The 72,089-nt window shown below is 38.6% G+C and overlaps 2 protein-coding genes and 1 non-coding gene across 4 annotated transcripts in view; 1 reads left to right on the top strand and 2 right to left on the bottom strand.

The window, feature by feature from the left end:
* MTHFD1 (methylenetetrahydrofolate dehydrogenase, cyclohydrolase and formyltetrahydrofolate synthetase 1) overlaps positions 1 to 9,776 on the bottom strand; it is a 65,575-nt gene extending 55,799 nt beyond the window's left edge. Inside the window, exons 1-3 of the mRNA XM_028495985.2 lie at positions 9,431 to 9,776; positions 8,467 to 8,545; positions 6,227 to 6,281 (exon numbers count right to left, since the gene is read on the bottom strand). Coding sequence (XP_028351786.1) covers positions 6,227 to 6,281; positions 8,467 to 8,479 — 68 coding nt within the window. The 5' untranslated portion in view covers positions 8,480 to 8,545; positions 9,431 to 9,776. The remainder of the gene's footprint in view (positions 1 to 6,226; positions 6,282 to 8,466; positions 8,546 to 9,430) is intronic.
* Positions 545 to 651, bottom strand: LOC112063523 (U6 spliceosomal RNA). Its single transcript, XR_002891032.1, has one exon. It is a non-coding gene; the product is annotated as a U6 spliceosomal RNA (small nuclear RNA).
* A 6,537-nt stretch (positions 9,777 to 16,313) lies between the features above and the next one.
* Positions 16,314 to 65,115, top strand: LOC102975796 (coiled-coil domain-containing protein 170-like). 2 transcript variants are annotated; one of them, XM_028495989.1, is made up of 8 exons: positions 16,314 to 16,622; positions 23,204 to 23,332; positions 40,561 to 40,817; positions 49,183 to 49,309; positions 52,278 to 52,478; positions 61,376 to 61,600; positions 62,429 to 62,644; positions 64,898 to 65,115. In XM_028495989.1, the coding sequence occupies exons 1-8, from the start codon at positions 16,485 to 16,487 to the stop codon at positions 65,045 to 65,047; spliced, it is 1,443 nt and encodes a 480-aa protein (XP_028351790.1). In that variant the 5' UTR covers positions 16,314 to 16,484; the 3' UTR covers positions 65,048 to 65,115. The 2 variants fall into 2 exon arrangements, with proteins under 2 accessions (XP_028351790.1, XP_028351791.1); XM_028495990.1 differs by lacking the exon at positions 62,429 to 62,644.
* Positions 65,116 to 72,089: the final 6,974 nt, after the last annotated feature.

The following is a 72,089-nucleotide window of genomic DNA, read 5'->3' as shown; positions in this document are numbered from 1 at the left end:
CTCTAAGCAGTCAGGTCGGGTGGCTTTCCCAGGGCCAATGTACATATAGAACAGCAAGTGCAAAGGCCCTGAGTGGGTAATTGAGGCCCAAGGGGAAGCAGTAATCAAATGAGGTATACAGTCATTTATTCAGAATGTGATGGGAAGCCATTAGAGGGTTTTCAACAGGGCTGACATGATCGGACTTACATTTTTTAAAAAATAGATCTTTATTGGAGTATAATTGCTTCACAATACTGTTAGTTTCTGTTGCGCAACAAAGCGAATCAGCCATATGCATACACATGTCCCCATGTCCCCTCCCTCTTGAGCCTCCCTCCCACCCTCCCTATCCCACCCCTCTAGGTCATCGCACAGCACCGAGCCGATCTCCCCGTGCTATGCTGCTGCTTCCCACTAACTAAATTTTACATTTGGTAGTGTGTGTATATATGTCGATGCTACTCTCACTGCACCCCAGCTTCACCCTCCCACCCCATGTCCTCAAGTCCATTCTCTATGTCTACCTCTTTATTCCTGCCCTGCAACTAGGTTCATCAGCACCAAAAATAGGAAACACTTCATGAATTTGCGTGTCATCCTTGCACAGGGGCCATCCTAATCTTCTCCGTAACGTTCCAATTTTAGTATATGTGCTGCCAAAGTGAGCACCAGACTTACATTTTTAAAGGATTATTCTGGCCGCTGAATTGGGAACAGACCCGAGAGGGAACGGTGAGAATCAGGGACAGCAGCAAGAAGTCACTGCAATTGCAAAATCCAGGCCAGAGGTGATGGTGGTTTGGATTAAGGTTATCAGTGGTAAGTTTTAGTATATCTAGAATACATCTGCTGGCAAGAAGCAGATGTATTCTAGATATACTAAACATGAAACACAGAGGAAACGACGGGGCTACAGATGACTCTCAGGTGTTGGAGGTTGTGAAATGGAGCTGGGAAGATGGACAACTACAAATACTTTAAGAACAGAGTAGATTTCATACTGATACAGTGAATTTATTTACCAAATCTTATAAGGATTGTAGAATAAGTAAGCATTTGAGACCCAGGGAAGGAATCTAGGGACAAATAAAAATAATACTTACACCCAGCAGGTAGCAAGCTATAGGAACCCAGTACTATAAGGTGGTATAGGTGGAAAATGTTTCAGCCCAGTAGGTCAAGAGCAAAGAACAAAATGTTCTGTATTTTCTATGCTATAATTTAAATGGGTCTAAGTACACATTTTTTTTCCCTAGAAAAGATTATAGCTTGAGATCAGTTATACTGACTCCCTTAAACTTTTTCTAAGAAGCAGGACTGTTTTAAAAGTTGCATTAGCAGGGATATTCTTCCAACTACAAAGATTTGTTTAAAAGCTAACACTTGGGCCTCTTTCTGAGACATGACCAGAATAGCAATGAGACATTTTTAAGTGCACATAAACCACAATCAGCAAGAACTAGACAGCCCAGAACACTAAAGCAACCAGTGGAAAATTTTCTGCCCTGGTGAGGAAAAAAGAAAAAAATCAAGACAATTGTAATTATGTCTCTGTTAAGTCCTTTAAAATTTTTTTCCTGCCTGGTTTTCTTGGTTGGCCACTAACCGAAGCACCTTAAAACGAAAAGTGGAATAACAAAAGCCAAGTGTCAGATGTGTCTGAAGTTGAAGAAACTACGGAAGAAGAACATGGAGAGAAAAATTAATACTCCCTCCCTCGTCTATCTTTATTTTAGGGTCATAGAGCTGTGATGAATTAAATGGTGAGAACCCCTCTAATTTTTATAGCTCATTTCCAGAAAGCATAAATGCTATAATGGAACAACTTTCGAATCAGTGAAACCTCCTAAATAAACAGAAACTTCCTTGAATTGCAGATGCCTCCCATTTCTATCCTTGGCCCCATGAGTTATACCATCCTGGTAAAGATTCTGGGAGGAAAGTGAGGCAGAAGTGGGCAGGCGGAGAAACACCCCTGATCCCTGAATAGAACTACACATGCCAGTCACACCATCTTCCATCAACATTCTCTAAAATCTAAGGGAAGACATATCTCAATCTTGATGTAGGAGAAATCAGTACTAGAGTGCCAATGAAGGTAGCAGGACCAAGTAGCAGTAAACCATTGAAGTCTCTCTGGTCCTGATGGACAGATACTAGTAAAATAGTCATAGCTAATTAAACATGAACAGACAAAGATGCAGTTTTACCTAAGTTACTACTGGTATCTAGTGGGTAGAGGCTAGGGATACAATTACATATCCTACAATGCACGGGACAAAGAACAACAAAGAATTATCCAGCCCAAATGTTAATAGTGCCCAAGGATGAGAAACCCTGCTACTGGCCAATAAAATGCAATGTTTGGGGTTATCTTTTCTAAGGTGCAAAAATGACAGTGGAAATCATTTATAGCTCAACCTGTCAAAATTTGTTTGAATCTCTATGGATAAGAGTTATTTGCGTGACTATCAGTTTTCTCCAAGTTGACTTCTCCCACATATAGATGTCAAAGAGCCTAGTCAACAAAAGTCAAAGGTGTACATCCCTACAGAATCGCATCACCCTTGAAGAGTCCTAGTCAGAGCCTAATATCTCTAACAGTCACCCAGATCTCTTGCCTCAAGTCTTGTACAATTATTCCTGAAAAAGTCCATTACGAATTCCAACTCATTCTGTTTTACATAATGGCCTATTTTCAAATTTTGGACATTTTATGACTGAGAGAAAAAAGCATTGCTAAAATATAAGGTAACAAGGACATTTCAACAGAAGCTACAGGTAGGAAAAGGAGGTGGTAAAGGGTATCTAGCTACATGGCTAAGAAATCTACATGACGGGGAAAAAAGCTGCCCAGTCAACAAGCACTGAAATGTAGCACAGACTTAGAGGAATTTGCAAATGATCTTCAAAAGGTCCACAGAATAGGCCTTTAGTAACTAATCAGAGAAAAATCAAGAACATTCATCTTCACCTTGCAGGTCTATTCTAAACAAGGACATACATTTCTCACCCTCCCCCACCCCCACAAGGAGACTGTTGTAAGATTTTACAATGCAGTACAACACAAATGTCTGATTCATCTGCTTTATTTTCATTTTGTTCATTTGCTGTTTTATGTTTCATTACAACTGTTACACTGCTAAAAACTTCTTCAAATTTTCTGAAAAACTTAACATGTAGTTCCTTGTAAAAACAATTGAGGCCACCTAGTGTTCCAAGAAAGGCATATATTTCAAATTCCTACTTAGTTAAGTCAAATTAAAAGAATAAATTACCTCCTTGTTGAAGAACATATTTGCAAATGATCAACCAACAAGGGCTTAATTTCCAAAATATACAAACAACTCACATAACTCAATAACAAAAAAACAAGCAACCCAACCAAAAAAACGGTCAGAAGACCTAAATAGACATTTCTCCAAAGAAGACATACAGATGACCAAGAGGTACATGAAAAGATGCTCAACATGACTAATTAGAGAAATGCAAATCAAAACTACAATGAGGAATCACCTCACACTAGTTAGAATGGCCATCATCAACAAATCTACAAACAATAAATGCTGGAGAGGGTGTGGAGAAAAGGGAACCCTCCTACATTGTTGGTGGGAATGTAAATTGGTGCAGCCACTATGGAAAACAGCATGGAGGTTCCTTAAAAAACTAAAAATAGAGTTGCCAAATGATCCAGCAATCCCCTCCTGGGCATATATCTGGACAAAACTGTAATTCAAAAAGATACATGCACCCTTATGTTCATAGCAGCACTATTCACAATAGCAACACACCCAATAGCCTGGCTGGGTGGCCTCGTTAAGACCCAGCAGAAGGTCCCACTCTCAGGAACTCTCACTTGCTCTCCTGCACAGGCTCCCAGAGTGAAGCCAGCTTTGACAGTCAAGGTTCCATGGACCTTCAGAAAGGCCCACACTTTGGAGCTCATTACAGGCAAATCTTTTTAAGCACAAAAAGTCCTTCAGGTACTTTATCTACAGGACAAAATGAAAAGCTTATCAACTTCACTGTGGTGAGCAAACTCTTTTTACAGAAAATAGTTCTTCTAGCCCTGTAGCTAAACATATAGTCATGGTTCCATTTTTATCTTTGAACAATAAGATACATTCTAATTTTAAGGTTCAAGATAATAAGCCAGCTGCCGCAGATAAAGCTTGGATAAACACAAACACCACTTGCTTCTTCAACAGGTACTCTCTAAGTACCAATTTATTAAAACTTAACTATGTGCCAGAGACTGCTCTAAATGCTTTACAAGTCATGACTCATTTAATTTTAACAACCTTATGAATTGGGTGGCCAACATATAGATGAGGAAGCTAGGGCACAAGCAGGTAAACTAAGTCACCCAGTGGTTCTGGAGGAGGGAGCAGCACTGCGACTAGCCCTGGGGACACCATCCAGCCACAGGGAGCTGCATTACAAACACACCAACCCGCTCTGCTCAACCCACAACTCGGAGCACCTTCTCTCAGTGGCCTGACAAGTGGCAAACCATCTGTCTCTGCAGTCTTTCTAAAAGACTTAATCAAGAAAAATGCTACCCATGGAGGGAGTAGGCTCAACCATAGCAAACAAACAGAAGGAAAGGTCAAACAAATCATACAACACTCAGTAGGCCCCACTCTGAAAAGCACACGTATGTAAGAATTGTGGTTTCTGGTCTAAAAGCCAAATCAGGGCGGTTCTTCTGACACTATTTTCCACCCCCCCTTTGTACAATCTCTTTAGGAGCTCCTCATTTAAGCCAGGGTAGGCTCTCACCACCATCAGTGCTCTTTCCCTCAGCCCCTCTACTCACCTTCAGCTTCTCAGAGGCCATCACTGCTGACCCCAAAGCAGTCATTTAATAACCGGTGAGGTCAAAGGTCCATGGCACAGGCTGTGTTTTTGGTCAGGAACCCTCTTACATTGGCAGGCTCACGGCCCCGCCTCCTTCAAATCTCTGCCCAGAAGTTCCTTTCACAACGAGTCTGAGCTTAATTCCCATATTCAAAATTATACCCCCCACGCCTCAGAAATCTGTCCTTCTTCCCTGCTCTGGTTTTCTCTTTGGCATTTCTCACTACCTTACATTCTGTTTTACCAATCTTACCATCTGTCTCTACATATCAGGACAGAGACTCCAGGAGTGTAGGGATGTGGGCTGTTTTGTTGACTGTTATGGTCTCGTGGCTTTGAAGAGTGCCTGGCATATAGGAGGCACACAGATATTTATTAAGTGAATAAATATCCAAAAACACATATTTGTCCCTAACCCTCAGACCTCCCCCAATTTTCAAATCCAGGCTACAACCTTGGAACTCCCCTAAGGAAGAAATGGAAGTGTTCCTTCCAAAGGGACACAACTGGCAACTAGATCCAGGTTTCCCATAGGCAGAGAAGGAATCTGGAATGATGAATTTTGTCCAGTCCTGGCTACCAGAAAGATATAAAGGGAGAATAAATAAAAGTAGAGAAAAGTCAGGGATGGCCTTCTCAGCAGAATGGGAAGCATGGCAACAAGAGGAAGACTGCTATAAAGAAAAAAAATTAGTTTATGAAATTCCTTTTAGCAAAAGTAGTAAGTGCCTGACAAAGAAGCACCATGTACTGGGTGAAGACCTTGGTTCTAATTGAGCCTCTGCCATTAACCAGCCGAGTAACCTTTGGCCAAATCACATCACTTTTCTTGCCTCAACTATTTCCTCAGCTTGCAGGAAAGGATGGGCAGTGAACTAGATTTTGGAGAAATTCTGACTGTGGAATTCTTGACTTGCCCCATCCTTCCTCCCTCCAAGGAAGAAATTTTACAATTCAAATACTACATCAGAGAAAAAACTGCCCACGGAGCTTAAAGGCTTGCAAATTGGTCCCCAGAGAGGCCCAACAGTGGTGGCAAACAAGGAAGCTGACCTGCAAATCTGGGGAATGAGGGACCCTTCCCTTTGACTCCAGGATCCCTGGCTGCAATGCAAGAAGTTCACTTACCTTTCCTCTCAAGAGTGTCCCTGGCCTAGTAAAAGAGGAAGGTAGGGACACCCTGCCCAGACCTTCTACCTGCAGCCCAACCTACTCAAGCTCTAAGAACCACCTTCTTGTTCAGGATTCCGCCAGGGCCATGGCCAAGGGTCAGCTGCCTGCTGCAGCCTCAGCATGGGGAGCTGAGGGACTGCACTACTTCATGAACCAAGCAGGCTGTCCCCCGTTCCAGAGCTCCTCTTCTCTGAGGAATTGTGAGCTCTACCTGCTCCTGGAGTCAAGCTCTCCATGAAGGTCAAGGTGCCAAGCTGTGGCAGCATCTGAAAGAGCCATTTTATAAGCACATTAAAGAAAAATCTTCCGTAAGCACAAAATCCTTAGTCTTAGTGCTTGTTTATGAATTGTGTTAGTAGGAACTAGTATCAATTAGTTCAACTGATTGCTCAACCACGGGGCACTGTAAAAGGTTAGCTATGTTACTTCTGAGCCAACAAGGGAGAGGAACAGTACCTGGAACAGTACCTGGAACAGTCATTTCCAGAGAATGCTTTCAGTACCTGCCACCAAGTCACTGCGCTATTCCTCCTCATTGATGAAACTTGGACTTAAGCATTAAGGCTTTAGGGACTTCCCTGGTGGCACAGTGGTTGAGACTCCGTGGCCCCAATGCAGGAGGCCCGGGTTCAATCCCTAGTCAGGGAACTAGATGCCGCATGCATGCCGCAACTAAGTTCGCATGCCACAGCTGAGGAGCCCGTGTGCCGCAACTAAGACCCAGCGCAACCAAATAAATAAAAAAATAATATTAAAAAAAAAAAGAGTTAAGGCTTTAGATAAGTGGTTCTCAACCTTCAAGATGCATTAGAATCAAAGGATGAGCTTTTAAAAGATTTTTAAAATATTGAGTCCAGTGGCTTATTGCTAGCAATTCCAATTAAATCAGTCTGTGTGGGTACCAAGCATTGAAGCTTCCTATGAATATAGTTTAGTAAAACTACCTTGGAAAAGATTGGCAATTTCTACTTATATAAATCTGCTCATATATATGTCCTATTACTCCACAATTCTACTCTTAGGGATGTAACCAACAGAAAGGTATATATTATATGCTCCATGAAAAGACATATGAAACGATGCTCATAGCATTATTCATAATCACCCAAAACTAGAAACCAAAATGTCCATGGATAAGCAAATAGTGGCATATTCACATAGAATACAAAACAGCTATGAGAGTAGATGAACTACAACTACCTGCAACATGAAATAATTTAAGAAACACAACATTGACTGAAAGAAACCAGACACAGAAGACTTTATACTGTATGATGTCATTTATATAAAGTTCAAAACCAGGCAATACTAATCTGCAGTGTTGGAAGTCAGGATAGTAGTGATTACCTTTGTCGGGGATGGTGATGGGATGCGAGTGAGAGAGGGGCTTCTGGAATGCCAACAATGTCATTTCTTACTGGGTGCTACTCAAGTTCAGTAATGAAAAACTCATTGAGCTGTACACTGACGACAGGTGCACTTTTCTGTATGTATTCATATGTAAATAAAAAGAAATATCAAAACCAAAAAGTTCCCAAGGTGATTTTAATCTGTAGCTAATGTTGAGAACCATTGAAATAGATCTCGAGCCCAGACTTCCCTGGTGGTCCAGTGGCTAAGACTCCACGCTCCCAATGCAGGGGACCTGGGTTCGATCCCTGGTCAGGGAACTAGATCCCACACGCTGCAACTAAAGATCCTGCATGCTGCAATGAAGACCCCGCAGGCGGCAATGAAGATCCTGGTGCAGCCAAATAAATAAATAAATATTTTTTTAAAAAAGAAAAAAGGAATGAATCTCAAGGCAACTATCACTGTCAAAGAGATAATGAATCAATCATCTCTGTATACATTAACTAATTACTAATCGTTAACAGCTAACTTGTACTGAACACTTATTATGTACCAGGAACAATTCTAAATGCTCTTCAGTTAGGAACTCATTTAATTCTCCTAACAATTCAATGGCCTAGATATTATCTTTATTTTACATTTGAGAAAATTTTGGCACAGAGGTTAGCTGATTTGCTTAATGCCACAAAACTAGTAAGGAGTGAAAGAAGGTTTCTAGGTGTTTTGGATATAGACACAAATAAGACAATGCATGTATTTGCCCTTATGGAGCTTACAAGTATATTTAACTTGCTCTCCACTCAACCAAAACATATCCAGTAAGCACCTATTCTCAGTAGCCTGCCAAGAAGCAAACCTAAATTATCTCTTCACAACCAGTCTTTCTAAAAAGAAGATTTTATCAAGAAAAGCCACTGATTAAGGGACTGGGTTTGAAATATAAGCAAAAAAAAAACGAAGGTCAAGCACAAACAATGCAGTTTAGCAAACCACACGCAGAAAAGCACTCAGATGTACGTATTGTGATTTCTAATGTAAACGTTTGGGGTTCCTCCTCACCAATGTGAAAGATTCACCACCATCTAATTTACATCTCACCTTCTTTGTCCATCTCTATCTTCCAGGAAACTCAAGGTGGGTTTCACTGCCAATGACTCCATAATTCACTCAAAAACCTCTGCTCACAAAATTAGGGCTTCATGGGGCAATTACTGTTGCCAGCTACAGTTGTTACTAAATAACTGGTGAGGTCCAAGGTCCCAAGAGCAACCTCCAGGTGGATCACACAAAATATATCCTTTCCCCTTCTACTTTCATCTTTCCCCACCGGTCACCTCCCAAGCAAAAAACAGCCAGGTGTTACTCCCAGGGAATTAAGTCTGGCAATCATATCCACTAGCGAAGCATTCAGATTTCCCATAGGATAGAAATGGCAGAGGTCAAAAGGAATAGAAAATACTGTCAGGACTCAAGAGCCAAACTAGAAAGTAAATCTAGGACCAGGACGCAGGAGATAGCTGTTAGAGGGGCATGAAATTGACGGAAAAAGAAAACGTTTAGTGGGTTCCACTTAGCAAATTGATGACTCTGGTGCAGTGGGTAAAGCTATGGTCTGGAAGGAGACTCTCTGCCACTAATCAGCCTTGTAACCTTGTTACCTCACTAATCTCAGTCTCCTCACTTCCAAATTACAGGGCAAGGGAATTAACTGGATTTCTGAGTTCTGACTGGGATGCTGCAGGCAACGCAAACTACTCTCTCGTCTGGCAGCTCCACTTCTGGGAGCATAGTCGTCGGGGTAAGAGGACTTGTCCCAGAAGCATAGGAGCCAGCGGGCACAGCCACCAGTCCCCTTTCTTTGGTTGCAGGGAACCGGTCTTTAGGTGTGAAGGGCTCAAGACAATGTCCTCCCTCCCCACCCGGCTGGCCAGACTCTTAGGCTACAAGTCTCCCTCCCGTTAAAAAAAAAAAAAAAAAAAAAAAAGGGTCCTTAGGGACCTGCACACCCTGCTCACAGCCCTCGCCAGCAGCCCAACACGCCCTAACAACGACAGGTCCTTACGCAGAGATGACCTTCCCGTTCAGGATATCCGCCGGCGCCATGATCTCTGTAAATCCGCTGCCCACAATGGACACCGACAAAATCGAGGTTCGACTCTCTCCACTGCGGCGTGGGACTGCCCAACACACGAGCTTAGCGACTGCCCAGGCCGACCCTGCTACTGCGCGTGCGCCACCCTGGACATGGATGTGCGCATGCGCGGTCCAGACGGACGTAGGCCCCCTTAGGCAGCGAAAAGCTGAGGAGTAGAGGGTCTGAAATGCCACGGGAAGATGAGGGAACTCTGTGGAAGACTGGATGGAGGAAATGATTGGCTGGTGGAAGGACCCTTTCCAGAATGCGCCATCGTGTGGGCAGGGAAGCAGCTGAAGAGGGAATCACCCCCGATGCCAGCCTTTCGGTGGCGGGGCAGTGGGCGGAGCCAAGGGGCGGTCTCGCGGGTGACCAGTTTGGCGGGCGCCGGAAGCCTGCGTGGGCTGAGGGTGCGGGGCTTCTGCTGGAGTGTTCAGGCCCGGCTCCCGCGTGGGGAGCTTAGGTGGGCTCCGGGCTGGCCGGCAGGGGGTAGACTTAAGGAGTGTGGGGCGGCGTCCGGCGTTCTCGCTCCCCGGCTCCGTCAGACCGGTGTCGGGGCCCCCACCCCGAAACTGAATCGGACAGTCTGGGTGGCGCGCCTGTTTTTAAAATCTCCTCAGGTGAAGCTGATGCTCCGCCATGGTTGAAACCCAGCCCGCTGTTTCAGGCCGGTGGAGCTGGAGCGCCGCGTGGCTCCCTCAGGGTGTGGATAACCCCAAGTTGGCCAGTACGGGGAGGGGTCGTCAGCTTTGCGAGTCTAGATTTTGCTAGATTCCCCCATGCAGATATTGGGTTGGAGAAAGGACGCGGGCCTTACATAAACTGGATGCCTAGTGACTGATAGGTGCAGACACTCCTCCCTCTTGGAAGGCAACCGGGGTGTTCGCGAGGATTGGGCCTGCAAGTTTCTGATTGGTTCCAAGACCGACCCACAGATACTAAAATCCGCAAATGCTTAAGTCCTTTATAAACAATGGAGTAGTTTGTACATATAACCTAAGCACATACTCCCGTGCATACTCTTGAGATTCCTCTAGATCAGTAATCTCTAGATACTGATGCAGGGTAAATGCTATATAAATAGGTGCTGGTATGCTGCAAATTCAAGTTTTGCTTTTTGGAACTTTCTGGAACTTTTTTTTAAAATAATTTTTGACCCAGGATTGGAACCCAGAAATACTGAGGGCCAACTGTTTAATAACTTTAAAATGTTAAGGTCTTCTGAATACATACCGTCACATTATGTTATACCTGGACAACAGAAATTAAGACGAAAATTGAAGCATATGTTCCTGGAAAATTACAGGTAGTGAAACTTTTGTGATTACAATACTAAATAGATATTGACTACAGCTTCTTGTTTGCTGAGGAAGATGACATAAACCCCGATTTACAGATGGAGAAATAGACTTTGAAGGGTAACTTAGTCAAAGATGCATAGCTGTGCCTAGAATTAGGACCAAAACTGGATGTTTCAAATATGTTGCCTTTGCACCTTAACGGCCTGGTTTTCAACTACAATATCTCTATGTGACCTGTACAATTCATTCATTCATTCATTGAGCAGATAGTTATTGAGTAGCTACTGTGTCAACAACACAAGACACTGCTCTAGGTGCTAGAGATACCACGGTGAACCAATAAAGTTGCCCCCCCCACATCAGCTAATGATCAATTAAAGAAATATGTACTCTAATTTTAGATATTGAGACCTAGCATTTTTAAAAAATAGGCAAGCTAAGAGGATAGGGAATGGTGGTAGGCAGGAGAGTGCTGTTTTAGAAGTGTGCTAAGAGAGGCTTCTCTGGGGAGTCTGACTTGAGCGGAAACCTCAATAAAGAGAGGAGGTAGGGTGTAAGAAAAAAAAAAAGCAAGGGATTGGTTTGAGCAACTGGTAGGTGGAGTTGCCATTACAGAGATGAAATAAGTTTTTAGATGTTTTTAGATGCCTCTTAGACATCCAGATGTCTTAGTGATATTCATATAAATGAGAGATACAATAGTTAAATCCATGAGATTGGATGAGCGCCCAGGAAGAGAATGAGTGTAGGTAGAGAGAGGACCTAGGACTGATGCCTAGGACACTTCAATGTTTAGAATTCAAAGAGATGAGGAGGAACCAGGAAGGAAGATTGAAGAGTCCGGCGTGTTATGCGAAAAAACTCCGAGAGCATGCAGCCTTAGACGACAAGTGAAGAAGAAAGTGTTTCACAGGAGTAAGAGGTAACTAATTCTGCCGAGTATATTGCAGATTGGTCAAATAAGATAAAGACTGAGAACCGATCATTTCACAGAGAATAGAAAGATAAAATATTTTTATTCAAATCCTGTTAATGGCAGTTGCTTGAAAAAATGTGTATCCTTTCTGCAGAAGTTCCATTTTTACAAAAATTTTGAGGGTTATTTGATAATATCTATCAAAACTTTAATGTGTGCTTTCTTTGATCTTGTAATTCCACTTCTAGGAATTCATCCTAGAGTAATAATTACACGTATATACAAACATATATGTATAAAAGTGTTCCTCACAGCATCAATTTACATAGTATAAAACAATAAAATCTCCATCAGGATGGATGAAGTTGTTAAAGGAACAATGGATATATACTATAGATGCACTCTAAGACAACTTTCACAAATTGTTAAATGATCAAGGCAGGTTATCCAGTAAAATGTATAATATGATTTATGTTAATATATTCAAAGCAGGCCTTCTTTGATTATATTATCAAAAAACTGCCCCCTCACTTACCTCCTCGTTACTATCACATTAGCCTATTTTATTCACAGCACTGAACACTATCTAAAATGATTTTATTTATTTATATACTTGTTTACTATCTTTTTCTTTTTCCACCAGAATTTCAGCTTTATAAGAAATTTCCTGTCTTGTTCATAGTTATGTTTCTGTTGCTTGGGGATGTAATTTTTAAAATCTAGTTTTAGAGGGAAAAAACGGATATTTCTTATTTTCCTGGTTTAGTTATTAAACTATTACTCTCATTCCTGTTAATACTAATTTTATCCCTGCCTCATTTTTATCATATGTAAATGAAGATAGGGGGACAGTCTTCTCAACCCTAATGTCACACTAGAATTACCTGTGTAGATTTTTAAAAATATTTGTGCTTAGGCTCTCCACTGCAAAACAAATCTAAAAATCTAGTTTTAGAGGGAAAAAACGGATATTTCTTATTTTCCTGGTTTAGTTATTAAACTATTACTCTCATTCCTGTTAATACTAATTTTATCCCTGCCTCATTTTTATCATATGTAAATGAAGATAGGGGGACAGTCTTCTCAACCCTAATGTCACACTAGAATTACCTGTGTAGATTTTTAAAAATATTTGTGCTTAGGCTCTCCACTGCAGACCAATTAAGTAAGAACTTGGGGTAGTGTCAAGAGTAGCAGTATTTTTTTTTTTTTTTTTTTCTTGGCTGCGTTGGGTCTTCGTTGCTGCACGCAGGCTTTCTCTAGTTGCAGCGAGCGGGGGCTACTCTTCGTTGCAGTGAGTGGGCTTCTCATTGCGGTGGCTTCTCTCGTTGTGGAGCACGGGGTCTAGGCACGTGGTGGGCTTCAGTAGTTGCAGCATGTGGGCTTAGTAGTTGTGGCTCACGGACTCTAGAGCGCAGGCTCAGTAGTTGTGGCGCACGGGCTTAGTTTCTCCACAGCATGTGGGATCTTCCCGGACCAGGGATTGAACCCGTGTCCCCTGCATTGGCAGGCGGATTCTCAACCACTGCAACACCAGGGAAGACCAGTATCAGTATTTTTTGAAGTTATCTTTGAGATTCTAATGGGTGGGCAGGGTTGAGAACCACTAGATTAGATGATATTTCAAGTGTAATTCTAGTGATTCTGGTATCAAGAATACATAATAGGGACATAATTTCTAAGAATTAGAATACCAGTTTTTCAGATAAATCATCTTTTGCTTTAGGAATTGTAGATGGAATCATCATTTTTCTCCTCCTTTCAAAATACTTCTTTCTTGATAAGGTGTAGGTATTGAAGTACAAAAATTTGACCTATTCCAAGAATTTCACAAAAGAAAGCCCCAAAATATAAGTTTTACCTTTGCTGGAATGTTTACTTTCAGTGGGATCACTTTCCTAAGAGTTGTTAAGTTCGCTCATGCTTGAAGCCACTTTATGTTTTCACTTCATTAATTAGGGAAATAAAGACCCACAGGCCTTACTTTATCACTTTAGGAGGTCTTTTTGCCCTTCCCTGGACATCTGTGATGCGTTCACCTAGCAACAGCTCCTTTGATGTGCAAACATTCTTTTGGTAAATAGTGCAGGGCAGCCACTCATACTGGACAATTCAGGTTTCTTCTAGAAGTGACCTTAGATTTGGAATTTTCTCTTGTGCCTGATATGGTAAAAATTTATGGTTTTTACTTTCCACTAAATGAAGCATAGCATACTGTATCTTTCTAATGTGATTATTGATAAATCTTATGACTGTGTAAAAAATAGTTATGTACAAACCTAAATTCACAGAATAATTGTGTCATATTGATGTATTTTATTTTTTACTTCAGACTCCTATTACATTTTTATTATATTTCTATAAGGTAAGTTTGGGAGAACAGTACTATCACCTATATAAGTTAACTTTGTATATGTATATAAGGGTGGTTTTTTTGAAAGAACTTGGGTTCTTTAGTTGTTCAGTCTGTAGTTTTTGTTCCTTGTATGGGATGATAGAGATAAACCAGAAATAGATTCTGCTCTTAATGTACCTTTAATTTCGTAGGAGACATAAGATTTTTACGTAATACAATATATTTTTTTAAAATAAATTTATTTATTTTTGGCTGCGTTGGTACTTCGTTGCTGGGCGCAGGCTCTCTCTAGTTGCAGTGAGCCGGGGCTACTCTTTGCTGCGGTGTGCGGGCTTCTCATTGCGGTGGCCTCTCCTGTTGCGGAGCACGGGCTCTAGAAACACGGGCTCCAGCAGCTGTGGCGCGAGGGCTCAGTAGTTGTGGTGCACGGGCTTAGTTGTCCCGCAGCATACAGGATCCTCCTGGACCAGGGCTTGAACCTGTGTCCCCCTGCATTGGCAGGCGGACTCTCAACCACTGTGCCACCAGGGAAGTCCCCATGATACAATATTGAATGAGATAACAATCAAAGGAAAAGTATAGATCGTATACTATAAGAGGCGGAGAGAGAGATTACCCTCACCTTGCGTGAATCAAGGAAGGAGGTGGTACTTGAGATACTGCAGGATCAGTTCATGCTTCTGGGGATATATTTTGGCCCACATAGTAGCTTTTTTCTTAGAGGCAATGTGAGTGAAACTAATAAGTTGTTTTTAATAGAGCATAAGATTCATAAAATGGTAAGGAAATAAAATAAAAGCAGAGGATAGGATTCTTAAGAAGACCTTTGTCTCCAGTATGATTCTTGTGCCAGGAATGAGGAGCAGTTCATTCTCCCTTTTCAATTCAAAATTTTAGTTGTTCTTTTAAGTCTCTTCTCTGGTTCTTAAAAAAGGAATTGATATAGTAATGATTTTAAGTATCAAATAATTAAAATGAGGACGAGACTTAAGTTTCATTAAAGATAATTGTTCTTGGGCTTCCCTGGTGGCACAGTGGTTGAGAGTCCGCCTGCCGATGCAGGGGACACGGGTTCGTGCCCCGGTTTGGGAAGATCCCACATGCCGCGGAGTGGCTGGGCCCGTGAGCCATGGCCGCTGAGCCTGCGCGTCCGGAGCCTGTGCTCCGCAACGGAAGAGGTCACAACAGTGAGAGGCCCGCATACGGCAAAAAAAAAATAAGTGTTTTCAGTATCAATAAATCTAGAATAAATTAATAGAGGAATTTCAAAACCGATTTCAGGGTTAGTAAAGAAAACCAGGGCTTCATACTTCTGTTCCATGTTCTTCAAATCACACCCACCTGATTTTTTTTTTTTCTCATAAAAATTCCTCTCATTCTGGGGCTGTTCCATTTCCTGGGAGATACCACCAGCAAAGGAAACTCATACCCCACTTACTTGCAGCCCTTCCAGTGCACAGCTTCTAAATGCCACTTTTTTCCCACTAGAGTACATTTGCTTTTTTTTTTTTTTTTTTTTTTTTTTGCGGTACGCGGGCCTCTCACTGTTGTGGCCTCTCCCGTTGCGGAGTACAGGCTCCGGACGCGCATGCTCAGCGGCCATGGCTCACGGGCCCAGCCGCTCCACGGCATGTGGGATCTTCCCGGACCGGGGCACGAACCCGTATCCCCTGCATCGGCAGGCGGACTCTCAACCACTGCGCCACCAGGGAAGCCCAGTACATTTTCTGATCTTAAAAAAGAAATGTTCATTTTTTCACTTAATAAAATACATGGGTATTAATTTGGAAGATATCTTTCCTCTATTTCTTTTATTTTCACTTTAGAAAAGAAAGATAATATATGGAATTGAAATGGATAGGGAAAATGGATTTAAGGCAGTATTGAGTTCTTGGGAGATTGAATTTATAAAAATCATTCCTAATGTGAGGTTACGTTTTTTGTTCCTCTGGGACAGAAAGAGCACTATGAGTTATCACATGCTATATTATTAACTCATTTTAGACATTATCTTTTAACTGAATCTTGAGAGATATAGTTAGCATTTCTGATTCAGAAATTGAAAATGAAGGAAAAGTGTCTAAAGGTATGATTCACAAGTAGCATTTAAGTATGATACTATAAATGCATATATGTATATCAGCAGGCTGTTTTCAACCAGTTATAATTTAAACAGTGTCTTGATGCTATCTTTAGAAACTAGATTTGTCTTGTGTCCAAGCAACAGGTTCAGCGGGCACCTCCTTCTGAGGTCTGGCTAAACTGTAAGGATCTGAAGTGGAACCTTCCCGAAGACTTCGTTGACTCTGGGCAGACCTCAGCATCTCTTCCTGATTATTCTCTGCAAACTCTTCTTGGAAGCACTTTAGTTCACCATTACTAGATCTGTTTCATTCTTCTTTTATCAGCATGTCAAGCCCTCTCCAGTTTTTAAACCACTCAAATCCAGGCAGGCTTGCTACTGCCCAAAGCAAAGGGCCCCACAAGGCTAAGCCATTGGAACTCAGGCATCTATCAGCTTACACATCTCGGAAAAATAGCCCAGGGGTGAGTTGTACTCTGGCATTTATTTTTTTCCCCCATTTTCAGGAGGAAGAGGTAAATCTCTTGCACAAGTGAGAGCTAAAAGAAAGGAAAGTTCAGTTCTGTTTGCCCACTTGCCTGTGCTAGCACCCTTTGCTAATGAATGATGCAAGACATGAGGTCAAATGATTTCTCACTTCTTTTGATTCCTGGCTTGACTGTAGAACAAGGAGCAATGAAACATCTGAATCTAATAGAACCTCAAAGTGGATTTTACTTATTTTTGATTTTTTGGTGGTTCTGATATTTCATCAAGGCCCACAATCCCAAAATAATATAAAAATAGACTGTAAAGGGCCTCCGAGTTAATTTGATCCAACCCCATCATTTTGCAGATTAGCAAACTGAACACTGGAGAGGGGTCACAGTGATTTAGGGGCAGAACTGAGTAGTCTGACTCTCATCACCTTTCTGTTGTCCCATATTACCCCTTTGGTGTACAGCTTTATTAGTGCTGCATCCTAATGAGACTCTGGAAATTAAATACCCTCTTGGATCAGATGATATCTCTTCCGTTGATATTTTTAAGACCAGTGGACAGATCCATCTATTCTTTAGCTTGTAGCTCCTAGGAGATGAAGTTTGAGCTGGGGGGTGAAGATGGAGGCTTAGGGGGGTGGTTTATTTCCATCCCCTATTGGCTTTAAATGAGAATGACAAGCCTAGTTTCTTTCTTAGGAAAGGAAATGTATTATGTTAAAATAAGTCAATAGATGAATGGATAAAGAAAATGTGATATATGTATTCTTTAAAAACAATATCATTCAGCCTTTGAAAAAGAAGGAAATCCTGCCATCTTCAACAGCATAGATGAACCTGGAGGACATTCTACTAATTGAAATAAGCCAGACAAAGAAAGACAAGTACTACGTGATCTCACTTATATGTAAAATCTAAAACAGTCAAACTTACAGAAGCAGAGAGTGGAATGGTGATTTCCAGAGGTAGAGGGAAAAGGGAAATGGGGAGATGTTGGTCAAAGGGTACAAAGTTTTAGTTATGCAAGATGAATAAGTTCTGGAGGTCTAATGTTCACCAATGTGACTATAGTTAACAATACTATATTGTATACTTGAAACTTGCTAAGAGGGTAGATCTTAAATGTTCTCACCACAAAAAAAAGAAATAACGGTAACTGTGAGGTGATAGATATGTTAATTAGCTTGATTGTGAAGATTATTTCACAATGTATACATATATGAAAACGTTGTCACATACTTTAAATATATATATAATTTTAATTTTCAACTATACCTCTATAAAAATGGGGAAAAGAAGTAACTGATACAATGCAAAAGGACAGTGTTCCACAACCTTTAACTCCTTTCAGGTACATAAATGCTCATGAATCCCTCTAGGAATTTAAAAAATTATTTTACCATTTTTCATGAAATATGATAACACCATAAAAATATATTTAAATATTGGTACATTATAAAATTATAAAGTTTATATTAACAAAGTAATTATCTTATTTTCAACATGTCCTCATTTAACTATGAACTTTATTTTAAATCAGTTATAAGACAAAAAGCTTGAGTTTGCAACAGGTAAGTTTAAAAATAATATCTTATGTTTTCTTTGGGACTAATATATACTAAAATCTAAATTGAATTATAACTATAATATAGTACCATAAAATTTTTCTTATCCTCTGATAATGTCCTTATAGTTTGTGATTTTAAAAGTCAGTTGGATTATGTTTGTAAATTTTAGTTTTTGTGTGTTTAATTTCGAGCATACAGAAAAGTGCAGAGACTAATACAACACCACGTACCTACCACACAGATTTAAATTTGACATTTCTCTCCAAATTTGCTTCACTTGTTCTTTTTTTTTTTTTTTTTTTTTTTTTGCGGTACGCGGGTCTCTCACTGTTGTGGCCTCTCCCGTTGCGGAGCACAGGCTCCGGACGCGCAGGCTCAGCGGCCATGGCTCACGGGCCTAGCCTCTCCACGGCATGTGGGATCTTCCCGGACCGCAGCACGAACCCGAGTCCCCTGCATCGGCAGGCGGACTCTCAACCACTGCACCACCAGGGAAGCCCCACTTGTTCTTTTAAGAAATAAAACTTCACTGACAAAAATTGAAGACCATTTTGTAACCTCTGATTCCATTCTTCACTCTTGGGATGGATGATATAAATAAATTTTAGAGTAGGATCAGACATCAACCAGTATGAATCTTTGCCACTCCTAGCACTGGGGCAGGCCCTGGGGCCTCTGCTGCTGAGCATTAGTCGTCTTGGTTACTGGGTTGTAAGGGAAGTGAATGGACCCAGGGTCTGGGGTGGTGAGAGATGAGGGTGTTAGGGCAGCTGCTATTACAAATCTATGTGAAAGTACTACTTGACCATCCTGGACCATTTTTTTTCCTTTTCAGAGATAACTTCTGAACTAAGTGTATAGTCTTTATGTCCATATTTTTAGATATATGTGAATGCTTCTTATGTTTCGGGGATTTAAAAAATTACATAAATGATATTCTACTAGACATAACTTTCTGCCTTGCTATTTGCACTCAATCTTATGTTTTTGAGAGTAATTCTTTTTTTGCGGTACGCGGGCCTCTCACTGTTGTGGCCTCTCCCATTGCGGAGCACAGGCTCCGGACGCGCAGGCTCAGCGGCCATGGCTCACGGGCCCAGCCACTCCGCGGCATGTGGGATCCTCCCGGACCGGGGCACGAACCCGCGTCCCCTGCATCGGCAGGCGGACTCTCAAACACTGCGCCACCAGGGAAACCCGAGAGTAATTCTTTTTGATTCACATAAATTTAGTCTGGGCATGTTAATTGCTACATAGAATTCCATTACAAATTATAGTACTATATCAGTTTTCATACATTTTAGTTTTTTCTTATATAAACAAGCTGCAGTGAGTATTTTTGTATAGCATGTCTCCTTGTTCATATCTTCTAAACTATGAAATAAGAAAAGTTTTCAAGCCATTTGAAAGAACTTGACTACAAAAATTAATTGCTGGTTGAATATTTCTTTTATAAATTAAAAACTTAATTGAACATAGCATTATTTTTTTCTTTTTATTATTGGTGGGTTTTTTTTTTTTTTTGCGTTACGCAGGCCTCTCACTGTTGTGGCCTCTCCAGTTGCGGAGCACGAGCTCCGGACGCGCAGGTTCAGCGGCCATGGCTCACGGGCCCAGCCGCCCCGCAGCATGTGGGATCTTCCCGGACCGGGGCACAAACCCGTGTCCCCTGCATCGGCAGGCGGATTCTCAACCATTGCGCCACCAGGGAAGCCCTAGTATAGGTGTTTGAAATCTTAGTGATATTGTGGTGTACGAAAAATAAGACATTTAGCACATTTTAATCAATTTGCCCTTTTGTTTTAGATCTCAGGTACACTGTCAAGTTAATCATGCTTAGTTCATGGTACAGTATCATCTTTCTGTGCAAGGCCCCTCACACTTTATTTTTTCACCATCTCCATTTCTATCTCATCTCAGTCTAATATGTTTGACGTATGTCTTTGGATATATATGCATCTTAAAAAATATGTAGTATTTTGTGAATGGATTTTTTTTAAACATAGAATAAAAAAATAGAATAAAAGAATACAGCAAAAAATAGAATAAAAAAATAGAAAAGAACTATAAAATGTATACACACAGATTAGTTAATAAAACAAATACCCATGAACCCATCACCTAGTTTCATAAAACACTGCCAGTACCTTAGAACCTTCCTGTGTGCCCCTTACTAACTGAATCCCTTTACTCCCACCTAAACTTAAAAATAGTGGATATTTGAGTTTTGTGTCTATCATTCCCTTGCTTCTCTTCCTAGTCTTATCACTCATATATGTATCCCTAATAAATATTAATTTTATCTGTTTTAAAAGTTTATTTAATAGAATTATACTGCTTTTGTGTTTTTGTTACTTCTTTTACTTCATGAGATTTGTGTTGATCTGTGTACAAGTATTCAATAATTATTCTATTGTACAAATATACCATAAGTTACTTATCCATTAAACTCTTATTTGACATGTGGGTTGTTTTCAGTTTTTTGCTTTTTTGAATAACATTGATAATCTTTGCTTTTAAATGGAAAGTTTAGTCCATTTGCATTTATTGATATTACTGATTATTTGGGTGTATTTCTATCATCATATGTGTAATCTATTTGTCCCATTATTATTATTTTTTTTTTTTTTTGTGGTTTGCGGGCCTTCCTCTGCTGTGGCCTCTCCCGTTGCAGAGCACAGGCTCCGGACGCGCAGGCCCAGCGGCCATGGCTCACGGGCCCAGCCGCTCCGCGGCACGTGGGATCCTCCCAGACCCGGGCGCGAACCCGGTTCCCCTGCATCGGCAGGCGGACGCGCAACCACTGCGCCACCAGGGAAGCCCCTGTCCCATTATTTTTGTTTCCTCTTCCCTCCTTCTATCATACCAAAAACTGATTGTTTTTGTTTTGTTGTGTTGCATTTCTTTTTTCTCATTCCATTTTTTCCTTTTCTACTAGTTTATAAGTTATATGCTGTATGACTTGTTTAACTAGTTATATTAGCTGTTTTAACATATATACTTAGCAAAGTTAACTGAAATCTGTATGGTTACTCTTGAGAAATATGAATATTTTAGTGTTTTAAACTGTTTTTCTCCTCTCAGTGTATATGCTTTTTTTTGTCCTGCATTGGTTCTATTCCTTATTTTCAATGCCATAAATCACACTTTTTAAATTAATTAACGCTTATGTAAATATGCCCACATAATATTTACTGTTTGTTCTTTTTTTAACTAGTCTTTCTTGTATCTCAGACTTTGTGAGTTCATTTTCTTTCTATGTGAAATGCATCCTTTAGAATTCTCTTAAGTGAGGACCTGTTGATGGTAAATTCAATTTTTGTTTGTCTAAGATATCTTTATTTTACTCTTAATCTTAAAACATAACTTAAGTATAAAATTCTGGTTGGCAGTTACCTTATATCCTTGATTTGAAGAAATACTACTATTTTATCCACTATTTTGAAATTTGAAAGTATGTTTTTAGCTAACCTATCCGTATATGAATTAGCATCAACTTTAAGCTGCAGCCCAGTTGCAGAGATGTGAAAATTTGTGCATCTTAGACTCAGTAAAAGATGATATATTTTTCTTAGTACATTACAGATATCATTTTGCTGTTTCTCAGCCTCTGTTACTATTGAGAAGTCACTCACCAGTCTAACTGCTATTTCTTAGTAATTATCTGTCCTTTCTATTATCCGCTTTTTAGATCTTTCTTTGTTGTTCTGCAGTTTCATTATGAGTGTGGAGGTAAAGAAATTCTTTTTAGTCATTTTTCTTGGGATTTGCTAGACCACTTAGATTGGTATCTTTAAACAATTCTGTAAAATTATCAAAACATTATTTCTTCAGATAGTGTCTCTTCCCCATTCTCTAGAATGTAGCCTTCTTGGACTCCAAATAGACGTATGATAGGCCTTCTCATTTCAATCTCTCTGCCTTTAAACTCTCTTTCACCATTTATTTTTTCCTATATGCTTGATAATTTCCTTCATATTTGAGTTCACTTATTCCTCAGCTATGTCTAAGTTGCTTTTCAATGTGTCCATTCAGTTTTCAAATTAAAACTATTACACTTTTTATTTCTAAGAGTCTTATTTGGTTGTTTTTCCAACATGTTTTCCAATATGTTAATTCTTTGTGGTCTCTTGTGACTTAATCACATTTTCAAAAGTTCTCTATTTTTTTAAACATTTAAACATAGTTATTTTGTATTCTCTTGTGCAGGCCTATGTTCCTAGTATCTTGGTAAGCATAAAATTCTAAAACCTGATAACTTTAGAAAAATGTATTTTGTTCCTTTAACACATTAAGCACCATGTGATATATTTATACTTTTTAGAGATTTAGATTAACACATTTTTCTTGGCTTCATTTGAATCATATAAACTTTGTTCTTAGCCAGTTATGCTAATTAAAATTTAGAACATTATACACTCTTTTGACAACAGGAGGAGATATTGCAATACAGGTAAATCTCCCTAATTTTTACCCTCAGTAAGTTGTGAAAGAAACACAAAATTGATGTTGATTTACTGAAATCAGATTTAAAAAAAAATCAATTTGTATAATGATAGAAGGATAGGAATTGATTTGTAATAAAAAATAAAACAAATACTGGTAAATCTTTCATTAGTGACCTTATAATAGTTCAAGTTTCTGTAAAGGTTTTACTAGATGTGAATTAAAATTTCCCCAGACATTTTATATGTGTTTTCTTGATTCCTGCACTCTCAGAACTTATGTTTATTAGATGTGCTGCATTTACTTATTGCTGGTGTTGTAAATTGTCAGGTAAGAATTTTTAGAAAAATGTAAAGTAGGCTTTTAGGTTAACATGTTACTTGCTACTTTCTTGAGACCTATTTCATTTGTTAGAATAGCACCTCGAAATGAATATTTTAAAGTTGTATTTTATTTAGAGTTACTTACTTGAGTTTGTGTGGGCTAAAACATTGCGGTTTTTGATCTATAGGTTACATGTTTAATTAATTAATTTGATATTTCCTTTTGTAGGCTTGTTTTGCTCCACCTCTTGAAGTGGTTCCGACCAGGAACCCAATCACGTGCAACAAAAGGGCAGCTGACCCAGTCCATCCTGACCTTGCTGGTTTGTTGGTGAAATACAAGAATCTTTTAGCTGAGGTATATGGATTACCTGAAAATAAAACACCATGGGAAATTATATCCTCTGTAGGGAGAGAAACATTCTGATAAAAGGCTCAAAGTATTATCTGAACTCAGTTTTGCTGTTTTCTCAATATTGAAGCCTCTTATCACCTAGGAGCACTAATGTAGACCCAAATCTGTCTTTTGCCAGAGAAGTCCCTTTGAAGATGGTATAATACGTAGTGCCGCTTTTGAGTTACTGCTGAATGCTGTAGTATTAGAACATTGCTTAGGAACTGCCGTGCTCAAAATGTATATAATAATAATAGTTACATGTATTAAGCATTTTTCAATGGAAAGGGTGAGTTCCCACTTTCCAGTATAGCCCCAAATGGCAAATACCCACTGCTCTTATTAAATACTTAATGAAACATCTGAGTAATATCAACAGATGAAAAAGAAACCACATTTGTAGGAAATGCCTTGACTTTTCTCTTGACACCCTGTGATGAACTAGAGAGTGCCTATGGAATTCTTTAGTTGAACTCAAGTACCCTAAAATATTTGTTGCAAGAGATAGGTAACTAAGTTTGGAATCCCAAAGGCCATTGTCATTGTTAAAGGTAACATGATGTGACTGCTTATGTCTGTATTGCCTCTATGGTTACCTTTAAGTAAAATGTTCTAAATGCTTCTATTGGGACATTGACTAGCCTTTTGAATAAGTAGCTATCTATGGTGTCTGTACTGGTTTGCTTGGGCTGCCATAATAAAGTGCCACGGACTGGGTGGCTTAAATAACAGAAATTTATTTTTTCACAGTTCTGGAGGCTAGAAGTCCAACATAAGGTGTCAGCAGGGCTAGTTTCTTCTTTTTAATGTTTTCCCCAGCTTTATTGCCATATAACTGACATAACATTGTGTAAATTTAAGATGTACAACGTGGTGATTTGATATACACATGTATTGCAAAATATTACCACAATAAGGTTGGTTAATACGTCCATCACCTCACATAATTTTTTTTTTCATGATGAGACAGTTGGTTTCTTCTGAGGCCTATCTCCTTGGCTTGTAAATGGCCATCTGTTCTCTGTGTCTTCGCTTGGTCAGTGTGTCCAAATTTCTTCCTCTCATTAAGAACATCAGTCATGTTGAATTAGGGCTCACCCTAAAGATCTCATTTTAACATAGTTACTTCTTTAAACACCCTATCCTCAAATACAGTCACATTCTGGGGTACTAGGGGTTAGGACTTCAACATATGAATTTTGAAGGGACACACTCAGCCCATAAGAGTGGCTTTATTCCTTGAGACCTCTTTTCTGCTCAGGACCTCATTAAAGTTCTTTTCTGCTATCTTATCTATCAATAGCCTGACTCCAGGTTTCATGTAGATAGATAGATAGATAGATAATTTCTTTCAATTTTTTATGCTAACATTTTCCCTCTTTTAGCATAGAGAGGTGAATAGAAATTAAATTTAAACATAATTTACATAGATACAATAAATCTTATGAGACTTTGGAGATATTTCTTTTTTTTTTTTTTTTGCGGTACACGGGCCTCTCACTGTTGTGGCCTCTCTCGTTGCGGAGCACAGGCTCCAGACGCGCAGGCTTAGCGGCCATGGCTCACGGGCCCAGCCGCTCCGCGGCATGTGGGGTCTTCCCGGACCGGGGCACGAACCCGTGTCCCCTGCATCGGCAGGCGGACTCCCAACCACTGCGCCACCAGGGAAGCCTGGAGACATTTCTTAATTTGTTTTTTATTTCAGGAAGAAAAATGTGATGCAAATCCCTGAAAATTGTAGCAGTTTTACTATGGGTAGCGTTGTTCTTCTCCACAGAATAACTTACTACTAATATGTCTGAAGTTTGGGATTTTTTGTTTTTTTTTTGTTGTTGTTGTTGTTGTTGTTGTTGTACGCGGGCCTCTCACTGCTGCGGCCTCTCCCTTTGCGGAGCACAGGCTCCGGAAGCACAGGCTCAGCGGCCATGGCTCACGGGCCCAGCCGCTCCGCGGCATGTGGGATCCTCCCGGACCGGGGCACGAACCCGTGTCCCCTGCATCGGCAGGCGGACTCTCAACCACTGCGCCACCAGGGAAGCCCTGAAGTTTGGGATTTTTGATAATTTGGATTTGGATTCAGTTAGGGTTTATGTCTACACCTAATTCATGGAAAACCTTTTAAACCAAATTGTCAAAAAAAGGTTTTAAACCTTGTTTAAAGAAAATATGTAAGCTATTTTCAAGAATTTCCAAGTACTTTTTAAAAGCAATTTTCTACATGTACATAAAGCATTTGGTACCTATACATATTTTTCATCTATTTGTGAAAACAGATATCTAAAAGCCTCTACAAGGTCTCATTTTGACTTGATTTTAGATACTGTATACATTAAAAAGTATTCCATAGCTCATATTGGCATTTTCTGAATTTAATAAAAATTAGTGACAGTTTAACTGTGTCAAACTTACTAAAAAAAAAAAAAGTCTAGTGATTTCAGTGAGTACCTTCAGCATGAGTCATCTTTCCCTTTTCCAATTACCTATTATTTAATCCTACAGGAACACAGTTGTCTTGATGAGACAGTTTTTCTCTTCACTGCATACATTTAAATCTTTTGTTATAATTAACTTTATCTCTTTGTGGGACATACAAAAATAATTATCATGTGTTTCTGTCCAATAATGGAGAAACAGGTGCAAGAGAGCTATATTTAGGAAAAGCCAGCTATAGAAGGGTTAAATATTAAAGTATTCAGTTGGTGATTGTGTTGTGTAGTTTAGGCAATATGATACTGAGCTAAAACTCTTGCATAGTGCTAGGTGGGCTGCTGTAGTAGTAAAAGTTAAACAGGGAATTCCTTGGTGGTCCAGTGGTTAGGACTTGGCACTTCCACTGAAGGGGGCCCAGGTTCGATCCCTGGTTGGGGAACTAAGATCCCACAAGCCATGTGGCACGGCCAAGAAAAAATTAAAAAAAAAAAAAGTTAAACAACTTGTAAAAAAAATTACTGATAATATGTATAATAAGGCCTAGTGTCTTAAATTGAAGATAAATTTAATGTGTTTTGCCAGTATTTTTAATTTGATTTTCATGGAAACTTTTATTTGTGAGGGCAATATGACAGTGTTTTTTGCAGATAAGATGTTTTCTTCCCTTGGTGTAGTAAAAAGGCAAATAGTAGAAAGCTGGTAGATGCAGCCAGCTCTGGCAGGGCGAATGGAGGCAATATAAATTTTGCAGCTAAAGAAAAATATATGAGAACCAGTTATTATTAATTTTAATTGAAATTTTTATTGAGGTAATTGTAGATTCATTTGCAGTTTTAAGAAATAATACAGAGAGATCCACTGTAAATTTTGCAAAGTTTCTTCCAAATTTTGCAAAACTATGGTATAATGTAACAGCCTAAATATTGACATTGATACAATACAATCCACCAATATTATTCAGGTTCCCCCAGTTTTACTTGTACTCATTTGTGTGTTTATGTGTATCAAGTTCTAAACAGTCAATCAAAATACTGAACAATTAGTTTTAACAGCACAAAGATCCTTCCCATTGCCATTTGATATCCACCCACACCCACTTCCTTCCCATCCCCAACTCCTGGCAACCACTAATCTCTTCTCCATTTCTAACATGTTGTCATTTCAAAAATGTTATATACTGAAAAAAAAAAAGTCATATACTCAATAAACTAAACATAGAGTTATCATATGACCCAACAATCCCACTGCTGGGTAGATAGACAAGAGAATTAGAAATATATTCACATAAAAACTTGTAAATGAATGTTCACTGTAACATTTTTCATAAAGCCAAAAAGTGGACACAACCCAAATATCCATCAGCTGATGAGTAGATATGCAATATGTGGTATATCCATATAGTAGAATATTATTTAGCCATAAAAAGGAATGAAGTCCTGATTCATGCTCCAACATGGATGAACCTTGAAAACATTATGCTAAATGAAAAGAAGCCAGTCACAAGAGGCAACATATTGTATAATTCCATTTATATAAAATGTACACAATAGGCAAATCCATAGAAACAGAGAACAGATTAGTGGTTGCCAGGAGCTAGGAGGAGCGGGGAATGGGGAGTGACTACTAACAGGTATGGGGTTTCTTTAGGGGATAATGAAAATGTTCTGGAATTAGATCATGGTGATGGTTGCACAACTGCAAATATACTAAAAACTGAATGGTACACTTTAAAGGGTGAATTTTATGGTATGTGGATTATATCTCAATTTAAAAAGTAAAAAATTGTTCAATATGGCTGCACAAGTCTATGAACATACTAAAAACCACTCAACTGTATACTTTAAATGGGTGAATCCATGAATTATATCCTAATAAAGCTGTTTTTAAAATGTTATACAAAAGAATCATGCATATGTTACTGTTTGAGATTGGCTTTTTCATTCAGCGTAATTTCCTGGAGATTTGTTCAAGCTGTTGTATCAATAGTTTGGTCCTTTTTATTGCTGAGATTGTGGTATGTATGTACCACAGTTTGTTTAACCATTCACTTTGTTGACTTGTTGGTTTTTTGGCTATCACAAATAGAATTGCTATGAACATGCATGTACAGGTTTTTGTGTGAACATAATTTTTCATTTCTCTGGGATAAGTGCCCCAAAATACTATAGCTGGGTCATATGGTATTTGCATATTTAGTTTTAAAAGCAACTGCCAAACTATTTTCCAGAGTAGCTGGACCATTTTATCTTCCTACCAGCAACGTATGAGTGATCTGGTTTCTCTGCATCCTCACCAGCATTTGGTGTTGTCATTATTTTGTATTTTAGATATTTTAATGTATGTGTAGTGGTATCAAATTGTGGCTTTAATTTGAATATCCTTAATGGCTGGTGATGTTGAACCTATTTTTTTAAACTATTTATTTAGGCTGGGCCGGGTCTTAGCTGCAACATGTGGGATCTTTTTTTTTAGTTGCATCATGAGGACTTCTTAGTTGCGGCATGCATGTGGGATCTAGTTCCCCGACCAGGGATCAAAACCAGGCCCCCTGCATTGGGAGCACAGAGTCTTACCCACTGGACCACCAGGGAAGTCCCTGAACCTATTTTTATGTGCTTATTTGCCATCCACATATCCTTTCCGGTAAAGTTTCTGTTCAAGTCTTTTGCCCATTTTTTAATCAGATTGTTTTCTGAGAGTTTAGAGTCCTTTATATATTCTAGACATAAGTCCTTTGTTGACAATTTTTATTAACAAGCTGTATCTGAGTTCGGGCGTTACCTAAATTTAGCTGAGTTCTGAATATATTTCTGGTTCATGATGTCCAAACCCAACATCAAACTATTCAAAAATTTGGATTCTTTAATATAAAGGGTAACAGCCATACCTCTTTTATTGTGTTTCACTTTATTGCACTTCGCTGATATTGTGTTTTTCACAAATTGAAGGTCTGTGGTAGCCCTGCTTTGAGAAAGTCTATTGGCACTATTTTTCCAACAGCATCTGCTCACTTCATGCCTCTGTGTCACATTTTGGTAGCTTTCACAATATTTCAGACTTTTTCATTATTACATTTGTTGTGGTGATCTTTGATGTTACTAATGTAATTGTTTTGGGGACCACAAACTGTGCCCATATAAGGTAGCGGGCTTAATTGATAAATGTTGTGAGTTCTGACTACTCCACCTACTGCCATTCCCCATCTCTCTCCCTCTCCCCAGGCCTCCCTATTCCCTGAGACACAACAATATTAAAATTAGGCCAATTTATAACTCGACAATGACCTCTAAGTGTTAAAGTGGAAGAATGAGTTGCACATCTCTTGCTTTAAATCAAAAGCTAGGAATGATTAAGCTTAGTGAGGAAGGCATATCAAAAGGTGAGAGAGGCTGAAAGCTAGGCCTTTTGCCCAAACTGTTAGCCAAGTTGTGAAAGAAAAGGAAAAGTTCTTGAAAGAAATTAAAAGTGCTACTCCAGTGAACACACGAGTGATAAGAAAGTGAAACAGCCTTATTGCTGATATGGAGAAAAGTTCTTGTGATCTGGATAGAGATCAAACCCGCCACAGCATTCCCTTAAGCCAAAGCCTAATCCAGAGCAAAGCCCTAACTCTTCAATTCTAGGAAGGCTGAGAGAGGTGAGGAAGCTGCAGAAAATAGTTTGAGGCTAGCAGAGGTTGGGTCATGAGGTTTGAGGAAAAAGCTGTTTCCATAACATAAAAGGTGAAGCAGCAAATGCTGATGTAGAGGCTGCAGCAAGTTATTCAGAAGAACTAGCTAAGATCAAGATGAAGGTGGCCACACTAACCAACAAGTTTTCAATGCAGCCTCCTATTGGAAGAAGATGCCATCTAGGACTTTCATAGCTAGAAAGAAGTCAATGCCTGGCTTCAGAGCTTCCAAGGACAGGCTGACTCTCTTGTTAGAGGCTAATGCAGCTGGTGTCTTTCAGCTGAAGCCAGTGATCATTTACCATTTCCCAAGTCCTAGAGCCCTTGAGAATTATGCTAAATCTATTTTGCCTGTGCTCTGTAAATTGAACAACAAAGCCTGGATGACAGCCCATTTGTTTACAACATGGTTTACTGAGTATTTTAAACTTGCTGTTGAGGCCTACTGCTCAGAAAAAAAGATTTCTTTCAAAATATTACTGCTCTTGGTCACCCAAGAGCTCTGATGGAGATATACAGTGAGGTTAATGTTATTTTCATACCTGCTAATACAACATCCATTCTTCAGCCCATGGATCAGGTAGTAATTTCAACATTTTTTTAAAAGATTTTATTTATTTATTTATTTATTTATTTAGGCTGCTCCGGGTCTTAGTTGCAACACACGGGATCTTTTAGTTGCAGCATGTGGACTTCTTAGTTGCATCAAGTCGACTCTTGGTTGCAGCATGCATGCGGGATCTAGTTCCCCAACCAGGGATAGAACCCGGGTCCCCCACGTTGGGAGTGTGGAGTCTTACCTACTGGACCACCAGGGAAGTCCCTAGTTTCGACTTTCAAGTCTTATTATTTATGAAATATATTTCATAAGGCTATTGTTGCCATAGTGATTGCTCTGATGCATCTGGGCAAAGGAAATTGAAAAACTTCGGGAAAGGATTCATCATTCTAGGTGCCATTAAGAACATTTGTAATTCATGGAAAGAGTTCAAAATATCAACATTAACAGAAACTTGTAAGAAGTTGATTCTAACCCTCATGGATGGTTTTGAGGGGTTCAAGACTTCAGTGGAGGAAGTCCCTGCAGATGTGGTGTAAATAGCAAGAGAACAAGAATTAGAAGTGGAGCCTGAAGATGTGACTGAATTGCTGCTATCTCATGATAAAACTTGAACAGATGAGGAGTTGCTTCTTATGGTTGAGCAAATATAGTGGTTTCTTGAGATAGAATCTACTCCTGGTGAAGATGCTATGAAGATTGTTGAAAGGACAGCAAAGGATTTAGAATATTACATAAACTTAGTTGATAAAGCAGGGACAGAGTTTGAGAGGATTTACTCCAATTTTTAAAAAGATTTCTGTGGGTAAAACTCTTTCAAAAAGTATTACATGCTGAGAGAGAAATTGTTTGTGAAAGGAAGAGCCAATTGATGCGGCAAACTTCATTGTTGTCTTATTTTAGGAAATTGCCTCAGCCATCCTAACCTTCAGCAACCACCACCTGCTTAAGTCAGCAGCCATCAGCATGGAGACAATTTCAATTGCCTCCATCAGCAAAAAGATTATGACTCACTGAAGGCTTAGATGATGGTTAGCATTTTTTAGCAATGAAGTATTTTTAAATTATGGTACGTACATTGTTTTTTTAGACACAATGCTATTGCACATTTTATAGTATAGTGTAAACATAACTTTGGTATGCACTGGGCAACCAAAAAATTCATGTGGTTCGCTTTATTGTGATATTTGCTTTATTGCAGTGGTCTGCAGTATCTCTGAAGTATGCCTGTAATGCAAGAGTGGTGGTTTTTTTTTCTTTCGGTTTTTTTTGGGTTTTTTGTAATTCATAAAGTCATGACTTTTTAATCACAATAAAATATTGCTCGATGCCAGTTTTTCGTTATATAAGCTGTAATTTTTTTGGACTTTCCTAAATATTCCACCACATGTGTCAGACTATTTTTTTTTAATTTTTATTGGAGTATAGTTGATTTACAATGTTGTGTTAGTTTCAGGTGTACAACAAAGTGAATCAGTTATACATATACACATATCCATTCTTTTTTAGATTCTTTTCCCACATAGGTCATTATGGAGTATTGAGTAGAGTTCCCTGTGCTATACAGCAGGGCCTTATTAGTTATCTATTTTATATATAGCAGTGTGTATATGTCAATCCCAGTCTCCCAATTTATTCCTCTCCCCTTACCCCCTGGTAATTGTAAATTTGTTTTCTACATCTGTAACTCGATTTCTGTTTTGTAGATAAGTTCATTTGTACCCTTTTTCAAGATTCCATATATATGCGTTATCGTATGATATTTGTCTTTCTCATGAAGGAGTGTTTTTAAATCTTAGAGTTTGCAAATCACTGTTTATCTGGAGGAAGTAAAAACTAGAACTGTCAAGTCCTCTGGAAGACTAATTGAAAAAGTTTGGTCTTTAAAAGGAAAATTAAACTAGATCTAGAATCAATGTTGTGTGAGTCTGAGACTCATGCTACCTTAAGTACTTTTCAAGAAACCTGTTACCTAACATTATCTTAAAAATACCCTAACAATAAAATAACTAAAAATAAGATCTTAAAACATAGTTCTTATATCCTAGTACAGGGAAATGGGACCACTGCATTACACAACTCCAGGGGACATTCATTATTTACATGGTATCGCTGAACCACTGCAGTTCAGAGAACCCCCTGACTTACTGGTTAAAATAATGAAGATAATGCTGACAGACTTGAGCAATTATTGTAATTACCAGAAATTGGGATCATTTGATAGGAATTAAGTTTCAGCTCAGCATTTGCTGAGGTTCTGCCATGTGAAAATTACTAAAATAAGGCACTTGGGAGGTGAGGATATAAAAATAAATTAACCATGATTCTCATCCACAAAAAAATTAGAAGGTGGGGAGATAGGCGTATACAATGAAAGGAAATACCACGTAAACTCTGAACATAGGCTTCTTGGAGGTAGGGGCAGTTAAGGTGAAACTTGAAGGGCATAGAGGTTGAAGATGGGGGTGTAGGAGGACTTCTCTGGTGGTCCAGTGGTTGAGACTCTGCGCTTCCACTTCAGGGGGCGTAGGTTCGATCCCCGGTTGGGGAACTAGGATCCCACATGCGGTGCGACATGGCCAACAAAAAATAAAATAAATAACTGAAGATAGGGGTGTAGAACTGTAAAAGTAGGTTGGAGTCAGTGAAGTAGCCAGAAAAACATGCTATAATGAGTTTGAAGTTGATAGGGAATCATCACAGTGTTTTGTTATTTTATTAAAAATTAATTATTTTATTTTATTTTATTTATTTTTGGCTGCACTGTGTCTTTGTTGTTGCACGCGGGCTTTTCTCTAGTTGGGGCGAGCAGGGGCCACTCTTTGTTGCGGTGCGCGGGCTTATTGCTGTGGCTTCTCTTATTGTGGAGCACGGGCTCCAGGCGCGCAGGCTGCAGCAGTTGTGGCACGTGGGCTCAGTAGTTGTGGTGCATGGGCCTAGTTGCTCTGCAGCATGTGGGATCCTCCAGGGCCGGGGATCGAACCCATGTCCCCTGCAGGCAGATTCTTAACCACTGTGCCACCAGCAAAGTCCCCAACACAGGGTTTTGAGGAGAAGTGATATTATACGATCTGAAACAGCTAAGGGCAGATTAGATATTCTTTGCTTGTGTTCTTGGAACATTCTGTTCATACCACTGTTATTGCACCTGTTATGGTATATTCTAGTTGTTTCCAAATTGGTCTCCCTAGTGAGCTGGGAAATTTTTGAGAGTTCTTAATCTTCTCAGGATCCCCAGAGCCTAGCACATGCCTGGAACACAGAAGACACTAAAGCCTTGTTTGTTGAATAAAGAATGGCTTAGAGGGTTGCTAGATTGGAGGTGGGAAGACCAAGTACGATGTCTTACAACAAACAGTGCATGAGATGGACAATGAAGCCCTGAAACAAGACAAAGACAAATGGGAAGAAAGGGGTAGATATGAAAGACATATTAGAAGTACAATGAACAGACTAAATGACTTGAAGCGGAGAGTTAAAAACAAAAGGGTGAGTAAAAAATGACTCTGATCTAATTAACATGTTTTTAAATGAATGAATTTACGTATAAATGAATTTTTAACTTTTTTTTTTTTTTTTTCCACACTGCACTGTTTGCGGGATCTCAGTTCCCTGACCAGGGATTGAACCCGGGCCACAGCAGTGAAAGCTCAGAATCCTAACCACTAGGCCACCAGGGGGCTCCCACTTGCCATTTTTTAAACATTTGATCTTGCTATTAAGAGGTATTTTCTAAATAGATCTTTCATAGAATATTTAACCCATTATTTTAAGTAAATTAATTTATGATTAAATAAATAGGTCCTAAGACAGGATCTGATTTGTAATACATAGACTCAGAGGTGAAGCAAATCACATATTTTGATAATAAATAGAAACTGACAAATGAATGAAGACTGGAAGTGCTCAAGAAATGCCATAAAAGAATAATTACTTTACACAAGGAGTAAAAGTTTCACTTGTGTGAAAAGTAAGAAGGGGGTAAAAAATCTGATCCTAGAGTTTGGTACAAGGTAAAAAGATTTAAAACATTTCGTTATCAACCAGTGACTCTGAGTTCTCTTAACTAGTGACTTCTCTCTTTTTCTCTAGGGAGAATTTGCTAAATTTATTTCACTAATGATTCGATTCTATTCTAAGAAGTTTTAGTTTAATAATGCTATAATTTTTTTAAGGACTCCTGTCCTCACTACTTTATACTGCAAAACCGATTTCTCTTTAGAATTTTGCCAGAATATCCTAAAAACCCAACTTTAGACTATAAGCCATTTCCATTTCCTCTATGGTAGGAAGGTTATATTTATTCTATGAGGATTGCTCAAGGATAAAAACTATAGAACAGCTTTTAATATGCATATTTTGGGGGAAATGGAACAACATTTTATAAAGAAGATTGGTCATGTGCTGGAAATGGCATTAAAAAGCAATCTAAATGATGAAGTCAGTGCAACCCTGGAGGCTATGGTGCTGACCATGAAGAGTTTATTGAATTCTGAAGATTCTTCTTCACGCTGAGAAGCTTTATCTGGCTTCTAAATTGTAAAATTCATTTTAAAAAATTTACCTCTTTTATGGTCATTTAAAGGAAAACAAAACACAACATAGGATTTGTCACATCCAGTTTTGCATTGTTCTTTGATACCGGCACTAATGGAAAGAAAATCAGGGAGGGAGATAAAAAGGAGACATGGTTTCACGAAAGCCAAGGATCAGTCATGGAGTCATTGCAGAAAAAAGAAACCACTCTGACTTTTACCAAAAAAATTATTTAATACAGAGAATTACATGTATACAAAATGATTGGAAAGTCTTTGTGTGGGAGCTGGGACCAGTGCTGGATGAATGTGTTCAAAGACACACCACTGTAGATGAGATCTGAAGGTCCAGAAGTTGCTGCTACTGCCATTGAGCATTTCTTGCATAGCCACAGCTGCCTCTCAACTTCCACAAAACTGATAAATAGGTAATGGAATGTTTTTTCTGTCCATTCTCCAAGGAGAATGTTTTTTCTCCTTGAACTTGCTTACCAGCAGAAATAGCAGTGGGAAGATGGTCTTTTCTCCTTTAATTTAAATTTAATGAGAATGCATCTCTCTTTGGTGCAGCTCAGTTTACATAAAGCATGGGTCTCAAAATGTAGTTCTCCAGATCAGCAACATTAACATCACCTGGAAACTTGGTAAAAATATAAATTCTTAGTCCCAGGCCAAACTAGAAACTCTGGGGGTAGGTCTAGCAATCTGTTTTTAAAGAAGACTTCCAGGTCACTCTGAAGCATGCTAAAGTTTGAGAACCATTGGCCTAGAGAATCCCAGCTTCCAAAAACGAGTCTGGAAAATAACAGTTTTATTTCTAGTTCTATGGAACAAGAAGACATCAGGAACGGGAATGGATACCAAGTGCCAATGACTGTACCCAGCAAAAGAGCATGGCCAATAGTGTCAAAAGCTTCAGTGACATGTGGAATATGATGACAACTGAAAAGAAGTGTTGAATCTGACACAAGAGAAGAGTTTCCATGGTGAGGCATAAGGGATGAGAGATGGAATGATATAAAAATTGATTTATAGTAGATAAAGAATGAGCACAGAGGTTTCTTACCATCAGTGTGGCTGGGCAATGAAGAGGAGAAATGGGTTAGCTTGAGCTCAAATCTTTCACTTCATCTTCACGACCTTGTTTGAGTACCACCCTGTTCCATTTCAGATACTTTAGTTGCTTCTGCAGCTAATTAGCAAAGTTTGTGGAGTGCTTTTCTGGATGATTAATTTCAAGTTCCAAGGGAGCACAAACTGCAATTTTTTTTTGTTTGTTTTGTTTTGTTTTGTTTTGCGGTACGCGGGCCTCTCACTGTTGTGGCCTCTCCCGTTGCGGAACACAAGCTCCGGACGCGCAGGCTCAGCGGCCATGGCTCATGGGCCCAGCCGCTCCGCGGCATGTGGGATCTTCCCGGACCGGGGCATGAACCCGCGTCCCCTGTATCGGCAGGCGGACTCTCAACCACTGCGCCACCAGGGAAGCCCCACAAACTGCAATTTAGTGTACATCTGCAATTTAGCATATGCTTATAATTTAGTGTATAGTTATATTCTAATATGTGCCAGACACTATGCTAGGCCCTTGATATATGTTATTTTTATTTCTTACAACCAGAATGTAAGGCGGGTAAGAAAATTTAACTTATTTGTCTTGGCCACAGTCTGTCTTGTTCCTCCTGATTTTGAGGTCTTTCCACTCTTCCATATTTTCTTTCTCTATAAAATTACTGGCTTCACAGGGGTGTGTTTTTAAAATAGCAGTATGATTAGAAAATACATAAAGGTATGTTTTGAGAACATATAAAGTTTATTTCATTGTTTGAATTCCACAGAATGTTTTAGACACTGACTTATACACATACTGGATTAAAAATTTAGTTCCAAATGCTTGATCTTGGTACCTCCTTTGCTCCTGGGAATTATAGCATCTCTAATTAATGTAATTTTATTCAGTAACAGAGTATTCCTGAACTTTTTTCTGGTTATAAAGCATATGCTGTTTTACAAAGTCAAATGAAAGCATTTCCTCTAAAATCAGGAACAAGACAGGGGTGCCCACTCTTGCCACTATTATTCAACATAGTTTTGGAAGTCCTAGCCATGGCAATCAAAGAAAAAGAAATAAAAGGAATCCAAACTGGCAATGAAGAAGTAAAACTGAAACTGTTTACAGACGACATGATACTATACATAGAAAATCCTAAAGATGCCACCAGAAAACTACTAGAGCTAAACAATGAATTTAGTAAAGTTGCAGGGTACAAAATTAATACACAGAAATCTCTTGCATTCCTATACACTAACAAAGAAAGATCAGAAGGAGAAATTAAGGAAACAATCCCATTTACCATTGCAACAAAAGGAATAAAATACCTAGGAATAAGCCTAAGGAGGCAGAAGACCTGTACGCAGAAAACTATGAGACACTGATGAAAGAAATCAAAGATGACACAAACAGATAGAGAGATATGTCATGTTCTTGGATTGGAAGAATCAATATTGTGAAAATGACTATACTACCCAAAGCAATCTACAGGTTCAGTGCAATCTCTATAAAATTACCAATGACATTTTTGACAACACTAGAACAAAAAATTTTACAATTTGTATGAAAACACAGAAGACCTCAAATAGCAAAAGCAATCTTGAGGGGAAAATAACGGAGCTGGACGAATCAGTCTCCGTGACTTTATACCACAGGGCTACAGTAATCAAGACAGTATGGTACTGGCACAAAAACAGAAATACAGATCAATGGAACAAGATAGAAAGCCCAGAGATAAACCCACGCACCTATGGTCAACTAATCTATGACAAAGGAGGCCAAAATATACAATGGAGCAAAGACAGCCTCTTCAATAGTGGTGCTGGGAAAACTGGACAGCTACATGTAAAAGAATGAAATTAGAGCACTCCCTAACACCATACACAAAAATAAACCTAAAATGGATTAAAGACCTAAATGTAAGGCCAGACACTATAAAACTCTTAGAGGAAAACATAGGCAGAACACTCTAGCCACCTCCTAGAGTAATGAGAATAAAAACAGAACTAAACAAATAGGACCTAATTAAACTTAAAAGCTTTTGCACAGCAAAGGAAACCATAAACAAGATGAAAAGACAACCCTCATCTTGGGAGAAAATGTTTGCAAACGAAGTAACTGACAAAGGATTAATCTCCAAAATATACAAACAGCTCATGCAGCTCAATATCAAAAAAACAAGCAACCCAATCAAAAAATAGGTGGAAGACCTAAATAGACATTTGTCCGAAGAAGATATACAGGTGACCAACAAACACATGAAAAAATGCTCAACATCACTAATTATTAGAGAAATGCAAATCAAAACTACAATGAGATATCACCTCACACCGGTCAGAATGGCCATCATCAAAAAATCGACAAACAATAAATGCTGGAGATGGTGTGGAAAAAAGGGAACCCTCTTGCACTGTTGGTGGGAATGTAAATTGATACAGCCACTATGGAGAACAGTATGGAGGTTCCTTAAAAAAACTAAAAATAGAACTACCATGTGACCAAGCAATCCCACTACTGGGCATATACCCAGAGAAAATCATAATTCAAAAAGACACATGCAGGCTTCCCTGGTGGCGAAGTGGTTAAGAATCCGCCTGCCAGTGCTGGGGACACGGGTTCGAGCCCTGGTCTGGGAAGATGCCACATGCCGTGGAGCAACTAAGCCTGTGTGCCACAACTACTGAGCCTGTGCTCCTAGAGCCCATGCTCCGCAACAAGAAAAGCCACTGCAACGAAAAGCCCGCATACCGCAAAGAAGAGTAGCCCCCACTCGCCACAACTAGATAAAAAGCCCACGTGCAGCAACGAAGACCCAACACAGCCAAAAATAAATAAATAAATTTATATTAAAAAAAAAAGACACATGCACCCCAATGTTCATTGCAGCACTACTTAAAATAGCCAGGACATGGAAACAATCTAAATGTCCATCAACAGAGGAATGGATAAAGAAGATGTGGTACATATATACAATGGAATATTATTCAACCATAAAAAAGAACAAAATTGAGTCATTTGTGGAGACATGGATGGACCTAAATGCTGTCATACAGAGTGAAGTAAAGTCAGAAAGAGAAAAACAAATATCATATATTAATGCATATATGTGGAATCTGAAAAAAATTGGTATAGATGATCTTATTTACAAAGCAGAAATAGAGACACAGATGTAGAGAACAAATGTATGGGTACCAAGGGGGAAGAGGGGGTGGGATTAATTGGGAGATTGGGATTGACATATATACACTATTGATACTATGTATAAAATAGATAACTAATGAGGACCTACTGTACAGCACAGGGAACTCTACTTAATGCTCTGTGTTGACCTAAATGGGAAGGAAATCCAAAAAAGAGGGGATATATGTATACGTATAGCTGATTCACTTTGCTATACAGCAGAAATTAACACAACATTGTAAATCAACTACACTCCAATAAAAATTTTTTTAAATAACAATAAAAAGAAGAAATTTGGCTTTACTTTCTTACTAGTTCATCAGGTTTACACACAGCCTATTAAGAAATTTGAACAAATTAGATTAAATTAAAAGTTAATTGACCCTTGAATGTCAGCAGTGCCTCAATTTTCTTCATCTAGTGAACTTTCTTCACTTATCAGATAGAAGAGCAGAGATTTTTTTACATGCTACCCAGAGATAAATAACTTACCTCACAGCAGCTGCGCCCCTTGCCTCTCCAGTCTTTTTTGGACTCTTCCCCCAGTGGCAGCCATTGGTGGCTCTTTTATGTCATGTGATGTCTCATATCATTCTTGGTTCTCTTTGTAGCTTTACGATCTCTTCTTTCCTTTAGTTGCCTTAAAATATATATATAATCAATTTAAGCCTGGCTCTTTCTCTTGACTCTTCCCTCTACCCATTTCTCTGATCAGCATAAATAAAGCCAGGAACCAAGTGGTATAAACATAGGCTGCTCTTTAGAAGAGAGGACTGTGACCACATTCCCTTTTACAACCCATCATAAAACAAAACATCCACGGCCAAAGCATCAAGTATTTCTTTTCTGCTAGAAATTATAAAATTCATTATTTGTCTAATTTACTTTTATAACAAGATTTAAACAAAGTTAATGTTTTTTTTTTTTTTTTTTGTGTCAATTTGACATGATTTTAAAAATGTATTTAACATTGGAATCTACTGTTAGGAGATTCAGAAGTCTTCATTTTATTGTATAATAATGTATAATTTAAATACTCATAATGATCCCACTACTGGGCATATACCCTGAGAAAACCATAATTCAAAAAGAGTCATGTACCAAAATGTTCATTGCAGCTCTATTTACAATAGTCAGGACATGGAAGCAACTTAAGTGTCCATCAACAGATGAATGGACAAAGAAGATGTGGCACATATGTACAATGGAATATTACTCAGTCATAAAAAGAAACGAAATTGAGTTATTTGTAGTGAGGTGGATGGACCTAGAGTCTGTCACACAGAGTGAAGAAAGTCAGAAAGAGAAAAACAAATACTGTACGCTAACACATGTATATGGAATCTAAAAAAAAAAAAATGGTCATGAAGAACCTAGGGGCAAGACGGGAATAAAGACGCAGACCTACTAGAGAATGGACTTGAGGCTACGGGGAAGGGGAAGGGTAAGCTGTGACAAAGTGAGAGAGTGGCATGGCCATATATACACTACCAAACGTAAAATAGTTGGCTAGTGGGAAGCAGCCGCATAGCACAGGAAGATCAGCTCAGTGGTTTGTGACCACCTAGAGGGGTGGGATAGGGAAGGTGGGAGGGAGGGAGACGCAAGAGGGAAGAGATATGGGGACATATGTATATGAATAACTGATTCATTTTATTATAAAGCAGAAACTAACACACACACACAAATATCATAGTGATTTAAAATCATGAAGTTTCTAAAACCAAATTTATAAATGATTTTTAAATAACACTTTCTCTTTCTCATTAGCTAAGAAATCTTCGAAACAAACTTTTCATAAAAGAAACTTCATTGCAAGAGATGAAGAATGAGCTAGAAAGTTACAAAGAAAATAATGTGCAACAGTCTTTCCAGATAATGTCCCTGAAAGATGATATCAAGGACCTAGAAGAACTTATTGCTTCTCTAACCAGAATTAAATCTTTGAAAAACACCAATATTCAGAGTCTTGAAAGAGGCAACTGGGATTTAACTAGAAGAATTATAGAACTAGAAAACCTTCTAAGGTAGGGAATTTTCTAGTTTGTTTTCAAAAATGTCATTTGTCATAAGCTTGCAAATAGTATATGAACCTCATATCCTGATTGATCACAGAATTTAAATCTAATGGAATTTTACATACAGACTCAAAATTATATTTAAAAAATATTTTTTACTGAGAGATAATTTTCATTTCATTAAAATTCACCTTTTGCAGTATACAATTCAGTAGTTTTTTGTATATTCACAAGGTTGTGCAAGCATCACCACTCTCTAATTTCAGAATGTTTCCTTCAACCCCTAAAAAAACCCCATGTCTGTTAGGAGTTACTTCCCATTCCACTCTCTCCAGTCTCTGGCAATCTACTTTCTTTCTCTGTGGACTTGCCTTTTCTGGACATTTCATATGAATGAAATGATACATACAATATACAGCCTCTGTGTCTGACTTCTTTCATTTAGCGCAATGATTTCAAGATTCATCACTGTTTAGCATGAATCAGTACTTCATTTTTTTAATGGCTGAATAATATTCCATCATAAGGATACACCACATTTTATTTATCCATTCATCAGTTGATGAACATTGGGTTGTTTCCTTTGCAGGGGACTTTATGAATAAGCTGCTATGAACATTCTTATATGAGCTTTTATATGATTGTATGTTTTATTTCTCTTAGGTATATGCCTTAGGAGTAGAATTGCTGGGTCGTAAAATAACTCTATGTTTAACTTTTTGAGGTTATTTCTGAGCAACTTCCAGGCTGGTTTCCAAAATCTTTTAATTTTGATGAAGTTTATCTTTTGTGTGTGTGTGTGTGTCTTCGGTGTTATATCAAAGAAACCATTGCCTAATCCAGTATCACAAAGATTTACACATATGTTTTCTTTTAATAGTTATTGTTTTAGTACTTAAATTTTTGTCTTTGATCCATTTTGACTAATTTAAAAAATTTTTATTTGTTGAAGTACAGTTGATTTACAATGTGTTAATTTTTCTGTACAGCAAATTAAGTTATACATATACATACATTCTTTTTTATATACTTTTCTATTACGGTTTATCACAGGACATTGAATATAGTTCCCTGTGCTATACAGTAGGGCCTTGTTTATCCATTCTATATATAATAGTTTGCATCTGCTAATCAAAAACTCCCAATCCATTCCTCCCCCACACTCCCTTCCCCTTGGCAACCACAAGTCTCTTCTCTATGTCTGTGAATCTGTTTCTGTTTTGTAGATAAGTTCATTTGTACCCTTTTTTTAGATTCTACATATAAGTGATATCATATGGTATTTGACTTTCTCCTTCTGACTTACTTCACTTAATATGATAATCTCTAGGTCCATCCATGTTGCTACAAATGGCATTATTTCATTCTTTTTTATAGTTTTGTCCAGATATATGCCCAGGAGTGGGATTGCTGGATCATATGGGCAACTCTATTTTTAGTTTTTTGAGGAACCTCCATACTGTTTTTCATAGTGGCTGCACCAATTTACATTCCCACCAACAGTGTAGGAGGGTTCCCTTTTCTCCACACCCTCTCCAGCATTTGTTATTTGTAGACATTTTTTAAAACTTTTTATTGGAGACAAATATACATGTAATAGTTTTTCATATCTTAAGTGTAAATCCTAATGAATTGTGGACTTTTTAATGATGGCCATTCTGAGCCGTGTGAGATGATACCTCATTGTAGTTTTGATTTGCATTTCTCTAATAATTAGTGATGTTGAGCTTATTTTCATGTGCTTTTTGGCCATCTATATGTCTTCTTTGGAGAGATGTCTATTTAGGTCTTCTGCCCATTTTTCGATTGGATTGTTGGTTTTTTTTTTGTTGTTGAATTCTGTGAGCTGTTTGTATATTTTGGAAATTAAGCCCTTGTCAGTCGCATCATTTACAAATATTTTCTCCCATTCTGTAGGTTGTCTTTTCATTTTGTTTATGGTTTCCTTTGCTGTACAAAAGCTTGTAAATTTGATCAGGTCCCATTTGTTTATTTTTGCTTTTATTTTTATTGCCGTGGGAGACTGACCTAAGAAATCATTGGTACGATTTATGCATTTTGACTAATTTTTCTATAGGTGTGAGTTAGGGGTCCCAATTCATTCTTTTTTAAAAAATTTTTTATTGGAGTATAGTTGATTTACAATGTTGTGTTAGTTTCTGCTGTACAGCAAAGTGAACCAGTTATACATATACACATATACACACTTTTTTAGATTCTTTTCCCATATAGGTCATTACAGAGTATTGAGTAGAGTCCCCTGTGCTATACAGTAAGTCCTTATTAGTTATCTATTTTATATATAGTAGTCAAATTCATTCTTTTTCATATGAAGATCCACTTGTTGTCCCAGCACCACATGTTGAAAAGATTATTCTTTCTCCCATTGAGTTGTCTTGACAATTTTGCAAAAAAAATCAATTGACCATAAATGTATTCATTTAATTCTGGACTCTCAATTCTATTCCACTGGTCTATATGTCTATTCTCATACCAGTACCACACTGTCCTAATTAATGTAGCTTTGTAGTAAGTTTTGAAATGTGAGTCCTCAAACTTTTTTTTTTTTTCAAGACTGTTTTGGCTACTCTGGGTCCCTTACTTTTCTGTATGAATTTTAAGATTGGCTTGTTGGTTTCTGTAAAAAAGGGAGCTGGGATTTTGATAGGGATTGTGTTGAATCTGTAGATCAATTTGGGGAATACTGTTGTATTAAGTCTTCAATCCATGAATATGGGGCATCTTTCCATTTATTTAGGTCTTTAATTTCTTTCAAAAATATTTTGCAGTTTTTAGTGAATGTCTTACATTTCTTTTGTTAAATTTATTTCTTTATTTCTAAGTATTTTATTCTTATTTATGCATTGGAAAGAGAACTGTTTCCTTAATTTTGTTTTTGGATTGTTCATTTTCAGAGAATAGAAATATAGTGGATTTTTCTATATCAATCTTATGTCCTGCTAACCTTGCTGAACTTGTTTATTAGCTCCTATAGGTTTTTCTGTGTGTGTGTGTTTGTGTGTGTATTCTGTAAGATTTTCTCTATACAAGACCATGTTATCGGCAAAGAGATTTACTTCTTCCTTTCTAATTATTTATTTATTGAAGTATAGTTGATTTACAATGTTGTATTTGTTTCAGGTGTACAGCAAAGTGATATATAGATATAGATATAGGTATACATATATATTCTTTTTCAGATTATTTTCCCATATAGGTTATTACAAAATATTACTATAGTTCCCTGTACTATACAGTAGGTCCTTGTTGTTTATTTTATATACAGTAGTTGCATCAGTTAATCCCAAACTCATAATTAATCCCCCCTCCTCCACCCTTTGGTAACCATAAGTTTGTTTTCTATGGCTGTTAGTTTTTAAAATAAGTTCATTTGTATCATTTTTTTTAGATTCCACATATAAGTGATATCATATGGTATTTGTCTTTCTCTTTCTGACTTACTTCACTTGGCATGATAATCTCTATGTCCATCCATGTTGCTGCAAATGGCATTATTTCATTCTTTTTTTATGGCTGAGTAATATTCCACTGTATATATATATACCACATCTTCTTTATCCATTCATCTGTCGATGGACGTTTAGGTTGTCCATGTCCTGGCTATTGTAAATAGTGCCGCTATGAACATTGGGGTGCATGTATCTCTTCCAATTAGAGTTTTCATCTTTTCCAGATATATGCCCAGGAGTGGGATTGCTGGATCATGTGGTAACTTTATTTTCAGTTTTTTAAAGAGCCTCCATACTGTTCTCCATAGTGGATGCACCAATTTATGTTCCCACAGTGTAGGAGGGTTCCTTTTTCTCCATACCCTCTCCAGCATTTATAATTTGTAGACTTTTTGATGATGGCTGTTCTAACCTGTGAGAGGTGATACCTCACTGTAGTTTTGGTTTGCATTTCTCTAATAATTAGAGATATTGAGCATCTTTTCATGTGCCTGTTGGCCATCTGTATGTCTTCTTTGGAGAAATGTCTATTTAGGTCTTCTGCCCATTTTTTTAATTGGGTTTTTTGTTTTTTTGATATTGAGCTATATGAGCTGTTTGTATATTTTGGAAATTAAACCCTTGTCTGTCACATCATTTGCAAATACTTTTTCCCAGTCTGTAGGTTGTCTTTTCGTTTTGTTTATGGTTTCCCTTGCTGTGCAAAAGATTTTAAGTTTAATTAGGTACCATTTGCTTATTTTTGCTTTTATTTCCATTACTGTAGGAGACCCATCCAAAAAATTATTTCTGTGATTTATGACAAAGAGTGTTCTGCCTATGTTTTCCTGTAGGAATTTTATGGTATCTGGTGTTACATTTAGGTCTTCAATCCATTTTGAGTTTATTTTTATATATGGTATTAGAGGATGTTCTAATTTCATTCTTTTACCTGTAGCTGTCCAGTTTTCCCAGCACCACTTGTTGAAGAGACTGTCTTTTCTCCATTGTATATTCTTTCCTCCTTTGTAGTAGATTAATAGACCATAAGTGCATGGGTTTATTTCTGGGCTTGCTACCCTATTCCATTGGTCTACATGTCTGTTTTTGTGCCAGTACCATACTGTTTGGATTACTGTAGCTTTGTAGTATAGTCTGAAGTCAGGGCACATGATTCCTCCAGCTCTGTTCTTCTTTCTCAATATCATTTTGGCTATTCAGGGTCTTTTGTGTTTACATACAAATTTTAAAATTATTTGTTCTAGTTCTGTGAATGATGCCATTGGTAATTTGATAGAGATTGCGTCGAATCTGTAGACTGCCTTGGTAAGTACACTCATGTTAAATAATATTAATTCTTTTGATCCAAGAACAAGGGATATCTTTCCATCTGTTGTGTTGTCTTCAATTTCTTTCATCGGTGTCTCATAATTTTTGGTAGGTTTATTTCTAGGCACTTTTTTCTTTTTGATGTAGTGGTAATGGGATTGTTTCCTTAATTTCTCTTTCTGATAGTTTATTTAGTGTGTAGAAATGCAACAGATTTCTTTATTTTAATTTTTATCTTACATCTTTACCAAATTCATTGGTGAGCTCTAGTAGTTTTCTGGTGGTGTTTTTAGGATTTTTTTTATGTGTAGTATCATGTCATCTGCAAACAGTGACAGTTTTATTTCTTCCTTTTGAATTTGGATTCCTTTTATTTCTTTATCTTCTCTGATTTATGTGCCTAGGACTTCCAAACCTATGTTGAATAAAAGTGGCAAGAGTGGGCATACTTATCTTGCTCCTGATCTTAGAAGGAATTCTTTCAGCTTTTCACCATTGAGTATGATGTTGTGTGTAGCTGTGGGTTTGTCATATACAGTCTTTATTATGTTGAAGTATTACTTCTTCCTTTCTAATCTGGATGCTTTTAAGTTATTTTTCTTGTCTATTGCCTTGACTCAAACTTCCAGTGCAATATTGAAAGAAAGTCGTGAGAAACAGACATCCTTCTTTTGTTCTTGATCTTAGGTGGTGGTGGTGGGGGGTTCAGTCTTTTACCATTAAGTATGATGTTAGCTATGGGTTTTTTGTAGATGCCCTTTATCAGGTTGAGGAAATTCCCTTCTACGTTTGTTGAGTGTTTTTATCATTAAAATGTGTTGGATTTTGTCAAATGATTTTTCTGCATTTATTGGGATGATTGTGTGGTTTTGTCCTTTATACAATGTGTTATTCTTAGATGCATGGTAACTTAATTGGTTTACAGACAGAGGAGATATTTGATCATGTGCCCTTGCTTGATAGGAAGAGAAACAAAGTCATTAATTTTCCCTCTTATAATATGAATAATATTTAAGTAAGTCATACAACATGAAAAGCTATTGTATTCAGATGTGAATGTGTATGCAGATGTGAAGCTGTTTCTATTCTACATTAGTTAGTATATATTGCCTCAATGAATAGGTTGAAGTTTCTTCTGGATCTTGCATTTCCAAAATCTCTTTTAAAAAGAAAATATATAGGATCTTAAAACTAAGTGATAAAACAAACCTTTATTCAGGCTGAGAAATTATTAAAATTAAAGGTTACCAAGAGGGAGAGTAGGATTTCCTTTTTTTCTGGTTGTGCAGTGTATGAAAAAAGAAGACTGACAAAGTTCAAATGAAGAACTGTTTAAAAGAAATTCATCATTCCAATAATTATCTTCTCAGTGATAAGCTAGCACCTGAAGTTGGTCTAGAGTTTAACTCCTAACAGCTGACCAAGCATTGCAGACTCTTCAGCACAATTTTTAATACGGCTGTAGAGTGAGTCGCTCTGGACTTTTTGTTTTGTCTTTGATGCCAACAAGGAAGATGGCTATGTGGCATATCATACACTTTTTTTTTTCATATTTATGTTCATGTTGAAGAGGGAGAGAATTGGAAGCTGTTCCTATGGAGTGAACTCTGGAGGAAACTTGGGACAAAGGATTGTTCTTAGGCCATATCTGGTCCCCAGCCCCTTTAGCTGTCCTCTCTTTGCAGTTAGTGCAGTTGGGAATAAATTTTCAGACCCAGCACATTTTGCTTTTGTGCTATTGGTTACTGAAAGAGGTATGTTGAAATCTCCAATTATGATTATGGATTTGTGTCTCTCACTTTTAGTTCAACTTTTGCTTTATGTATTTTGAAACTACTTGCATTCTAATATAGGATGTCTATTTCTTTCTGTTGAATTGTCACTTTTATTATTATAAAATGTCCCTTTTATTTATGTGTTTATTTATTTATTTGTATCTATCTTGCTTAAGATTTGCAGAACTTACTGAATCTATCAATTGATGTCTTTCATCAGGTTGCGAAAATTCTTGGGAATTATTTTTTTAAAATATTGTTTCTGTCACATTCTGTGTCTACTCTCATTCTAAGACTACAGTTGCAGGTGTTAGACCTTTTGAGTGTGACCTACATGTTTCTAATATAATTTTTTTTTAATTAAAATTTTCTCTTTAGATAATTCAGATAGTTTCTTTGATCTGATTTAAATTCACTAATTCTGTAGGATGCAAATCTTAGGTACAAGAGAACATTAAAAACATGGAAGGGCTTCCCTGGTGGCGCAGTGGTTGAGAGTCTGCCTGCTGATGCAGGGGACACGGGTTCGTGCCCCGGTCTGGGAGGATCCCACATGCCGCGGAGCGGCTAGGCCCATGAGCCATGGCCGCTGGGCCTGCACGTCCGGAGCCTGTGCTCCGCAACGGGAGAGGCCACAGCAGTGGGAGGCCTGCGTGCCGCAAAACAAACAAACAAACAAACAAAAAACATGGAAGATGGACTGAAACTTTAACCTAGCCTCAAGGTAGAAAATGTTACCAAGGTCTTCCCTGGTGGCGCAGTGGTTGAGAGTCCACCTGCCGATGCAGGGGACATGGGTTCGTGCCCCCGTCTGGGAAGATCCCACATGCCGCGGAGCGGCTGCGCCCGTGAGCCATGGCCGCTGAGCCTGCGCGTCCAGAGCCTGTGCTCTGCAACGGGAGAGGCCACAGCAGAGAGAGGCCCATGTACTGCAAAAAACAAAACAAAAAACAAAAAACGAAAATGTTACCAATACCTACCAATGGTTAATCAAAACAAGAACCAAATAAATTAACTGTTTGTATATTTGATAATATAATAAGTTTTTACATATGCTATTCTCTATTGCTGTATTATTATTTCTAATTCCTTTATCCCTCATGCAACCCCATTCAGGGATTCAGTTGAAGAACCCATGCAAGTGTTACTAAAATGCGAGTACATTTGTCCCTCTTCCCTTGTCCCTCAGTGTCTACAGGGGATTGTTCCAGGACCCTTGAGGGTACCAAAATCTGCAGATGCTAAATCCCTTATATAAAATAGTATAGTATTTTCATATAACCTATGCACATCTCCTGTGTACTTTAAATCATCTCTAGATTACTTCTAATACCTAATACTATGTAAATGCTATGTAAATGGTTGCTGGTGTGAGGCAAATTTAAGTTTTGCTTTTTGGAAACTTCTGAAAAGAATCTTTTTGAATATTTTCAATCCATGGTTGGTTGAATCCATGGATGTGGAACCCTCGAATACAGAGGCCCACTGTGCTTGTACACATGTGGAACCTCCTGATCATCACAATATTACCATAGTAGCAGGCAGATATTCATACTCAAATTTCCTCTTGAAAAGGATGGTTTCAAAATTGACCTCCCCCAGGGGAACTACTACTGGATTGTTGTTCTCTTCATTTCTCTACCATTTCTTGTCTCTCCCTAGAAATAGTTGGGTAACTGCACAGCTCTTTTCATAAGAAATACATTTTAACTTGATACACATGTTTAATATACTTTAAATGGGGGATATTTCTTTTTATTATTTTAATTGAAGTTTGAAAATTGGTTTCAAGATATCGTTACCTGCCAATATCTTACACAGAGTACATCTGATTGAAAGAAAAAAAGCAGACGAAAAAGTAGACCTTTTGGAGAAAAAGTTAGCAGGTGTTAACAGATTCACCCCTTATATGAGTATGAAAGAACAAGAAGACAGTTTCATGACGAAGGTGAGAACAAATTTTGATTGATTTTTGAAGAAACAGGATTTTTATTACCTGTGTTACTCCAGGTGATAACTGGCAAATGTTGAGTGGTTTATTGGTCCTCTTCTTATGGAGGGTAAAAGGAAGCAGTACAGCATGGCTGACTGGAAGAGTTTCTGAGGTATGGAGAAAAAGTGCAAGGCAGATCTGAAGGTCTCTGTGATACTAAAGAAAAGGTTAGGGGGAATGGAGCTTTGAGAGAAATGGGAGAAGGTGGTGGTTAGAGAGTGAAATATTCAAGTTTTAAATTTCTGGTATGGGTTAGTTCCTGCTGCTGACAACATCTGGGTCTTTGGATTTGGGTGTAAGGATTGAATAGGGGTGTAGGTGAAAGTCATTGAAACTGAAGCACAGGAGTCACAAAACTAAATTGGTGGATCATCTACACTGGACATTGAAATCTAGAATTATGGCATGAGTTGGGTTTAGAAGGAAGAGGTTATCCTGGTCCCTAGTAGATAGCAATTCATAGGATGAATGGAAGTTTTATGGAAGAATGTTGGAGGAGGATGGGAGATGGACTACTGTCAAGGAAGTGGTAAAAGTTTATTTTGAAATCCATGGACCCAAACTGTTTATTATATATTCTGAATGTAAAATAAGACCTATCATGATCCCCTTAATGTGAGGAGTTCCACTTAAAAAAATTCAGCAACTACTTTCAGAGTTTAAAGTAATCCCAATTTTTAATCACCTCTTTCAAATAATTCACAGTAACACTTTCCATGTTTTTCACTTCTCTGACTTATCTGTCACATCTCTGAAAAACTCTCCCACACCGGAGTCCATGTAGCTCTGACCTTTTCTTCCACTGCTCTTTTATTCTACCTCTTTTTTCTGGACTTTTAGTGAGACAAACCCATCATTACTTCAACAACTCTAGCTCCATTTCTATTTCCCAGTTTCACATGACAAAAAGCCCAGAAACTAAACTTGTTTACTCAGTTTTCAGAATAGAAGGTGGCAAGAGGTGAAAAGAAGACTAGAATTTATAAAGGCAGAATATTCCTGGGAGAAGTGGGGGGAAGGAGAAGTACAAGCATTATCTTTTACTTTTTTCCTGTTTACAGTGGAAGCAGGGTGCTTAAAAGGGAAAGGTTGGGGGAAAGAAGTGACTTATTTATGCTTTTACATTATCAAAGCTGTTACTATTAAATGATGTTCTATAATCATAATTGTCTTTATGAAAATATCCATTTCCCTTCCAGCTTTTCACTTAATAGTCTTAGCATTCATTGACAATCCTTGCCTGAATCAGTTATTTTGTTAGGAGAAGTAAAATGCTGAGTTTTAAAATTCTCTCATTATTCCTACATTTATTAACTCAAAATATTCTGTAAACAGTTCCTCCATAAACTGGAGCAGTTCGGTTAGCTGCTTCTCTAAGCTAAATTTCCTGTGTTCTCAAAGAGTTTCTCTATAACACCATTTTTTTTTGCCCTCCCCACCTGCCCCCACATAATATTTTAATACCTCTTGATGTTCTAGTTTACTCCTTTGAGTATGTCCTTGTCTCTCTTATGACTCTGTAACTCTTTATTTCTATTGAGAGGCTTTTCTCCTGAAGCTTTGTATTATGACTATACTTATATTTCAAAAGGAGGGAAGTAGATGTGTCAATATTAAATTCCATATGGGAAGTTTAACATGTGTGTCAGCATATTTAGGACAAGGATGAAGCTATCCTGGTCAAGAACTTTGAGAGAGACAACATTTTTCACTCTGAAGGACCAAAAGATGGACAGAAAATTTGGGATAAATGTCAACAAGATTTGATCCATAAGGAAAAACAATTACCTGAGTTAGACAGACCTCCGTATTCATTCAGCTGGGAAACTAAAACTGCGCCATCCCTCTATCAGAAATTCCTCAGTCAGTTGTCTACTCTTCCCAGCAACAGTGTTGAACCCATACGAGCCACAGAGGAAGGTGTGAAAGAGCATTCAGGAAACTGGTGCAAATGAGCAATCATGGAAGTCCGTAAGTGTATTGACAGATGAGTTACTCTTTCAAATTAGTTTTAAGATGTGGGTTTTGATGTTAATCAATTTAGTAAACTCTGTGGCTCTGAGTTTATTTTTATTACTACAGTAATAAAAGGGAAGAGGATGTCCATTATCACAGTAGAGGTAGTATAGTGTGTTTGTTAAGAGCCGAGAGGCGTGGTATGAATCCCACCTCTGCCATTTGCAACTGTGTGCTCTTGCGCAGGTTACTTATGCTCTCTGTGCCTCAGTTTCATTTGTAAATTTTGGCAGGAGTGGGGGTAGGGTTGGGGTAGGTTTAGTTCCTGTCCCACAGAATGGTTGTAAGGATTAAATGGATTAATACATGATAAATGCTTCAGTTCAGTAAACTCAATGAAAGCTAGCTTAAAAATAGTGGTGTGGTGAGGATAATGTTTCCATCAGGATCAAACACTGGTCAGTTCAGTCAGTGCAGTAAAATAAATTATCAAGATAGTCATTTGTTTGAATTTACTGGTCAAGTCTATCGAAAGATTGATCCAGCAAATTTAAGTGGATATATCTCCTTGTTATGTCCAAATCATTTTAGTAAAATTTCATGACTCTTCACCCTAAAATTCAGATGAAAATAGGTATTGCTTAAATTCAATGTGTTAGTAAAACCTACTACACAGTAGTCTGTTTATTGTACAGTTACAAATTTTTTACACTCTGCTCTCTTGAAATTCATTATACAGTTTTATTTCAGTACTCACTAAAATGTCTTATTTTTGTATATCAAACCTTTCTGTTTCTTTTTAAAAAACTAGCTTATACATGTCAAATCTTCTTAAATGTCTTCCCCATTCATCTATTTTAGTAACTTAATGTTACTACAATGTCAATATAAGTAGAACTTGGAAATAGTTTTGAAAAATACAAATCATGGACCATCAGGATGTTTTGTCTATTTTTTTTCCCTGCAGAGAGCTGAAGGCCTCCAGCAGGAAGTTCGGATGCTCACTAAGCAATTGGAGAAGCAGTATCATCACTGTGAAGAAACTGCTGGAGAATCATCTGATACTGAGGAAAAGTATAAGGAACAAAAAAGACCCTTGAAACGTCTGGAAGGAAAAATTGCTATTAATGACCTTTTTCCAGGGAGATTAGACTTGGACACGAACAAAGTAAGAATTTCCTGAAGTGTAAGGCATTTCTTTGACAATGAAAATGATCATCATTTATTATACTATCTAATGTTCAAAGCTGTTAATGCTATTTGTACTTTTCTTAATATTAGAAAAGGGAGGAAAATTTGCTACAAACTTTTGAACATTCTGATTATATCAAAAAGCCTTTCCTTACTCCATATCTCCCATTTCTCTACTGTACATATTTGATATTTATTGTAAGCGTTGTTAACATATTTCTTAATGTACTTTTAAAAGAGGATTCGAGGGAAAGGAGCTCAAAGGAATGACTCTCTAAAGGGGGAATTTCAGGTGTACTGTCAGCTAGATATGATGGGCATATTGGGAAGGGGCTGTTGGTGAAATTCCTCAATAATTACCTTATAGACAATTTCCTTTTCTATTTTCTGCTTCTCTGCATCTATAAGGAAAAAGTCAATCCTAAAAGTGGAATGGGAATAGGTAGGATGATTTTCAGGAGATTTTGATTCTATTTCACTACCTCTTCACAGAATTGCTTGTCATACCCATACCTATATTATACTATTTCTATAATTACTGTGCCCCAAAGCATAAACTTACTCACTCACTACTCACTCATTTAGTCTCTTATTCCATTCATTCATTCATTGATCCAGTATATTTTGATCACTCAGTTTTTTTTTAAATATAGAACATTAAAAAATTTTTTTTTAAATTTTATTTTTGGCTGCATTGGGTCTTCGTTGTTCCACGTGGGCTGTCTCTAGCTGCGGCGAGCAGGTCTTCGTTGCAGTGTGTGGGCTTCTCATTGCAGTGTCTTCTCTTGTTGCGGAGCATGGGCTCTAGGCACGCGGGCTTCAGTAGTTGTGGCACATGGGCTCAGTAGTTGTGTCTCACAGGCCCTAGAGCGCAGGCTCAGTAGTTGTGGAGCACAGGCTTAGTTGCTTCGTGGCATGTGGGATCTCCCCGGACCAGGGCTCGAACCCGTGTCCCCTGCATTGGCAGGCAGATTCTTAACCACTGCATCACCGGGGAAATCCTGATCACTCAGTTTTTAAAAACTTCCAGCACCTGGTGAAGTGGTATCGACAATGTACTCCACAGAGTCCAAAGATGAATCCTCTGCTCTTGAATCTGTAATTGATGATGATTCATTTCCATGCAAATTTTTAAAATAGTATATTAACTTTTAAGAATATACAAATAGCGCATGCTTTCCGCAACCCTTGAAACCATGTTAAAAGGTTTGAAGGAAACAATAATAATCTTCTCTAACCCCTTTCTGCCTATTTCATGTTGGTAACCAATGTGTCTATACCTTTTACAACTATTGCAATGATTATGGAAATATATGAATATATATATGTAGGTGTTGGTATTTTTACAAAACTGGGACTGTACCAGTCAAAATACTCTTCTTACTTGGTAAGAAGTAGGTACCTCATGGTCTTTCCTTAGGTCAAAAATATAGATTTAACTTATTCCCTTATCAGCTGTACAGTATTCCATACTGTGTATATAACTTATTTATTCAACCAATTCCCTATTAAGAATTATTGATGGTCCTTCTCTTATTTCCACTTTTTATGCCACTACAAATAATGCTGAAATATGTATGTTTATACATATATCTTTCCACACTGGTGCTTCCTCCCCCTATGGGATTGAGTTCTAAACGTGGAAATATAGGATCACAGTGTATGAGTATTTTCTTTTTAAATTTTTTTCTTTGGCTGCGCCGCACAGCTTGTGGGATTTTAGTTCCCCAACCAGGTTTCGAACCCGGAGACCCGGCAGTGAGAGCTTTGAGTCCTAACCACTGGATCGCCAGGGAATATCCTGAGTATTTTAAAGTGTAATAGCCATTGCCAGAACACTACCTTGCAAAAGGCAGGAGTTCACTTTCCAAATAGCAATACATGAGTGTTTCCTCTTCACATCCTAGCCAGCATTAGATGCTGTCAACCTTTTAGAGTGTGTGTTTGTGCGAGTTAGATTAAAATGGTACAGTTTTTTTTTTTTTTAAATGGTACAGTTTTTACATTTACCTTATTACTAGTAAGGTTGGGTAACTTTCTTTTTTAATGCTGTTGACCACTTGGATTCCCTTGCCTCCCCACTCCTCACAATTGGACCTCAGATACAGAAGGTTGAGTTAATCAAAGTCCATGGTTTTTAATGCATTAATTTGGGCCACGGAAGGTCTCTCTCTTATTTATTTATTCTTTCCTTGGATTTTGTCCATTGCCTCCCCAAAAGGAAGTCAATCTAATATGTTTAACGTGTATTTCTTTGTTTATATGTGTTTCTTTAAATGTAATTTTTGTGCATGTATTTTAAATTTGCATAAGTGGTATTGTGTTAAAAATCTCATTCTGTTACTCAGCACTGTATTTTTAAGAGCCACTTAATATTGCTATTTGTTCATCTAATTCATTGCTTCTGTCTACTGCATGGAGTACTACAGTGTTCATATCTGCCATGGTTTTAATTTTTATTTATTTATTTATTTTACCTGTCTCTTCCTCTAGTGGTAAATAGCCTTGTTACCTCTATTTTTATGCTACCACAAACAGCATCACTGTTAGCATCCTGGTACAAGTCCCCTTTATGGATCCGAGAGAGAATTGCTTAGGGGTGTTAAGTCAGGATTGGAATTGTTGGCTCATAGTGTATACATACACTTAATATGACTAAGTACTGCCAGTCAGCTCTCACAAAACAATAAATTGTCCCACCAGAGATACAGGAGGGTTTTTGAATCTCCACATTCTTGTCATTTCTTGACACTAGCAGCTTCCTAACTTTTGCCATTCCATCAGGTATAAAATGATTGTTAATTTAATTTGCATTTCTCTAATTATTAATGAGTTTAGTATTTCCTTAATGTTTTTCTTCTTTTGGCTTTTTAGTCTCTGCCTGTTGGTTTCCTTTACCCATCTTCTTATTTGGATTCCTGTCTTGTTCTTGTTGATTTCCAGAACGGTATACACATCTTCCTTGCCCTGTTCAGGCATGAACACTTCATGACAGGTCACCTCTCCATATGTGATCAGGCTCTGAGTCCCTCTGCAGGGCAGCCCTCTTCTGCAGACACTTTTGTCACCTTGCTTGGGCTCTGTAGGCCTGCTATAAGCCTCAGCATTTCCCTTCTCATTCTGTGCAGATGCCTATGGCTTTAGGACTGAATTGTTTAGAAGGGGAAAGGAAGGAAAGGAAGAAGAATAGGAGGAAGAAAAATAAGAGCAACTGGTTTATGATTAACCTTTCAAATATCCTGATAAATGCACTCATTTAAACCATAATTTTTCTATCAAGAACTACCTTTGCTTTGTTCCACAAATATTGACATGTACTGTTTCCCTTATCTTTTATTTTAAATATAGCAATACATTTTTATGTTTCCAAATGTATAGGATTTTTTTAAAATTTGTATTTTATTACAACATGGTAGAAGTATGATGTGATCCCTGGGAATTTATTGAGGCTTCCTACATGGCCAGTGATTGGTCTGTTTTGGTAGCTGTGCCATGTGTGCTTATAAAGAATGTGTTCTCTCTTGGTTGTGTATAAAGCACTATAAATAGCTAATGCTCAAGCATATTATTCGTACGGTTCAGATTGTCTGTACCTCTGATTATTTTTGTTTACTTGATTCTGGAAAAGATATGCTACATTCTTCAAGTATAATTTTTGTTTTTGTTTTTTAATTTATTTTTGGCTGCACTGGGTCTTCATAGCTGTGCGTGGGCTTTCTCTAGTTGCGGCGAACAGGGGCTACTCTTCATTGAGGTGCTCGGGCTTCTCATTGCAGTGGCTTCTCTTGTTTTGGAGCATGGGATCTAGGCGCTTGGGTTACAGTAGTTGCAGCATGTGGGCTCAGTAGTTGCAGCTCACAGGCTCTAGAGCATGGGCTCAGTAGTTGTGGCACACGGGCTTAGTTGCTCCGCAGCATGTGGGATCTTCCCAGACTAGGGCTCAAACCCATATCCCCTGCATTGTCTGGTAGATTCTTAACAACTGGACCACCAGGGAAGTCCTCCAAGTATAATTTTTGATTCATCCATTTGTCTGTGCTGTTCTGTCAGTTTTTGTTTTATAGATTACCGGACACATGTGCTTACGATGATTTTGTTATCCTGTTCTTTCAAGCACTATAAAACATTCTCTTATTTGTCCTTTATAAAATATTGCCTTAAATTCTGTTTTCAGAAATTATGATTACTAATGCAATTTTTTGGGGGTTCATGGTTGCATGATGTATCTTTTATTTGGTTTCTTTTACTTGGTCCAAATTTTTTAGACAACCACCAAATTTGACCAACGTGTTTGATTACTCTTAGTTGCATATTTCTTGAAGCCTCCTCCTGGATTTTTCTCCTCATTTGAGTATTTCCACAAGAGAGTTTTTAAAAATTGGATCTTTGTGTGGTAAACTTTCTGACACCACATGTACCTGATAACACTTTTAGTATGCCCTCATATTTGAATGACAGTTTGGCTGGATATAAACTTCTAGGTTCAAAGTTCCTTCATTACATTCTTTAAAATTATCTCCTTGCATCCTCTGTTACTGTTGAAAAGTCTAACAACGTGACTCTTATTCCTTTGTAGGTGATCTGTTCTTTCTCTCAGGAAACCTTAAAATTTTTCTCATTTGCTTTAATGTTCTTAAATTTCACTATAATGTGCTTAGGTATATTGTTTTACCTTATCTCTCTTATTTGGCACTCCATGAATTTTTAAATCTAAGTCTTTCATCTGTCAATTTTACCATTATTTATTTAAACATTTTCCTCTCTTTATTTTCTTTTGATTTCTTTCTTTTGTTTTTACTTCTTTTTCTACTCTTTCTCCTTCTGTGACTCTTAACAGAACGTTGGCAATTCTAATTCTATCCTTCATTTCTTTGCATGATGGTTAATTTTATGTGTCAACTTGACCAAGCTATGGTGCCCTGATGCTTGATCAAACATCAGTCTAGATGTTGCATGTTAGATGCAATTAACATAACAAGAAGGCTTTGAGTAAAGCAGATTACTCTCCATAATGTGAGTGAGCCTCATCCAAGCAGTTGAAGCCCTTAAGAGAAAAGACTGAGGTCCCCTGAGGAGGAGGAAGTCTACCTCTAGATTGCTTTCAGACTTGAGCTGCAACATCAGCTCTTCCCTGGGCCTCCAACCTGCCAGCCTGCCCTGAAGATTTTGGACTTGCCAGACCCCACAGTTGTGTTAGCCAAATCTTTCTCTCTCTTGCCACCTTCTCAGAGAGTTTCTCAGTCTGATTTTCCAACTCACTCAATTTGTTCTCAGCTTTATCCATCCTATTTATCTCATCTATTGTGTTGTTCATTTCAGCTATTATATTTGTCATGTCTAATATTTCTATTTGGTTGTTTTTACATTATAATTTCTTGAACTGTCATTGTAAAGGTACCTTTTAGTAAAGGTAATGTTATAATTTTTACATTAAACTGAAAGGGATCAGGAAAAACATGGCCTTGCCCTAAGTTTCAGTTAATGGCAAATGAAGAATTAGCTCCACAGAATACATTTAAAGGAACAACAGAGGACAAAAATAAAGTAGGTTAATGATTACACTGTATGAGTTGAATGTTCAATATAAATTTTATACCTGTCAAAGTAGCAATTTGTAAATATTGTTTGTAGTTTATTCATTTGGCTTTGTAATTATATGATTTTTGAAAATTGATAATTTTTGATAATTGGTACATGTCCTCTTTCCCTTTAGCAGATCTTATTTTATTTTATGTACTGTGATAGGATTTTATAATGTTCTTTCATATAAGTCCTATAAAAGTCCTTCATGCAATTTTTTCTTGTAAAATTTACTCCTAGGTCTCTTATAGATTTCCTGCCCATTTTGAGTGGCATATTTTCCCTATTTCTATTTGAAATGATTATTACTAATATAGATAAAAGCCTTTGATATGTTTATATCTTTTTTTTTTTTTTTTTTTTTTTTTTTTTTTTTTTTTTTTACGGTATGTGGGCCTCTCACTGTTGTGGCCTCTCCCGTTGCGGAGCACAGGCTCCGGACGCACAGGCTCAGCGGCCATGGCTCACGGGCCCAGCCGTTCCGTGGCATGTGGGATCTTCCCAGACCGGGGCACGTACCCGTGTCCCCTGCATCGGCAGGCAGGCTCTCAACCACTGCGCCACCAGGGAAGCCCGATATGTTTATATCTTTAAAAATTATCTACCACCTTACTGAATTTCTTATTAAGTCCAATAGTTTTCTTTACTAGAGTTCTTGGATTTTCTCGACACAGTTGAATATTATATTGTTTTCTAGGAAACAATGTATTTCTTTTAGGTTTTCAACTTATTGCCACTGAGTTACAAAGTAGTTTAGAATTATTTTCATCTTTTCTATATCTATGCATTCTGCATGTTTCTCCTTTCTAATATTTTACTTTCTCTCTTTCCTCCTTAACCAGGCTTACCTGGGGCATCTATTTTATCTTTCCAGAGAACTAATGGTTCTTTTTCCTATACATTTTACCAGTTTATTTTTTATGTATAAATAATGAAAATATATGGTATCTTTATTAAATCTGTACCCCTAATTTCTCTTTTTCTTTATGTAAATATGCTTTTTTTGGGTCCTTTGTTTTAAATCATAAAAGCAGCAAAGGCTATAAATATTCCTTTGTGGCCTGTCCAATACATTTTTTTTTTTTTTTTTTTTTTTTGCGGTACGCGGGCCTCTCACTGTTGTGGCCCCTCCCATTGCGGAGCACAGGCTCTGGACGCACAGGCTCAGCGGCCATGGCTCACAGGCGCAGGCGCTCCGCGGCATGTGGGATCTTCCCGGACCTGGGCACGAACCCGTGTCCCCTGCATCGGCAGGCGGACTCTCAACCACTTCACCACCAGGGAAGCCCTGTCCAATACATTTTAATAAGAAGTGTCCTTTTACTATGTTTTATATATTTATAATTTTACTATTGGTGTCCATTTCTTCTTTGAGCTGAAGTTATTTAAGAGATTGTTTTTTACCTTTTACACTTATATGTATATATTGTACATATGTACATGAAAAAAAATTAAATATACCAAGAGTCTTCTATTGAAAAGCAGCAGCCCACTTCTGTACCTCCACCTATCCTATTTCCCAGAGGGAACTACTTTTAACCCCTTTAGCTGTTGCTTCTGGTAGTAAACTCCATTTTTTAAATTAATTTGCTTATATTGCAATATCTTGAGTTATTTATTTTAGACATTATCTGTTGACTTCCTATTATATGACAGATGAAGGTTTACTTTTCTCCCAACCTCCCCTTCCATCTTCCTAGTATTGTTATATCAATATTTTTAGCTAAATCCATAATCAGCATTTATTTTACTGTGACACTAAATAGTGTTTACAAAATGCCAAGTATTATACTCTTGTGACCTTTCCTTTCTTGTAGTGCATGTTATTTTTCCTAGAGTTAATACTTTTCTTGTGTTTTCATATGTATAATTTTCAACATTCACTTATTAATTTTTTCCCCAAATACTGCATCAGATGATCTTCTAATCTATAAAAATCTCCCATTCTGTCTCATCCAAAGTCCTTAATTCTCTTGTGTCGGTCTGGACTGTTTGCTCTGTCGGCCTGGGCACAGCTATAATCCTGTGACTTTTCTTCTCCAATCTCCTGGTTAGGTTGCACTGTTTCATGAATCTCTTGTCTTCCTCTCTTTTGGTTTACTTTCTTATTTTGCTGGGGTATATCCTCTAATAGATTCCTAAGAAATGGTGTCTTGGAGAGAAAAAAATTTTTGAATCCTTGCATAAATGACAATTTTTTTTTAAACTTCAGGCTCAATTCATAGTTGAATTTAGACTCTATTTTCACACAGAGATTTGAAGGCATTACTCCATTGTCTTCTAATTTCCAGTGTGTTATTGAGAAAAATGGTGCCATTCTCATTCGTGTTCCTTAATATGTTACTTGTTTTATTTCTTTTAATGGATTAAGACATTTGTAATAACATTTTAAATAACTTTTTTCTCTTAATAAAATTATTTTATGTACATTAGTTCGGTATATATCTCCTTCCTAATACTGTGTATTTTCACTTTCTCCTCCTTCTTTAACCAGTCTTGCCTGGAGTAGCTGTTTTCTTTTTTGAAAGCACTAGTTGTTCTTTTCAATATATTTTACTAATTTTTAGTTTGTATATAATGAAAATATGTGGTATCTTTATTAAATCTACACCTCTTCTCTCTCTCTCTCTCTATTTTTTTCTGGTAGTAACTTTATAAAGTACAGAATAGTAGAAAGAATACAATTAAAACAACCAGTATTTCTACCACCTTGAGATAACCAGTGTTAACATATAGGTATATCTTCCTATGATTATTTTCCAAGAATATTTTAACATAGTTGAGATAGCATATTTTTTCTTCATCCTGCTTCTGTCATTTAACTATATCATTAGTACTTTCTCTTAGTAAATATTTTTGAAAACTTTATTTATAATGAATGTATAATCAATCACATGTAATTTATTTAACTATATTTTTGACATTTGCATTGTTTTTATTTCTTCATGTTATGAATAATGTTGTATAGAATATCTTTGTGCGTGAGTCTTTATCTAAATATTTTATTATTTCCTTATAATACATTCTTAGAAAAGTTGAACTAATGTCTACTATCACCTGGTGTTTATAACATTGTCTACTTCACTGTACCCTTGTTGGCCTTAAGCCATCACTTTTATTGTCATATTTTATTTTCTGGATTATTTTAATAATGCATATTTATGGTGAAAACTATTCTACTTATGTAAGAATTAAGTCTACAATTTGTCAGTCTAGAGTAGATCTGGTATGCTAGTGTAGAACACCATCTTAAAGCATAACTTCTTTATTCTAATACTGTTGATTTCTGTAAAGGAAAACTCCCAGACTAAGATTTCCCAGATGGAGCATGGCAAAACATTCAAGCAGCTAGAGAAAGACAACAAGCAAGAAACATTACTGAATATTCAGCAGAATTTGAAGGTTGTTACAACTCAAAGATTAGAGGAGAAAATTCATAAACTTCAGAAACAGCTCAGTGACTTGAAATTGTCAAATAAAAATATGAAAACTCAACTGACAAGAGTAAATGTCCTTAAAGTAAGTAAAAGAAATGAGGCTTTCAAAAATTCACTTAAGCTTTGGTCTGTTTCTATTTTTGCTGCATGTTTCTCATTGAACTTTAAAAATAACATTAAAATTATTTTATATACATATAAAAGAATATATATATAATATTAAAGCATATAGAATAATAAAATTAGATGCCACAAATCTACCACTCATGTTAAGAATCAGAGTATTATCAATCCCACTGAAGCCCCCAGGTATCCTCCCCAAAGGTAACTGGTATTCTAAATGTTAGGTATCTAGATCCCTTGCTTTTTGTTTCAGTCATACTTTTGTCTTTCTTATTGGGTTAATGGTTAAAAGTTTTAGTGATTTTGGGGGAGATGCTCTTTGGATCTTCTCTATATCAAGCTTCAGTTATAGTATTTCAAACATACATTTTATGCCTGAAACCAAATATACACTAGATACTTACTGATCAACTTTTTTTTTGCCAGTTGATTATCAAGAATATTTCTCTTATTGCAGCCAGTTATTTTCTGTTTCTGTGTTTGATTAGCACAGACCGTAAGACTTTTGAGGACATGGAACATGTGTTAAACCTCTTTAAATCCCAAGTGCCTAGTTTATAAAAGTGCCCAGTAACTGTTGGTTATTGATGAGCATGATGGTGGAGAAACGTCCTCTTAATTCATAAATTGTGGAGTTTTCTTTCTTTTCCATTATCTAGCTCTTCCCCAAAAAAAAGAAAGAAAGAAAAAAGAAAAAAAAAACATGAGTTATTATGTATCATGCCTGTTATTTAGAGGAGTTTTAATCACAGTCATCTCCCTTTCCCCCAACCTTATACCCTCACAGGACAAAACAATTGAGAAGCTCAGGCAATCTTTAACAAAAGTTGAAGCAATGAAAGGGAAGGCAGTTATGGAAACAGACTTGAAAACTACAGTAGACTCTGCTGAGCAAGACGCAAGGTGGGACAAAGAGAGGGCCCATCAAATGTTAGAAACTGTCACTCCTGAGCTCTGCACAGCAAAGAGCACACTTGAAGAAGTACCGGGACAACAAGAAGAGGTTTTATTTATTTTTTAATTACTATATTAAGATTATTTAAGTTGAAGTGATAAACACCCACCTCAATTTAGACTCTACCTTAGACAAGAGAGAATTGATTGGCTTGTGGAATCAAAGGCAGTTAAACAACCAGAGCTCTGAGAAGGCAGGGATGCACCTGGGCCACGGATTAGCACCTGGAATCTTCAATATAAGGCCTTTCTCACTTTCTTCTTGGCAGCTCTCTGTCAATTTGTCTGTCTGACTGACAGCCACAGAGTTTTACAGTTAGATTTTCTGTGACAGGAGAGAGAATCCCAAGAAAGGGTCTTACAAGCCCAGCTTAGGTCAAATGCCTATCCTTAGTGAATTCACAGTGGCAAGGGATGGGATATATGATTATCATAGCTTAGGTTTGTGTACACATCCTCTGACTAACCAAAGACAAGGAGGGTAGGGATGAGAGAAAATGAAAGTTCAGGGGAAACCATTTTTTTGGGGCTGGATCACTTTCTTGGACAAGAGGGTAGTGCTTCTAAACTTGCTTAGATTCTCACTAGATTTATAAAGCAGATATTTTAAGAGAATTTTCTAAAGCCTAAATGATAATTTGGGGCTATTGTGGGATTACATGTCACACCTCCATACATGTTTCTTAAGAAACATGAAACTTTAACGAATTTCCTTAAGAGATTTTTAAAACCAAAAATCATGATATTACCATTTTCTTTTTTTCTCTTTTTTAACTTCTGCATATTCATTTTCTTAATTGTTTTTATTCTTCTCTCAGTGTCCCTCCCTTATTATATTTTCATTCTGATCTCTTCTTTGGACATTCTGTAGTTTACTCTTCATTTCTGAGATGTCTTGTTCTTGCTTGTGTTTAATCATCACATCTTTCTTATCCATTAGGCATCTAGATATTTTTTTGGTCCATTTCTATTCCAAATTATTGCCTTTTTTTTTGGCTGCAGCAGCATGCTGGATCTTAGTTCCCCAACCAGGGATCGAACCCCTGTCCCCTGCAGTGGAAGTGCAGAGTCTTAACCACTAGACAGCCAGGGAAGTCCCTCCAAATTATTGCATTTCTGATTCAAAAGGTGTTTTTTCCCCATGTCTGCAACTCCTTGTTTAATTGATATTTAATTCATATCAGGTGTTGTCAAACATGTTGCCTCTGCTTCATGGCAGTTTTTCTGGGGGGAGTATTTTCACCACCTGAACAGTTTGGATGATACTGCTTTTCTGTTTTCTTCTCATAACAATTTAAAATGGATATTTGCCATTTATCTATTCACTTTAAAATCCCTTTGATTGCCCTGCCCTCTCAATTTCAGGTGTTTCTACCTCAGGGTACTTAGGGGGCAGGGTATACTTACTAGGTTTCTTAACTCAGTACCATCCTCTTCTGTTGACGCGGTGAGTGCAGTTGCTAAAGTTTACTTAGGAAGTAAAGCCTTTTATTTTGGGGTGGGGGTTTATGTGATGTCTGTTTTTGCAATACTCTCTTGTTTATATAGGTCCTTTAATTTCCAGTGCTTGCTTTTTTTCTTTTCCCTAGTCATGAAGCCTCTAGGGAACACCTCACCCTTCCAAGTAGCTCCCTCTCTGCTCAGAAACCTTGCCCTCTAGATGGGCCATTTCTGCTCTAACATGCTTCTAAGCCCCTTTCTTTTCCTTCCCCAGTTGCCAGTATTCTGATTCATCAGGTCTCAGACTTGTTCTTCGTATTTCCCCCTTTATGAACTGTCCCTTTTCCGGGACACCAGAGGAAACTAACTGCATACTCCAGCGTGGGCTCTGGAGCTGCCTCTGTTGGTTTAGAATATTTATTTCCCCACTTATATGAAAACTGAAGTCTGCGGTATTCTTTACTTGCACTTTAGGCATGATTTATGGAGAGTTTTATCTGCTCTCCTTGTTGATCACTATAGTTTTTAGAGAATGGGTGGAGAGATATGTATTTAGGGGATGGCTATTACCTACAGCAAATCAGAAGTCCAAAAATTAATTACCTCATGGATGAAAAACAAGCAGCAATAAAATTAGGTTTAGTCTATAAGATTGTAAAAATAAAAACAAATCTTAAAATGCAAAGGTAATTTTAGATTTCTTGTAATTTTTTTTGCTTAAAGATACATTTGAACGTAGAATAATGTACACTTCATAAAGAAATGTTTAATAAAACTAAATTTCTAATAACAATTTCATTGTACATAGTTAAGTAGGTGACCAAAACTAATGACATGTCTTGATTTTTGTGGTTCTTTGTAGCTTGTTGACTTTCGAGAAACTATTATGAAGATGTTGGGATTTAACATGAAAACAGCAGACAAGAAAATCATCAATCACCTAAGGCTTATTATACAAGTATATGAAGCATCTGACAAATCAAAGATTGCTTCTGCGTGTGAGACTGGATAGGATAATGAATAAAGAATTTCTGCCAACCAGAACTCAGCAGACATGGACATTTCCTCCAGCATCTTGAATATGGCTACGTTATGAATAAAACACATTTGAAACTTTTCACTTAAATCTCTTCTCTCCTTTGATATTTGGCAATTAACTTTTCTTTGTTGTAATCTTGTTTTGTACATTTATTTGTGGTCTAGTCTGGATTGTTAATTGTAATATATAGTATCTAATTATATTAATTAACTGTATTTTAAGCAGGATATTAATCAAAACTTGTTCTTAGTTGGAATATTTATATCTATAGTTAATGGCCTGTTTCTAGAATGAGTGGTTTTTTTGGTATTTATGAATCTAGGTAAAGTTATATTCTATAATTTGAATCTATCTTATCTATTTGATTAACTGAGAGTTTGAAAATCAGATATGAAATGCTGAAGGGTAGAAAAGTCATTAAGAATTCTTAAAAATGTGCAATAGACTATATTGTGTTTTTAATTTTCTTAGTATTTAATAGTGTCTGCCAGTTTTCCTAGGCTGATATCTAAGTTAATGGACTGTTTTTAAATATATAATCTCTAATTTTTTTCATTTAGAATAGGAAAATGCTCATCTTCCAAGGTAGTTTTAGATATATCCAAGATGTCCTCTGTAGGAACAGGTCAGAATCTGAACAAGCCAGAGTGGATACTCAGCGCCTGCTGTGGTCATTTGAAAAGGACTCCTGTGGGGCTTAGTTTTTAGAGGGATCTTCAGGGTGGAAGGTGTGAAGTTACACTGGATCTTATAAAAGTAATACTTTGGAAGAAAATGGTTATCTTGAATACTCAATCAAGGAAAAGATGAGAACAACTTCTAAAATGACAGCCATGGGTCTCAAATGTGTGCCAAGGCACTCTGGAGCTCAGCATGCCATGGAGTATTTCAAATTTTAAAGGGAAACAGTGACATTTGACACTAGTCAGGAAAGTACTTGAACTGTTAGATCCTACTAGTTTATAGATTGAACACTGGCTCACTCTTCATTCCTTTTTTTTTTTTTTTTTTTTTTTTTTTTTGCGGTGCGCGGGCCTCTCACTGTTGTGGCCTCTCCCGTTGCGCAGCACAGGCTCCGGACGCGCAGGCTCAGCGGCCATGGCTCACGGGCCTAGCCGCTCCGCGGCATGTGGGATCTTCCCGGACCGGGGCACGAACCCGTGTGCCCTGCATTGGCAGGCGGACTCTCAACCACTGCGCCACCAGGGAAGCCCTCTTCATTCCTTTTGATGACATATATATATATATATTAACACCTTTATTGGAGTATAATTGCTTTACAATGTTGTGTTAGCTTCTGCTGTATAACAAAGTGAATCAGCTATAAATATACATATATCCTCATATCTCCTCCCTCTTGCGTCTCCCTCCCACTCCCCCCATCCCACCCCTCTCGGTGGTCACAAAGCACTGAGCTGATCTCCCTGTGCTATGCGGCTGCTTCCCACTAGCTATCTATTTTACATTTGGTAGTGTATATATGTCCATGCCACTCTCTCACTTCATCCCAGCTTACCCTTCCCCCTCCCCGTGTCCTCAAGTCCATTCTCTACGTCTGCGTCTTCATCCCTGTCCTGGCCCTAGGTTCTTCATAACCTTTTTTTGGTTTTTTGTTTTTTTAGATTCCATATATATGTGTTAGCATACGGTACTTGTTTTTCTCTTTCTGACCTACTTCACTCTGTGTGACAGACTCTAAGTCCATCCACGTCACTACAGGTAACTCAGTTTCGTTTCTTTTTTTTTTTTTTTTTGTGGTATGCAGGCCTCCCTCTGCTGTGGCCTCTCCCGTTGCGGAGCACAGGCTCCGGACGCGCAGGCCCATTGGCCATGGCTCACGGGCCCAGCCGCTCCGCGGCACGTGGGATCCTCCCAGACCGGGGCGCGAACCCGGTTCCCCTGCATTGGCAGGCGGACGCGCAACCACTGCGCCACCAGGGAAGCCCTCGTTTCTTTTTAGATGACATATTTTTAATGAAAACTGCCCAGGGCTTCTCAGGACTTTTGAATTTGTTGCCAAGGGGGGCCCAGCAGTTGGTGGTATCACTACCAAGTAAGCTGACTCCAGGATCACTGGATGCAATGTAAGAAGTTCACTTACCTTTCTTCTAAAGAATATCCTTGAGGAAGTGAAGGGACACCCTGTCCAGAGCCTCCACCTGCAGCCCAACCTCTAAGAAAACCACCTTCTTGTTCAGGATTCCCCCAGGGTCATGGCCCAAGGGTCAGCTGCCTGCTGCAACCTCAGCACAGAGAGCTGGAAGGATTGCACAACTCAACGAGCCAGGCTAGCTGTTTCCCCACTTTTCCAACTCCTTCTTTCTGAGGAATTGCAAGTACTATCAGCTCTTGGGGTCAAGTTCTCCATGAAGGTGAATGTGCCAAGATGCAGCAGTGTCTCAAGGAGCCACTTCATAAGCATGTTAAAGAAAAATTTTCTGCAAGTACAGAGTCCTTAGTCTTAATGCTCCTTTATGAATTGTATTAGTAGAAACTGATTGTTCAACGAGTTAACTGTAAAAGATTAGCTATGTTAACTCTGAGCAGACAAGGGAGAGGAACCCTTCCACTACCTGGAACAAATCTTTTCTAGAACTGCTTTTATCTTGTGGCCAAATCGCTGCCACTCTGTTCTTCAATGATGAGAAATGAATTTAGATTTAAGGATTTAGACAAATAGTTCTCAGCCTTCAAGATGAAGCAGAATCACCTAATTAAAAAAACATTTGGGCTTCCCTGGTGGTGCAGTGGTTGAGAGTCCGCCTGCCGATGCAGGGGACACGGGTTCGTGCCCCGGTCCGGGAGGATCCCACGTGCCGCGGAGCGGCTGGGCCCGTGGGCCATGGCCGCTGAGCCTGCGCGTCCGGAGCCTGTGCTCCGCAACGGGAGAGGCCACAGCAGTGAGAGGCCCGCGTATCACACACAAAAAAAAGATGACTTGGCCTCCACGGGTTGCAGACAACAGAAGAGATAACAAAGGTAATATCCTGCGGTACAGACAGTCCAGGCTCCGAGTGACACAGAAAGAGCACGGGGAGAGGCCACAACAGTGAGAGGCCTGCATACCGAAAAACAAAAAACAAAAAACAAACAAAAAAACAAACAAACAAAAAAAACAAAAAAAAACATTTTTTTCTCTGGGCTTATCCAGAGATTCCAGTTCAGTGAGTGTGGTGTGAGGGTAAAGTATGGACATTTTTTTCAAAGCTCTCAAAGTGTATGAATTGATAAAATTGCTTTGGAAAAGTTAGGCAGTGTTATCAGTTTCCTGCTGCTGTAACAAATTATCACAAACTTTGTGGCTGAAACAAGTATTTATTATCCTACATTTCTGGAGGTCTCAGAGCTAAGTTCCTTCTGGGGAGGGGAGAATCCATTTCCTTGTCTTTTCCATCTTCTAGAAGATGCCCACTTTCTTGGCTCATTGCCTTCTTCTTCCATCTTCAAATCCAGGGTCATGAAGTCCGCCCAGTCTTTTTCATACGACTATTTCTCCTCCTCCTGCCTCCCTCCTCTTTTAAGGATCCTTGTGATTACATTAGGCCCACTTGGACAATCCAGAATAATCTCCCTATTTTAAGGTCAGCTGATTAGCAACCTTAATTTTCTTTTGCCATGTAGCCCAATATACTCACAGGTTCCAGAGATTAGGACAAGCACACTTTTAGGGAGCCATTATTCTAGAAACCTCCCACAGTTCGCATCTAAAATTGAACACATGCATGCCTTATGAACCAGCAACTCCACTCCTACATATATAGGTAACAGAAATATGTATATATATTCTACAAAAAGACATTTACAAAATTATTCATGGCAGCATTGTTCATAATTGCCCCAAACTGGAAAGTAGCCAAATGACCAAAAGTAAACATGACAATCAGATCCACTAGTTTAATTAAGCATTTAGATCTCCTTCAGGTGTGGGACAGGGAGAGGTCAACTGGAATGCTGAATTTTCTTAGGGGCCATACAAGAAACTGACCCTAGGTCCAAGACTGGGGAGATGACATATGGAAGAGAGCAAGAGTTTGAGGAGAAATGTTAAATTTATGGAGCTCCATTTAGCATGTGTTCCACTCAGTACGGTGGAAAATAGCAATGGCGTGCAAGAAGACTTTAGTTCTTGTTGAACATCTGTCTCTAACCAGCCATGTAACCCTTGATCAGGTCCTGGGGGCTGAACTCGAATTTTCTTAGAGGAAATAAGGTTTGGGTTTCTGAGTTCGACTCCAGATTCCAGGCATCCCCAACTATCCTGGCAGAAACATTTTCGGGTCACATTAATGGAGCTTGCTGACACAGAAGTACAGGAGCCAGCAGGCAGCCACCAGGTACTTTCTTGCCCGGGGACCCTTTCCTCAGCTGCAATGCGCCTGTGTGCAGGTCTGACAGGCTGGGAACAAACCCTCCTTCCCAGTCCACCAGACTCGGAACTTCCAACTACAGCCGTCTCCTTCCGCGAAACAAAGGCTATTAGGACCCCTTCCCTACTCTGAACCTTTGCCTGCGCTCCAACACACCCTAGCGACAAGTGCAGCTGCAGAGGCGAACTCCACCTTCCTGTTCAGCACTCCTACTCAAGCTTCCAGTGCGGACTTAGCCAAACTGGAGGAGCCACTCCCTCCACAGACGCGCGGAACCACCCACTCCTCTTCCTTACAGCCGTTCGCAAGTGCGCGCCTGCGCTCCGCTAAACCGGGTTGCGCCTGCGCAGTCCACTGAGGCGGGAACGCGGGTAACCCTTAGCTGTAGGGCGAGTACCGTGTGACACTGCAGACGGAAGAGGGCGAAGGAGATGCGGAGGAACTGGTGGTGACTGGCTGACGGAAATGATTGGCTGGTGGAAAGAGCCGTACCAGATCTCGCCTTCGTGTGGGCGGGGAATCAGCTGAAGAGGGAATCAGCCCTTCGGTGGCGGGGCAGGGGGCGGAGCCGAGGGGCGGTCTCGCGGGAGACCATTTTGGCGGTCGCGGGAGGCCATCGCGGGCGCAGGGCGCAGGTCCTGTGCTGGGGCGTTCTGGCCCGGCTCCCGCGTGGGGAGCTTGGCGGGCGTCGGGCTGGCCGGCAGTGGGTAGAGCTGCAGAGTGTGGGGCGGCGTCCGGCGTTGTTGCTCCCCGGCTTCGTCAGACTGGCGTCAGGGCCCCCACCCCGAAACTGAATCGGAGCGACTGGGTGATGCCCCTGACAGTTTTGAAAGCCTCCTCAGGCGAATCTGATATTCGGCCAAGGTTGAAGCCCAGCCCGCGTGGTTCCCTCAGCGTCCGGGGTAACCCCAGGTTGGCCAGTGCGGGGAGGGTCGTCAGCTTTGCGAGTCTAGGCTTTGTCCGATCCCCCACTCACATCTGGGGTTAGATGCCAAGTGACCAACGAGGGCGGACACTTCTCGTAGACGTCCACTCTGGAGAAGTGAGATTGGGCGTTTGCTTGGGGAGCGGGACTGCAGGACTGGGGAGCAGTCCTCTGGTCCTGCAAGTTGAGTCCGTTGAGTGCTGTCCCTGCTCGAGGAACTTGGCTGGTTCTTAGGCGCTCAGCTTACAAACAGTTATCCCGATGCAGTTCTCTAATTTATCTGTTACTCAAGTAGCACCAAATATCTGGGTTTCTTTTACACCATTTCTTCGGACGCGCAGGCTCAGGGGCCATGGCTCACAGGCCTAGCCGCTCCGCGGCATGTGGGATCTTCCCGGACCGGGGCGCGAACCCGTGTCCCCTGCATCGGCAGGCGGACTCTCAACCACTGCGCCACCAGGGAAGCCCCTACCTTATTCTTAAATTCTGATGATATCTTACGGGAGCCACATATATGGAATTAGAGAATCTCTAATTTCTTATTAACAGTTTTATTGCGATGTAATTTACCTACCATGAAATTAACCTGTTTAGAGTGTACAATTCAATGATTTTTAACATAGTTAAAGAGCTCTGCAACCATCACCATAATGGAATTAGGCGATTTTTTTTTCCTGGTAATTGCCTTTATAAGTCTCAAAAGTTTGTCTAAGTGGACATTTTGGAAATACCACCTAAGAGCCTCTGAAAATCTATGCTCAAGTCGTGTTATACCTGAGCAGGTGAAATTAAGAGGAGAATTGAAGCAAATGTTCCTAGAAGTTGCAGGTCGTGAGACTTTTGTGTATTGTAATACCAAGTAGATAGTGACCATTCCAAGTGTCTTTGTTTTCTGAAGAATATGGCATAAACCCCATTTTACAGATGAAAAAGACTTTGAGGGATAAGTTGCTTAAAGCTCCATATTTGTGCCTAGGCTAGGCCCCAACCTTGGATGCTTTATCTGCCTTTGCCACCTCATTGGCCTGGTTTCCAATTATATTATCTATGTATGACCTGTACAATTCATTCGTTTATTGAGCAAATAATTATATAGAGTGGCCACTATGCCAACAACAACCAAAAACACTGCTCTAAGTGCTGGAGATACCATAGAGAACCAGCTAAGTTTCTACCTTCAGCTAATATTCTGATGAGGAAACAATGATCCATTGAAGAAATATATACTCTAATTTTACATATTGAGACATGCTTTTGTTGTTGTTGTTGTTTTGGCCGCACTGCACGTCTTGCAGGATCTTAGTTCCCAGACCAGGGATTGAACCTGGGCCCTCTGCAGTGGAAGCGCAAATCCCCAACCAGCGGCCTGCCAGGGAATTCCCAAGACATGCTACCTAAAAAAAAATAGGTAGGGCTTCCCTGGTGGCGCAGTGGTTGAGAGTCCGCGTGCTGATGCAGGGGACGCGGGTTCGTGCCCTGGTCCGGGAAGATCCCACATGCCGCCGAGCGGCTAGGCCCGTGAGCCATGGCCGCTGAGCCTGCGCGTCCGGAGCCTGTGCTCTGCAACGGGAGAGGCCACAGCAGTGAGAGGCTCGCGTACCGCAAAAATAAAAAAAATAGGTAAATTAAGAGTGTAGGGAATGGTGATGGGAGGCAGGATCTGATTTGAGCAGAAATCTGAAAGAAGAGAGGAAGTTGGGGCATAAGAAAAAGAAAGCAAGGA

This window comes from Physeter macrocephalus, chromosome 11, assembly GCF_002837175.3.
Source record: "Physeter macrocephalus isolate SW-GA chromosome 11, ASM283717v5, whole genome shotgun sequence".
Lineage (NCBI taxonomy): Eukaryota > Metazoa > Chordata > Mammalia > Artiodactyla > Physeteridae > Physeter > Physeter macrocephalus.
This window is presented reverse-complemented; position numbering and strand designations above follow the sequence as displayed.

Excerpts from the sequence above, each read along its gene's own strand:
- LOC102975796 (XM_028495989.1), top strand. The coding sequence starts at position 16,485 with ATGTCAAGCCCTCTCCAGTTTTTAAACCACTCAAATCCAGGCAGGCTT. Across the intron at positions 49,310-52,277 it reads AAGACAGTTTCATGACGAAG|AGAGCTGAAGGCCTCCAGCA; the intron begins GTGAGAACAAAT and ends TTTTCCCTGCAG. Across the intron at positions 52,479-61,375 it reads TAGACTTGGACACGAACAAA|GAAAACTCCCAGACTAAGAT; the intron begins GTAAGAATTTCC and ends ATTTCTGTAAAG.